Source organism: Macaca fascicularis, chromosome 1 (assembly GCF_037993035.2).
Source record: "Macaca fascicularis isolate 582-1 chromosome 1, T2T-MFA8v1.1".
Taxonomy (NCBI): Eukaryota; Metazoa; Chordata; class Mammalia; order Primates; family Cercopithecidae; genus Macaca; species Macaca fascicularis.
This window is the reverse complement of record NC_088375.1, coordinates 214,927,216-214,997,528: the sequence shown is the minus strand read 5'-3', so window position 1 is coordinate 214,997,528 and position 70,313 is coordinate 214,927,216. Positions and strand designations below refer to the sequence as shown.

Sequence of the window (70,313 nt, the reverse complement as noted above, 5' to 3'; positions counted from 1 at the left end):
GTTGTTAACCTTATATCTCAATATTCAGGTCAGAGGATATCAAAAGGTATTGTCACTCAACTAGAATAGAAATGAACATTGCCTAAAGATGGATAAAAGGACTTTGTATCCTCTATCCACTTTGGGGAGAGGTTAGCTTGTTTTAGATTGTATACAGGGAAAATCGCATTATGCTTGGCAGGATGTGGCTATTGCCTTTGTCTGGAAGAGGGGCATATAGGTGCCAAGTCAACAAGGGGTGGACTCTCAGGGGTTTGTATTATTTCACTTAATTAAGCTGAAGTTTCATTTCCTAGAATTACCTTCCCTGCGGAGTTCCAGGTTAGCATGGGTCTCAAGAGATGTCTTGCATAAGATTTGGAAACTGGTATGGAGTAACTTAACTTTTACAATCTCATAGTTGGAACAGGGCATGAAATGCTGTTGCAGCCAATGCATGCTGGCCTTTATGTGCTGGCTCATGGTGTTGGTGCGGGGAAGCACTGGGAGCTGCAGCAACTCCAGGTCCTGGCACAGCATCTTCAGATCCTCTTACTTCGGAACCAGGAGCATACTTGGTTCCATGATGAAGGGCACTGGCTTCCCTTGGAAGACACTGTGTCATCAACGTGGAAGACGTGGGGGTAGCCAGAGGCTGAAGGGTGTCATTGTCTGTCCTCATGGGGCTCTACTCATCCTTGTAGTTCTACTCTGCCTTGCCACTTGGGACATGGGACTGCAGACCACATGGAACAGAAACAGCCCCACCCGCACCATTTTACTGGCTCCCATAATCATAGCAAGCTAAATCCCTATAATACATCCCTTATTTTATATATAGGTATCTCCTAGTAGTTCTGTTGCTTATATCAAATCCTGGTTGATACAGGCTTCCCAGTGCCTGTATCAACATGCCAAGATGCTTGGACCATAGCAGGTGCTAGGAAAATGTTTGTTGAATGAATGAGTGACTGAATAAATAAGTAAATGACTGAGACGCAGCTCCTCGGGGAACTCACATACCAGTGTGGAAACAGAGAAAACCAATGAGTCGGGCAGACAACACAGTGATTGTGGGATTTCGACATCTGCAGTGGGCAGTCTGGATGAGAGCTGGGCTCACCGGTGACCTCCCTGTCCCTGAGGTCTCCCTGGGCTGGGCTTGGCTGGGTAAGGGGATGGGCATTGCATTAGGACTGGAATGCTAGGTGGTGTCCTCAGGGGGCTGAGAGTCTTTAACTCAGTCCCCCAGTATCCCACAGGAAACTGTCTTCTTGCTGAAAATGAGCTTCCTGCTGAAAATGAGCTTTCAACCATTGTCCGTGTCCAGGTGCTGCTGCACACAAGAAGCCAAATTCAGGTCACACTTGCAGATCTGCTTCTGGTACTTGCTCCTGGAACCTGGATCAGCCAGGGAAGAAATCTGGAGTTCTCACTTCTGGCCAGACAGACCATCCCACCTCTACCCTGACCCAGGTGTCAAGACCTTCCCAGGGTGGTGCCAGAGTCCCTTTCCTTGCTGAATTTAGAAAACCCACAACTATACAGTGTCTTCCCTGGCAAGGGTTTGATATTATCAATCAAGGGTCTGCTGACCACCTTCTCTTTCATGAACTCCAGTTGCATCACTCCCTTCCTCTAAGGCCTTCAATGGCTCCCCATTGCCAAGTTCCTCAGCCTGACATTAAGGTTCTTCGCTGTGGCGGCACTGCCTTTCCAGTTTGAATTCCCAATTATTCCCCACCTCTCAAACTTCCACTCTCTGCTCTTTCCCTGGTTTTCCCACCTTTCTGCCCTTGCTCTTGCTGTTTCTTCCCCCTCTGGAATGTTCATCCCCTATCTCTAGCTATTCATTGCATTTTTAAAATCAGTAACGATAATAAGAGCTACCACCTGCTGATTGTCTACCAGGTGCCAGGGACTTTCCTACAGGTTATCTCATTGAATCTTTCCAACAGCCCAACAACTACGTGTAATCATCCCACTTAATGAGGGAGTAACTTTCAATTTGAGGCTGAACGTGTGCCCTAGGCCATGCAATCAGAGATGGGCAGAGTGGGGATTTGAGCCTGGGTCCCTGCAAATCCCAAGGCTGGGCCCACTGGCACAGAGCCTAGGCCTCGGTGCTCTCACCACTCTCCACTCTGCTTGGCACAGGGTCTGGCACAGAGGGAGCATCCAGTAAATGTCCATGAGTTAAATCCCATGCATGCCTCTACATGATGACTGCCATCAGTGGTGCCCAGAGGGCAGGGGTCACAGTTGTGTCTTCTGGGGAATCACACCCAGGAGTCAGATTTCACAGCATGAGAGGCAGAAGTCAATTAGGAACTCAACACAGAAAACCTGGTCTGGGGGAAGACTGGCCCCCAGGACTCCCATTGGGTCTCTTACTGGCCAGAGGCATTTGAAGCACCTTCTGAACTCCCTTAGAAGCACAGAATTAGACCCTCTGTAGCTGTGAGGTCCAGTCCAGTGTCTGGTACCCCAAATTATCCAAGTACCTCATACATACTAAGATGGGCTAACATTCTATTAACCACAGTTTTGGGTAACTAGAAGTATTAGAAACTAAACGCCGGGCTTGGGGCCGGGCACGGTGGCTCACGCCTGTAATTCCAGCACTTTGGGAGGCTGAGGCAGGCAGGTCACGAGGTCAGGAGATCGAGAACATCCTGGCTAACATGGTGAAACCCCATCTTTACTAAAAACACAAAAAATAACCAGGTGTGGTGGTGGGTGCCTGTAGTCCCAGCTACTCGGGAGGCTGAGGCAGGAGAATGGAGTGGACCCGGGAGGCAGAGCTTGCAATGAGCCGAGATTGTGCCACTGCACTCCAGCCTGGGCAACAGAGCAAGACTCCATCTCAAAAATAAATAAATAAATAAATAATATAAAAAGAAAAGAAAAGTAAAAAGAAACTGAACACCAGGCTCTAGTCATGACTTTGCACATGTACTGACTTTGGGCAGCCTTCTTACCTGTCATGGGCCTTGGCTTTTCATCTTTACAGAAGAATTGATAGATCTTGTTTGAAAAACTGCAGTCCCTGTCCACTAGTGGGTCATGAAATCAGTTTAGACGGTTGCATCCAGTGTGTGTGCACATGTGTGTGTTAATATATCACAAGTAATAAAGTGCTGCTTCAGCACATTATGTGTCTATGCTGGCTGTGTATGTGTGGGTTGACTGGGTCCAGATGTCAATTTTAATACATTTCGTGGGTTGCCTTCAAAAGGATCTGAGACACCCTCATTCCCATAACCTTTCAGGGCCCTTCTGGCTCTGAAGTTGCAGGTGTCTGAGTGACTTTAGTGTCTTAGCCTTAATTAAACAAACCCCCAAAGGCTCCCCTGGGGCTCAGTGTCCCTGGACTCCCCCTCATCCTTCTCTTTTGTCTTCAAACATTAGATCAGAACTGGCCTCTGAGGTTGGGTGTGGTGGCTCACACCTGTAATCCCAGCACTTTGGGAGGCTGAGGCAGGTAGATCACCTGAGGTCAAGAGTTCGAGACCAGCCTAGCCAACATGGTGAAACCTGGTCTCTACCAAAAATACAAAAATTAGCCAGACATGGTGGTGGGTGCCTGTAGTCCCAGCTACTTGGGAGGCCGAAGGAGTAGAGTCACTTGAACCCAGGAGATGGAGGTTGCAGTGAGCCAAGATTGTGCCACTGCACTACAGCCTGGGTGACAGAGCAAGACTCTGTCTCAAAAAACAAACAAACAAACACACACACACAAACGCAAAACAAACAAACAAAACAAACAAACAAATGGAACTGGGCTTCTGGCCTGGAATCTCCAAGGCTCTGAGGGCATCAGTCTCAAGGTGTTCACTGACCGCCCAGCGCAGGAACTAGCCACACAAGCACAGGTATTGGCTTCTCTGTGGGACAGACATCCAAGCCACTGGGTTTGAAATCACACAGAGCTTGTGTTGTAAGGGCCTTAAAATCAGATCAGGGCTCATATCTTGGCCCTGTGTGTTTCCTCACCGTGTGACCTCAGACAGGTGATTTCAATTATCTAAGTCTCAGTGGTCTCTGCTGTCAAGTGGGCTAATGACACTTTCCTCACTAGGTTGCTGGGAGTATTTGATAAGACAATGCACACAAAGCATCCAGTACAGGGCCCTATATACAGTAGGTGCTCAACCAATGACACCTGTCATGGAAGAGGACCACAAAACCCCAGCCCAAGAATTTTGACTCCAACCATCGAACCGAAACCCAAGTCCTAGGGGCCAGGGCAGGTGTCTAGGGCAGAAGGTAGCCCCTCATCTCGTCTTCCCAGGCTGCCCCATGAAACACTGACTACACTGGATGTGGCCACCGGTGACGCTGGAATTGCATCGTTCCCACTTAAGGGAGCGCTGGTGAGCTGTCAAGAGGGAGTAGCAGCAATCACGGGGGAGACAGCACCTGTGGGGAGATCCAAGCTGGGTCCAGGGCACACAGCCCTGCAGCCCGTCCCAAAGTGGCACATCTCAACACTTCCAGCCTTTGCCTGGGTGATGCCCTCTGTCTGGAACGCCTGTCCGCCTACCCAACCGGCAAAATCCCTCCCTCCATGCACTTCCCCTGCTTCCCCAGCAGAGGTCCTCCTTTCTCTTCTGGCTCCCACACCGGTTCATTCATCTGCTCAAATACCCGCAGTTAGTGCTTCAACACACATTTATTGTGCCAGGCGTGGGCTAGGCACTGAGACCACCACATCCCCCACCCCCACTCCCCAACCACCACCACCTGTTAGTCTCCCAGGGACTGACATGCAACAAGCAAGAACTCCACATTGTGATGAGAACAGGAGGCTGGTGAAAGCATTTTGAGTTGAACCAAGAGGCTGTAGTGACTCACGCCTGTAATTCCAGCACTGTGGTAGGCCAAAGCGGGCAGATTGCTTGAGCCCAGGAGTTTGAGACCAGCCTGGGCAACACAGTGAGATTCCATCTCTACAAAATATTTAAAAATTATCTGGATGTGGTGGTCCACACCTGTAATCCCAGCTACTCAGGAAACTGAGGTGGGAGGATTGCTTGAACCCAGGAGGTTGAGGTTGCAGTGAGCTGTAATCATGCCACTGCACTCCAGCCTGGGTGACAGAGTGAGGACCTGTCTTAAAAACAAAAATGAAAGCAGCTATGTCTAAGCAGGAAGGTGGCAGTTTGCCATGAACCCCTCAGCTCCATCTCCACCAAAGCTAGCAGAGATTGGCATGCGCTGTGTGTAAAGGGTCTGATTTACCATCACTCAGCCTCCTCTTCCCACAGGGGGAACCTCGTGACTCCTGTTCAGTGAGCACCTCTCCCCAGTGGCACGGCACAGCCTCCCCTGAGACAGGAGGAATCCAGGCCTAGGGGAGAGGAGAAAGCTCTGCCCGGCTGGGACCTGGTGGATTCTGAGGCTGTCCCAGGGACTGACAGGTAGAAGGGCTGCATCGGAATGACCAGAGCTCCGAAAGGAATCAGCACAGACGGTCTAGGGCCTGGACATCTGTATCTGCCAACCAGCTCCCCAGTGATGCAACCGATGGTCAGGTGTGGGACACTGGGAAGGGGTGCAAGCCCTAGGGAGCCATATGGGTCACTCACACATGCTATTTTGTTATTTCGCGCCAAGAGATGAGCAAAGCTTACTTGATCTATTCATACATATCCGCAGGTATACCTGATGACATCCCCAGAGACTGAGACAAGCTTTGGTCCTGGTACTAATTTTTTAGGTTTCTAAATGTGGGACTGTGCACCACTCAGGGGTAGAGGGGTAGGAGGTGCACCCTCCTAATGAGTAAAGAACAAAACATCACCATCATCAGCCCCCTAACGTGGACATTTTATAGCTTTCTCCTTTAAAAATGTACTGAAGCTCGGCACAGTGGCTCACACCTGCAATCCTAACACTTTGAGAGACCAAGTGAGGAGAATCACTTAAGGCCAGGAGTTCAAGACTGGCCTGGCCAACATAGTGAGACCCCATCTCTACAAAAAAAGAAATTAAAAATTAGCCAGGCACAGTGGTGTGCACCTGTAGTCCCAGCTATTCTGGAGGCTGAGGTGGGAGGACCGCTTGAGCCCAGGAGATCAAGGCTGCAGTGAGACGTGCACTGCTCTCTAGCCTGGGCAACAGAGGAAGACCTTGCCACATATAAAATAAAATAATAAAAATGTATTTAAAACATTTTTCATCTTTTGATAGAACATTTTCTTTAAACATGTTATGCACCTCTTTGCCTTTTTGAACTGAATACAACCCCTATAATTTGGTTAACCTTTTAAAAATAATTTGGGGTCGTTGTGTTAATGCCCTGGCAGTGACCTATTCCTGGCTCAGCAAAGAGTTGGGGGGATAGTGAGATAAACCTTACAGAAAGAAAAGTTGGAACTCAAGGTAACTTATGCATCAATTCCAAAATGGTCGATTCTGAGAATCAGTGAACAACTCATTCATCAAATCAGGGCAAGTCTGATTCAGAGAACCTGACAATTCTTTAGTTACCACGTCTCTTTGAGTCATCAGTTCTAAACTGTTGATCCAGTAAATTCAGAATGTTGCATAATTGTTTTCCTATAAATCAAAGTGAACCAGCTGCTGGACGCTGAGATTACTCAGGTTTCAAATAAACTCGTGGGTTGCAAGCAAGTGATTGCTACGTCTTCTGTACGGATTTACAAGCAATGGTCACATGTGATTGTCTTAAGAAACTCTATCTAGAGACAGCTATACTGTCCTCTTGAACATCTAGTTGAAGTTCTAAAGACTCAGTTTACAGACTTCCCTTCTACACAGACCTTTTCACATTTTATGCTTTTCAAAGTGTTTTCAAATCCATGACCCAATTTGCACCTCACAACATCTCATCTTACAGAGTGGAAAACCAAGAGAGAGAGAAAAGTGTCTCACCTAAGGTTGCCTCCAAGTTAGTAGTGAAGCCAGAACTTGAACCAGGCTCTCAGATCCTGGCATTTGGGGCAGTCCCGCCAGCCTGAGCTGGTTCCCGGCGGCCATGGCACAGAACTTCTCATGGGACGGGAACTGTGGCTCCTCTGTGCGCCCCAGGGTTTTCCTACTGCTGGATACCATTGAGCAGGTCTCAATGTGGACAGTGTCCCAAGGGCCCTTCACGATGCCCTGGCAGTGACCTATTCCTGCGACTCCTGAATTGTCACATTAACCCTATGAGGGAGGTCCTGAGAACACCCCATGCTAGGCATGAAGAGGCTCAGGCACAGAGAGGTTAAGGAGCTTGCCCCAGAGCCATGGCTGGTAAGCTGTATAGAAAGCGTTGAACCCTGGATTCTCTGTCCAAGGCAATGTGTGTTGAACCAGCGTGGTTCCCCATGCTCAAAAAGCTGCCCAGGCAAGCCTTCCGTTCAAAGTTCAGCCAGCCTGGCTGCAGTCTCAGAAGGGGAGCATTACCAGTTGGTGACACCGTGGGCTGCCCCGGTCCCCCAAGTCACAGTGACAGCCACAGATGAGGTGACTGAGGAGAGGCCACTTGCCCGTGGCTTGTCAGATCATTTCATAGAGCTCTAAGAAGCCGCCCTGGGTGAGGACCAGCCCAGTGGGGAAAGAAGGAAATGTCAGTGAATATTACCGCTGCTGCTAATGGAACCACTCATGACCACCACGACAATGGCAACAGCAGCTGCCCTGAGCTCCCTGGTCCCTGAGCTGCCCAGTACTCTCTTCCTGTCATTCCTTCCTTACAACACTTTGTGAAGACAGCACTAGAATCCCCATTTTATGGGTAAAGAAACTGAGGTTCGGAGAGTTTCAGTGACTTGTACCTAAGATCTCATAGCTGGGAGTCAAGAGACCCCAGAGCTGACAACCCTGGTGTGTGGGACCCTGAGCCCATGCTCTTGACTACTACACTAGAGTATTTCTCCTGCCACTTTCCCATGGCACACTTTCCCCAGAGAGTCAAGATGGACAGACTGTTGTGCCTCATGTTTTCTTTTTTTTTTTTTCTGTCGTGTAACCTGAGCTTTTTCACTTAGGTCACTTTGGTGTTGATGGGGAATTGCAGGTCAGTGTCAGGGAGAAAGACTTTTCCTCTACTCTTTTTTCTTTCATTTTTTTTTTCTTTTTTGTGATGGGGTCTCACTCGGTTGCCCAGGCTGGAGTGTGGTGGCACAATCACCGCTCACTGCAGCCTTGACCTTCCTGGTTCAAGCAATCCTTCTGCCTCAGCCTCCTGAGTTGCAGGAACTACAGGCGTGGACCACCACAACTGGACTTTATTTTCTTATTTTCCTGCACTGGGGCCCTGTGAATGAAACTAACAAAAGACATATTAGCAGAAGAAAAGGCACTCAATTTCTATTAATATTTAGACACATGAGAGTTCATATAAAATAAGTAAAACTCAAAGAAGTGGTTAGGCTCAGGGCTTCCATATTCTTTTAACAAAGGAAAGTGGGTTTGGGCTCCAAGGGACAATAAATTGTGGGGAAGTCACTAGGAAAGATATGGGGAACTAATGTGAGATAAGGGCTACTACAGTGAGGTCAGTTTATGCGAATTCATCTTCAAGGATAAGAATCATACTTCTGTCCTTGATGCAACGAATGCGGGGGGCACATTTCTCGAAGGGAAATTATATTTATTTTTATGGTCACCCTCTGTTTACGACAAGCGATACTTGTTTCCCCTATGCAGAGGGATATGAATTTCCTTCTTAAATAAATACATTTAGGCCAGGCGCTATAGCTCATGCCTGTAATCCCAGCACTTTGGGAAGCTGAGGCAGACAGATCACCTGAGGTCAGAAGTTCAAGACCAGCCTGGCCAACATGGCGAAACCTTGTCTTTATTAAAAATACAAAAATTATCTGAGCATGGTGATGGATGCCTATAATCCCAGCTACTTGGGAGGCTGAGGCAGGAGAATCATTTGGACTTGGGAGGCAGAGGTTGCAGTGAGCCAAGATGGTGCCACTGCACTCCAGGCTGGGCTACAGAGCAAGACTCTGTCTCAAAAAATAAAAATAAAAATAAAAATAAATAAATAAATAAATTTAGATTAAGAAAAAAAAAAACCTAAAAGCAAATATTCAACCAGACTTCAGGAAGGTGACCTGTGGCAAGCTGAGCTCTGAGCATAGTCCTCCCCTATCTTCTACTTGACAGATGAAGCGTTGGAGGCTTGGGTGCAGGTGAGGAATGTGGTCTCCAGTTTGGCAGCCCAGGGAGCTGTGTCTACACAGGATGGACAAACCTTGATGTGAACAGCTGCTCCGTCACTGGGTTGGCAATGGAGACAGATCTCTGTCTGCTCCAGGTGCTGTGAGTAGGGGAAGTGGGGGTAGTGGGGGTGAGAGAGTAGTGGGGGCCTACACACCTTTCAGCATGTAATCCCTGGTCAGGTACATCCGGATCTTGGGAAGCACTTGTTAAAAACTGTCAACCAAGGCCGGGTACAGTGGCTCACGCCTGTAATCCCAGCACTTTGGGAGGCCAAAGTGGGCAGATCACGAGGTCAGAAGATCGAGACAATCCTTGCTAACACGGTGAAACCCTGTTTCTACTAAAAATACAAAAATTAGCCGGGCATGGTGGCAGGCGCCTGTAGTCCCAGCTACTCAGGAGGCTGAGGCAGGAGAATGGTAGGTGAACCCAGGAGGCGGAGCTTGCAGTGAGCCGAGATTGCGCCATTGCACTCCAGCCTGGGTGACAGAGGGAGACTCTGTCTCTAAAAAATAATAATAATAATAATAAAATAAAAATTAAAAAATTGGCAACCAAAACAGTCAAACTCTGCAAAATATTTGAAGGATTTATTCTCAGCCAAACATGAATGACTGGTGGCCCATGACAGAGCCCTCAGGAGGTCCTGAGAAAATGCGCCCAAGGTGGTGGGAGTACGGCTTGGTTTTATACATTTTAGGGAGACATAAGACATCAATCAGTCAATACACGTAAGATGTGTATTGGTTCGGTCTGGAAAGGTGGGACAACTGGAAGTGGAGGTGTCAGAGGCATTAGAACAAGACCAACTCCATCTTGAACAAGGGCTGGGTAAAATGAGGCTGAGACCCACCGGGCTGCATTCCTAGACAGCTAAGGCATTCTAAGTCACAGGATGAGACAGGAGATAGGCACAAGATACGGGACATAAAGACCTTGCTAATAAAACAGTTTGCAGTAAAGAAGCCAGCTAAAACCCACCAAATGCAAGGTGGCTACAAAAGTGGCCTCTGGTTGTCCCCCAGTGCTACACTCCCACCAGCACCATGACAGTTTACAAATGCCATGGCAACATCAGGAAGTTACCCTAGATGGTCTCAAAAGGAGAGGCATACATAATCCACTGCTTGTTTAGCATATCATAAAGAAGTAACCATAAAAGTGGCAACCAGCAGTCCTTGGGGCTGCTCTGTCTATGGAGTAGCCATTCTTTTATTCCTTTACTTTTTAAATAAACTTACTTTCACTTTACTCTATGGACTCACCCTGAATTCCTTCTTGCATGAGATCCAAGAACCCTCTTTTAGGGTCTGAATCTGGACCTCTTTCTTATAACAGAGGCTTCCAAGTCATAGGCAGATTCAAAGATTTTCTGATGAGCAATTGGTTGAAAAAGTTATTATCAATAAAAAGGAACATCTGGGTGATGACAAGCGGTTGTAGAGACCAAGGTTTTATCATGTAGATGAAGCCTCCAGATAGCAGGCATTGAAGTTAATAGATTGTAAATGTTTCTTATCAGGCTTAATAGAGTCTGTCTTATGAGCAGTTCCAAAAGGGAGGAGGGTTTAATGAGGCATGTCTGGCTTCTCCTTCCCATCATGGCCTGAAAATAGTTTTTCAGGTTAACTTTGGGAAGCCCCTGGCTGAGAGGACGAGGTCCACAGGATGGTCTCGATCTCCTGACCTTGTGATCTGCCTGCCTCGGCCTCCCAAAGTGCTGGGATTACAGGCATGAGCCACTGCACCCCGCCCCCTGTGTCTTTTTAATAAGTCCCCCAGCACCACTCAGCAGACTTCCCTGCAGGACAGGCTCCCCTAACCCAGAGGTTACCCAAGACAGTGGGATGAGACTGCTTGGTTTAGATTCCTTAGGATTTATTTACCCCCAAGAGGGAACAGGATCAGTGTCCCTGAGGGGTTGGGTAGCTGATGAAATTTGTGTTGGGTGAGCAAGCCTGGAGCAAGGGACTGCAACCCGCTCTCACTTTGGCCAGGAGCTGAGCTGTGCCTGGGGTGCTCCCATTTCTGACCACCTTATCACCAGGGCAGGCTTGATATGTAGCAGGTGATCAATACGGATTTGTGGAACAAATAAATGAATTATGAATGAATGAATGAATGAATGAATGAATGAACCTCAGACTGGTAAAGACATGGGATTTATTTAGATTAGGAGGCTAGATGCACAGGTGGGACCTCAGGCAGCAGGACTTGGAACATCCCACGCTGCAAGTTCTTGTCCTGGACCAGCGTTCAATGATTGAAACTGGGCGAGAGGCAGCAAGGAAGGAGCGATTCCCAGGGGAGCCTCGGTTCTCCTCCTACCCCTCTCAGTGCTCCTGGATGGCAGAGGCAGCTACTGTGCTTCCCGTTCCCTCTGAGGTTAGACTCTGCCCAGTGTGGGAGGTGGAGTGGACACTGAACACCTGTGGTGCCCATTCACCCCTCCTCTTACCTACCTTGAGGCGCTGGTACTGTTACTGCATTTGACAGCTGTAGAAACTGAAACTCCAAGGATGAGTCACTGGCTGATAAGTGGCAGGGTTGGGATTCGAACCCAGGTATCTCTGGCTCCAGGGCCATGTCCCACTCTACCTCCTAGCCACACCCAGGGACTACCAGGTGGGGGTGACGTGTGTCAAAGGCAGAAACCTACCCATTGGTGGGTACAAGCCTCAGGTCACCTGGGATGCAGGGTTCTACCTCCAGGGGGCCCAGCGCAGGAAAAAGTGACAGGGACAACTTCTCCAAGGCCCTGCCTGTCCTTCCAGCTGAATCTTGCTTCCAAATGTCCATGTTCCTTCCCCACATCCTCGCCTTGCTGTGATGTGCAGGAGGGGCTGGGCTCCTGCCACCCCCTGGCCACCCTATCTCAGTGTCCCCTTGAGGAGGACTGGGGGGCATTCACACTTGGGGTTCCTGACTGAGGTCAGCCAGAGGGTCATCCTGACCTCAGGGCACCGGGGCAGCTGAATAGCCCATGTCTCCCACGGGGTGACCTGGCTTGTTCTCTAGAGCTCAGAGTCCCCTGTGTATGTGTGTGTGTGTGTGTGTGTGTGTGTGTGTGTGTGTGTGTGTGTGTGTGTGTGTGTGTGTGTGTGTATATATATATATATATTTTTAATTTAAAATAAAGAAGAGATTTTTAAAGCAGTTTGTAAAAGCTCAAAGCAAGGTCAGAGAAGGCAGGCTGAGGATTCCTCTCTGGTCCCTTTCAGTTTTTGGTTTCTGGCCAAACCCTGTCCACCTTGGGGCCTCTGCTGGGGGAAGCCTCCTCTGGATCCTCCTCTGGCAAGATGGGCTCCTTCTTCACCCAGAGCTCAGCTGAACCGCTTCTCCCTCCGAAAAAATGTCCCTGCCCTCCCGACCGAAAGCAACCACCGCCCACCCTTGGTTACTCCCAGTCTCCCTGCTCTGTTTTAATTCTCTGCTGTACAGAGGTTTTCTTAATCAGCCTTCAGCAATTCACTTCTCTCACCCAACAGTCGGCGAGAATATGACTGCGTTGGACACAGGAAAGACCACAACATTCCCAGCATCAAGAACAATGCTGGGGGCGTAGGACGTTTCTGTTGAATGAATGAATGAATGAATGAATGGGGATTGATAGGGAGGCTCCTCCTATTTCTTTCAGCTGGGCTACTTCCCAGCTGTGTGACCTTGGGCTTGTGGTTTTGTTACAAGAAAGGGGTCCGGATCTAGACCCAAGAGAGGGTTCTGGGATCTCACGCAAGAAGGAATTCAGGGTGACTCCATAGAGGAAAGTGAAATCAAGTTTATTAAAAAAATAAAGGAATAAAAGAATGGCTACTCCATAGGCAGAGCAGCCCGAGGGCTGCTGGTTGCCCATTTTTATGGTTATTTTTGATGATATGTTAAACAAGGGGTGGTTTATTCATGCCTCCCCTTTTTAGACCATATAGGGTAACTTCCTGATGTTACCGTGGCATTTGTAAACTGTCAGGGTGCTCGTGGGAGTGTAGCAGTGAGGACGGCCAGAGGTCACTCTCGTGGCCACTTTAGTTTTGGTGGGTTTGGCCGGCTTTTTTACTGCAACCTGTTTTATCAGCAAGGTCTTCGTGACTTGTATGTTGTGCTGACCTCCTGTCTCATTCTGTGACTTAGAACACCTTAAGCATCTGGGAATGCAGCCCAGTAGGTTTCAGCCTTATTTTCCCTAGCTTCTGTTCAAGATGGAGTTGCTCTGGTTCACACACCTCTCACAGTTTTACTTCTCAGGCCTTAGAATTTTCTTTTCAGTTTACAAACTACAGGTTCCTTGGCTCCATCCTAGACCTACAGAATCATACTGTTTAGGTGTGGGGCCCAGAGAACCTGCATTTTAAACTTGCTCCCCTGGGTGATTTTTGTCCGCCACAAAGTTTCAGACCTGCTGCTTTTGAAGCCATCCTTGAAAATTCTGGACAGAAATATGGTGATAACGAAGCATTAATCAGGCTGCATGTTGGCTCACTTCCATGTTGCTAAAAGTCACAAAGCACTAGATACTGACCCACTTTCATCTCGTGTTACTATAGATAAGATTCCTGACACTACAATTGATTTGTATTTCCATTGTTCCTATAGATAGGATTTCTGACGTTAGAATCACAAGATCGACTTGTTTAAGGATTGCTTAGGGTGCTTTTCAAAGCCCAAATTCCAGCCACCAGCTTGAAGCCTCTCACAGAGGAACGAGATCGGCATGAGAATGCGTGTTCTTCCTCTCCGGGTCCTGTGACATCACCCTGCACTCTTCCACCATTCAGTGATCTCCACACTTCATCCCACTCCAAAACCCTTAAAAACCCCAGCCCCAAACTCCTCAGGGAGATGGATTTAAGGTTCTCTCCCGTCTCCTTGTTTGGTGACCCTAAGTTTAAACCTCCTTCTCTGCTGCAACCTGGTGTCTCAGCATATTAACTTGCTGTGTGCACCAGGCAACAGACTTATTACAGTTCTAGCATAGGGAGCACACTACATGGGGTGGTGAGGGTTGCACCAGGACCCTGGGCTTAACACGGCTTTTGCTAACTGTTGCCCAGCCTCCACCACTTCTTTTTGGGGTCGGGGGTGGGTGGGGGGGCACCAACTTTTGCTCTGTCACTCAGGCTGGAGTGCAGTGGTGCAATCTTGGCTCACTGCAACCTCTGCCTCCCTGGTTCAAGCAATTCTCCTGTCTCAGCCTCCCAAGTAGCTGGGATTACAAGCAGGTGCTACCACGTCCAGCTAATTTTTATATTTTCAGTAGAGATGGGGTTTCACCATGTTGGTCAGGCTGGTCTTGAACTCCTGACCTCAAGTGATCCGCCTGCCTTGGCCTCCCAAAGTGGCCTCCACCACTTCTCCATGAGTGAGTTACTGCAGGCGAGAAGTTTAACTCATCAGAACCTGTGTCCTCATCTGTACTGTGCGGCCAATCATACCCACCTTGCTGGTCATGCAGAATGAAGTGTAAGTGTAAGTGAGAAAATGTATATAAGGTTCTTAGCACAGGGGAACCCAGAAATTGGCATTTTCCCGTTCCCTCTCAGGAAACCGGAAGCCACTATGGCTGAATTTCCCTCCCTTTCTTCTGCTCTGCAGTTCCTGGGCTGGTGTTTGGGGCAGGGAGGGATGCTTACCGCAGGGCCAGGGCCGACTGCTGCATCATCTCGGGGCTTGAATCCTTGAGGAAGGAACAGGGACAGCCTCAGCTTCCTCTCAGCCCAGCCCAGCCCTGGCTCCTGGAAGGGGCTCCGGCAGAGGCAGCTCACCAGCAGACTGCACTTTGACCCCACTTCAATGGCCTCCTGAAATTAAGGGGAGTGTTCCTGGCAGAGGGTGAAGGGCTAATTTCTGATCATCCTGAGAGAAGGGCTGGGAGGTGATAGAACGTCCCTCCCTTTCCTACCTGCCCACCCACCCCTTCTACCCTGTCCCAACCTTCTCCCTGGTAGGAGGTTCTCAGTAGGAAAGAGATGAGGGTTTGGTCAAAAATTCCCCTTCAAGGGTAGTCGTTATGGGTTAATTTTACTAATTGCAAATTGAGAATCAGAGAAGTAAAACTGTGAGAGGTGTGTGAACCAGAGCAACTCCATCTTGAACAGAAGCTGGGGAAAATAAGGCTGAAACCTACTGGGCTGCATTCCCAGATGCTTAAGGCATTCTAAGTCACAGAATGAGACAGGAGGTCAGCACAACATACAAGTCACGAAGACCTTGCTGATAAAACAGGTTGCAGTAAAAAAGCCGGCCAAACCCACCAAAACTAAAGTGGCCACGAGAGTGACCTCTGGCCGTCCTCACTGCTACACTCCCACGAGCACCCTGACAGTTTACAAATGCCATGGCAACATCAGGAAGTTACCCTATATGGTCTAAAAAGGGGAGGCATGAATAAACCACCCCTTGTTTAACATATCATCAAAAATAACCATAAAAATGGGCAACCAGCAGTCCTCGGGCTGCTCTGCCTGTGGAGTAGCCATTCTTTTATTCCTTTATTTTTTTAATAAACTTGATTTCACTTTCCTCTATGGAGTCACCCTGAATTCTTTCTTGCGTGAGATTCCAGAACCCTCTCTTGGGTCTAGATCCGGACCCCTTTCTTGTAACAAAACCACAAGCCCAAGGTCACACAGCTGGGAAGCAACCCAGCTGAAAGAAATAGGAGGAGCCTCCCTATCAATCCCCATTCATTCATTCATTCATTCATTCAACAGAAACGTCCTACGCCCCCAGCATTGTTCTTGATGCTGGGAATGTTATGGTCCTTCCTGTGTCCAACGCATTCATATTCTCGCTGATTGTTGGGTGAGAGAAGTGAATTGCTGAAGGCTGATTAAGAAAACCATCAGAAAGTGTACAGCAGAGAATTAAAACAGAGCAGGGAGACTGGGAGTAACCAAGGGTGGGCGGTGGTTGCTTTCGGTCGGGAGGGCAGGGACATTTTTTCAGAGGGAGAAGCGGTTCAGCTGAGCTCTGGGTGAAGAAGGAGCCCATCTTGCCAGAGGAGGATCCAGAGGAGGCTTCCCCCAGCAGAGGCCCCAAGGTGGACAGGGTTTGGCCAGAAACCAAAAACTGAAAGGGACCAGAGAGGAATCCTCAGCCTGCCTTCTCTGACCTTGCTTTGAGCTTTTACAAACTGCTTTAAAAATCTCTTCTTTATTTTAAATTTAAAAAAAAATATATATATATATATATATATATATATACACACACAGGGGACTCTGAGCTCTAGAGAACAAGCCAGGTCACCCCGTGGGAGACATGGGCTATTCAGCTGCCCCGGTGCCCTGAGGTCAGGATGACCCTCTGGCTGACCTCAGTCAGGAACCCCAAGTGTGAATGCCCCCCAGTCCTCCTCAAGGGGACACTGAGATAGGGTGGCCAGGGGGTGGCAAGAGCCCAGCCCCTCCTGCACATCACAGCAAGGCGAGGATGTGGGGAAGGAACATGGACATTTGGAAGCAAGATTCAGCTGGAAAGACAGGCGGGGCCTTGGAGAAGTTGTCCCTGTCACTTTTTCCTGCGCTGGGCCCCCTGGAGGTGGAACCCTGCATCCCAGGTGACCTGAGGCTTGTACCAACCAATGGGTAGGTTTCTGCCTTTGACACACATCACCCCCACCTGGTAGTCCCTGGGTGTGGCTAGGCGGTAGAGTGGGACATGGCCCTGGAGCCAGAGATACCTGGGTTCGAATCCCAACCCTGCCACTTATCAGCCAGTGACTCACCCTTGGAGTTTCAGTTTCTACAGCTGTCAAATGCGGTAACAGTACCAGCGCCTCAAGGTAGGTAAGAGGAGGGGTGAATGGGCACCACAGGTGTTCAGTGTCCACTCCACCTCCCACACTGGGCAGAGTCTAACCTCAGAGGGAACGGGAAGCACAGTGGCTGCCTCTGCCATCCAGGAGCACTGAGAGGGGTGGGTGGAGAACTGAGGCTCCCCTGGGAATCACTCCTTCCTTGCTGCCTGTCATCCAGTTTCAATCATTGAACGCTGGTCCAGGACAAGAACTTGCAGCGTAGGACGTTCCAAGTCCTGCTGCCTGAGGTCCCACCTGTGCATCTAGCCTCCTAATCTAAATAAATCCCATGTCTTTGCCAGTCTGAGGTTCATTCATTCATTCATTCATTCATTCTTTCTTTCTTTCATAATTCATTTATTTGTTCCACAAATCCGTATTGATCACCTGCTACATATCAAGCCTGCCCTGGTGATAAGGTGGTCAGAAATGGGAGCACCCCAGGCACAGCTCAGCTCCTGGCCAAAGTGAGAGCGGGTTGCAGTCCCTTGCTCCAGGCTTGCTCACCCAACACAAATTTCATCAGCTACCCAACCCCTCAGGGACACTGATCCTGTTCCCTCTTGGGGGTAAATAAATCCTAAGGAATCTAAACCAAGCAGTCTCATCCCACTGTCTTGGGTAACCTCTGGGTTAGGGGAGCCTGTCCTGCAGGGAAGTCTGCTGGGTGGTGCTGGGGGACTTATTAAAAGGACACAGGGAGCTGGGTGCAGTGGCTCACATCTGTAATCCCAGCACTTTGGGAGGCCGAGGCAGGCGGATCATGAGGTCAGGAGATTGAGATCATCCTGGCTAACACGGTGAAACCCCATCTCTACTAAAAATACAAAAAAAATTAGCCGGGTGTGGTGGTGGGTGCCTGTAGTCCCAGCTACTCGGGAAGCTGAGGCAGGAGAATGGCGTGAACCCAGGAGGCGGAGCTTGCAGTGAGCCGAGACTGCGCCACTGCACTCCAGCCTGGGCGACAGAGCGAGACTCCGTCTCAAAAAAAAAAAAAAAGAAAAAAGAAAAAGAAGACACAGGAAGAGAGGAAGACACAGCGTCTCCTTGGCTGGATGCTGTCACATCCCGCCCTGCAGGCTGGCATCATGGTTGCCAGCTTGGAGCTGTGAGGGGAGTCACCCAGAGGGCAAAGCCAACACACAAAGGGTGGCTTGCCAGGAGCAGGAAGGAAATCAGGCCCTGATGATATCAAGCGCTGAAGAGCCAGACTTGGAACCACCTCCTCTCTGATCGTCTCATCATGTGAGATCATAAATGCCCGCATTGTTTCAGCCCACTGAGTCACAGTTTTTAGCTGGAAGCTTCTTAACCAATACAAACGTGATGTGGCGAGGGAGTGGAGCCAGAAGAGGCTGGGGCGAAGCTGTGGCTCTGTCTTTCTCGGGTTGTGTGATCTCAGGAGGACCCTTAATTATGAAACGGGGATCATAATGGCTAAGTCGGCCCACGTTAATATTAAGAGAGATGTTACTGCAAAGCCAGAGAGAGCTATTGGGCCAAATTTGGTAAACAAATAAGAGTTGTCAGCTCCCAATGGAGTCTCTTGAATAAATGGACATTATGCATCCAATGTCCCTGGGAGAAGACTTGGTGGGGAAGGAGGAGGACACTTTCTCCTCCTGATTTCTCTTGGGGGTGACTTTAGATCTGGTCACTACGAAATAACAACTGTAACCATGCCGTTAACACTTAAAGTTAACACCCTGTGCCAGGTGCCTGCTGTGCTAAGAATTTAATCTACACTAATCTTATTTAATTCAAACACAAATACCTTCTTATTTTCTTCTTTTTAAAAGATTTTCAGTCGAGTGCAGTGGCTCAAGACTGTAATGCCAACACGTTGGGAGGCCAAGGCAGGAGGATCACTTGAGCCCAGGAATTTGAGGCCAGCCTAGACAACATAGTGAGGCTCCATCTCTACAAAAAATACACAAATTACCCAGGCGTTCAGGTGCCTGGCTACTCAGGAGGCTGGGGCAGGAGGATCACTGGTGCCATGGAGGTCGAGGCTGCCATGAGCCACGATTGTGCTGCTGCATTCCAGCCTGGGCAACAGAGCAAGACCCTGTCTCAACAACAACAACAACAACAACAACAACAAAAAATTCATATTTTTTGTAGAGATGAGGTCTGTGTTGCCCAGGTTGGTCTCTTCTTATTTTCATTTATACTTTACAAGTAGAGAATGTTTACTCCTGTAAGGTACATGGTTAGTCACTGATGTAAGTGGAATTTTTTTTTTAAACCTATACTTTATTTTATTTTATTTTATTTTATTTTTTGAGACACAGTGTCACTCTGTTGCCCAGGCTGGAGTGCAGTGTTGCGACCTTGGCTCACTGCAACCTCTGCCTCCCGGGTTGAAGTGATTTTCCTGCCTCAGTCTCCCGAGTAGCTGGGATTACAGGCGCCCGCCACGAAGGCTGGCTAATTTTTGTATTTTTAGTAAAGACGAGGTTTTGCCATGTTGGGCAGGCTGGTCTTGAACTCCTGACCTCAGGTGATCCGCCTGCCTCAGCCTCCCTAAGTGCTGGGATTATAGGTATGAGCCGTCACGCCCGGCCTAGACTTTATACGGCAGTTTTAGGTTCACAGCAAAATTGAGAAGGTACGGAGATTTCCCTACCCCGTTCCCCCACACAGGCACAGCTGCCCCCACGGGTATCCCCACACAGAGTGGTGCATAGAACTGGAATTTGAACCCGGTGCCCACAGTCCTTCATTCCTATGACACCACCTCACATGAGTCACCACATCTCGGAACTGCTCAGTCAGCTGAGGCACAGGTAGTGCCACCGGCCCAGAGTGTGGGTGAAGGCAGGTGCCTCAGCCCCCTGGCTGGAAACAGCTAACCACACACAAATGGCAGATTGGGAGTCCTCACAGGAAAAAGTTGTCCCTCTGCAGTCTCTTTAGAAGCAGAGCCTTAGACAAGGATTCTTGTGCAAACGCTTTACTGAGGGACTACTTTCTGGAGAAACCTGTGAGGGAACCAGGAAAACTGAATAGGCCATGGGGTCCGACCAAGCAGAGAGGTGGTTCCAGGAGAGGCCTGGCCTCAGCCCGATCCCAGGAGGAATTCAAGAGTGTCGTTCCGCCCAGACAATCCTGCACAGAGGCAGGAGAGCTGGCAGTTGTACCCTCCATAGTGTCAGACTCTCCTGGCCATGAGTGACAGGTGGCCTCTTGGTGGGAGAGGTGGGGCGAGGGGCAGGCAGCTCCCTGTATACCAGGGCAACATTTAAGAGAAGGAGGCAGATTGGAGCAGTTGGCTGCCAACACCTGGCCTCACTCAGGGAGAGGGGCCTTGGGCCTGGAGGGGATCTGGGTGGGGTACCCACACCATCTGCTACAACTTCTGTGTATCCATTATGGGCTTGCTCCATTCACAGGCATGACTTGAGCACCCAGTATGTGGGGAAACAGGGAAACAGAGATGGCACAGACATGGCCTCCATCCTTCAGGGCTCCAGTTTCGTTGGGGGAGATCAGAGAAGTTCCATTTGCCACTGTAGGACAAGCTTGGTAAGTGGCAGAGCCGTGAAGCATTGTGGGAGCTTGGAGGAGAGAGCGAGCCTTTGCAGTCAGGGAGGAGGAGTCAGCCCGGGGAGACTTCCAGAAAGTAGCCCTTTGACCCCGAGGAGGTGGGGATCAGTCGTGATGAAAGTAATAGCCATTCGGTAGCCCCTTGTAATTCACCCTGAGCCGATGCCTGGAGTCAGGAGAAAGTACTCAAGGCTCTGGTGCCCGGAGCCATACGAGCTGGCGGCTTTGTCTAGCGCTTCACCCAAGAGGGATTTACGGAGCTCCTTGGTTCTGAGTGCTGCTTTGGGCACCAGTGATGCAACTGAGTTTAAGACAGGCATGGCCTCCACCTGCAGGGACTTCAGAGCTTGCCTGGGGAGAGGGTCACACGGCCGGACTGTGCGGGGTCCCCAACGCCTATGAGAGGCTTTATCTTAGGACAGTGGAGGGCCTTGAGATTTTAAGAGAGAGAGTCACATGGGCAGAAAAATCAATATTGCCCTTAAAAGTGGCTGCTCCGGTTGTAGCTCCGAGACTATATTGGAGGGGGTGAGAAAGGATCGGGGAGACAGCAGGTGGGGGACATCGGCAGACCTCTCCCCCCACCCCGATGCTTTGGTCCAAACACCATCTCTGAGGGCTCCCTTGCTTGGGCTTCTCCCAAGATTCCCATCCACCCCAGAGGACACAGCTGCTGCCTCAACTGGGAGGATTCGGAAAGCTTCAGAAGGTTAGAAGGCACTGGTAGGGGGTTCCGGGGGAGGCTGGGACTACCTCCCCACGGAGTGTTTGAAAAGCCAGGCTGGTTCAGGTTAGATACTGATGCGGGGATGCCGGAGCTCCATGCTGAGGAACAGGGTAGAGGCTGTGGACTTCTAGCACCCAGGGGTCTGCCCCTGGCAGCGGGGCCGCCAGTAGAAACGCAGTCGCTTCTTGTAGGTGTCCAGGTTACGCTTCAGGCAGAAGGCCACCTCCTTGTCACAGGCACACAGCTGCTGCTCACACCAGCTTCCCTTGTCAGCTGTGGGCGGAGGAGTGGGAGCTCTGTGTCTGTCCTTTCCCAAGACAGAGCCAGGTATGGGTCTAGCAGCCTCTGAAGGCAGTGCAGTTCCTACTCAGTTGTGGAGGTACCAGTGCCAGCAGCCTCGATTCTAACTGCATGACCTTGGCCACGTACCATGACCTCCCTGTGTGCCATTGCACCTTCAATTATTTATCCACCCATTCATTAAATAATTATTGAGCACCTACCGTGTCTTGGCAGGAGAGGACTTAATGATAGGGACATGGGAGGGGGCAGGTATTAGAGCATCATAGGGAGGAATAAACAACTATGCAAAGTGAAAGTGAGGAACCACGCAGGGCTAGGAGATCAGAAAACAGGGTGGAAGAGCCTTTTGAGCTGAGATCAGAAGGGTCTGCTCTTCCTGGAGGAAGCTGCGGTTGGGGAGTGGGGGTGGTAACAGTCTATGCAAAGACTCCATGCAGGAGGGATCACAGTTTCATTATCTGTGCAGTGGGGATAATAGTAAGAGCTGCCTAGGGGGCTGCTATGAGAGTTAAAGTAAGAAGACAAGGCACTTAGCCTATAGTAAGTGCTCAATAAATGTTGGATATTATTGTTACTATTATTATGAATTCAGCCCTCAATGAACAGCGGCTGCTGTGATGAAACCTGTCGATTCCCAGCCCTGAGGACCTGCTACATTTCTATGCTTGTGATGCTGGAAAGGATGCAGGGGCCAGGTGCCCCGGGTTCCAGCCCAGGCTCTGTCAATTGGAGGCAGACACTTCCCCACTGTAGTTTTGGTTTCCTGGCCTGTACAATGGAGATAATCAGGGTTTTGCTGATCTTCGACAGGCTGCCGGAGTGACTCCATGTGGTGATGAAGAAAGGAATAGCCAATCGGTAGCCCTGTGTAATTTATTGTGGCAAGCATCCTGTGAGGCCCATTCTGTCTGTCTCATTTTAGTTCTTGCGATAACTTAATGGGGGTAGATTACAGATGACGATACTGAGGTTCAGGGAGGTTAAGCAATGTGGTCACCAAGCTGGTTGGTAGTGGGCCTGAATTCCAGGAGCTAAAGTGGTCAAACCTCCCATAGGCCCTCTCCATACCACCATACCCATTCTTGCCTCTTCACAGCCCAACTGCAGCCAGTGGGCACACGTAAAAAAAACAGAGAGGTCAAGTAGCTGTACTGTGAAGGCAGTGGGGGCCAGAACTCGCTTCCTGGGGTCTCCAGCTCCAGCCCTGAGGTCTGGGTACTCACAGCAGTGGATGTCCCCGTGGGAAAAGCTGTATCTGTAATGGTCCGTGTGGATGCAGCATCCGTGGGTCTTCAGGTGGTCGTAGCAGCAGTCATGGGTCTGGCAGCACCTGCAGCAGACGGGGTACACAGCTGCATGGGTCCCCAGCCTACTGGGGTCTCTGGCTGCTCCCCCACCGGAGAAGAACCCGTGTCCCCACCTGGGAAGAGTCAAGGCCTGCAGGGCTGCAGTCTTCCTTAAGATCATGATGACTAACATTTTTTGAGCGATTCCTACGTGCCAGACACTTGCTTTATCTATGCATTCTCTCTTAATCCTTAAAACCACCATGGGATGGAGGTACTCATACTACCCCCTCTTCAGAGATGAAGAAACTGAGACTCAGGGAGGTCGAGACACTTGCCCAAGGTCACACAGCCTGTAAGTGGCAGATCGGGGCAGTGTCCCCAGGCCTGGCTGGCTCTCACCGCTCCTCTAGCTGACTCCCAGGGTGGTTATGAAGATCAAATGAGATAACGGCAAAAAAGGCGGTTGGTGGCTGGGCTTTAAAACCATTGTCCATTGCAGTGGGGAGTGAACGTGGGCATTGCCACTAGAGTAGGGGATGGGAGTGCAAGGGGGTGTCTGGCCTTCAGGGACCCTGGGGAACCTTCCGGAAGGCAAGCTGCAGGAGGGCTTGGACCATATTGGCACTCAGCAGTTTCTAGCACATAGTAGATGCTCAACAAAATGGATTCAACTCAGCTAAATGAATAGGTGGGTGGAGAGAAAAGCAGAGTCCTGGAGTCGGGGGCAGGATAGGATTGCCATCCCTGGGAAAGGCGTTACCAGTCCGTGGCATCTTTGGGCTGGCCTCTGCCACCTGGTCCGCAGTAACAGCCGTAGGGCCAGTAGAAGAAAAGGGGCATTTTCCCAGTCACTTGCTTGACCATCTTGTTCAGGTTCAGGATCCCGCCCTGGATTGGAATCACACCTGCCAAGCAGCCCAGCAACCAGGAGAGGAGAGGAGATGAATTTCAGGGCCACGCCAGTGGGCACAGGACAGCACTCTGCTCTGCCCAGACCAAATGAGTGACCTCAAATAATAATGATAATAAAATGACATCTACTACCGCTATTAAAAATACAGTGACAGGCCAGGCACAGTGGCTCACACCTGTAATCCCAGCACTTTGGGAGACAAAGTCTCGCTCTGTTGCCCAGGCTGGAATGCAGTGGCACGATCTCGGCTTTGAAAGGCCAAGGTGGGCAGATTGCTTGAACCCAGGAGTTTGAGACTAGCTTGGGAAACATGGTGACACCCTGTCTCTACAAAAAATACAAAAATTAACTGGGGGTGGTGGTGGACACCTGTCGTCTCAGCTACATGGGAGGCTGAGGTGGGAGGGTCACCTTAGCTCAGGGAGGTGGAGGCTGCAGTGAGCCGAGACTGTACCACTGCACTCCAGCCTGGGCAACAGAGTGAGACTTTGTCTCAAGGGAAAAAAATGACAATTACTGAGTGCTTACTATAGGTCTTCTTGTGTACTGATTTCTCAACTCCATCTGGCTAGATAATTACTGTTAAATAAATACACTTTTTATTTTGGAATAATTCTAGATGTACAGAAAAGTTGCAAAGATAGAAAGTTCCTGTATACCCCTCAGTCAATTTCCTCAAACGTTATCATCTTACTTGTGATTCACTTGTTAAAACCAACATTGGTACAATGAATATTATTTTTAATCCCCATTTTACAGATGAGCGGATTGAGGCTCAGTAACTTGCTCAAAGTCTTAGCGGCTGGTAAATGGAGCCAGAATTCATCACTTAAAACAGTCTGGTTTCATTCTCTGTCTCTGGGCGTTGATTTCCCACTCCACAACAGGAAGAATAATCCCAACTCACCCTTCTTATCTCCAGTCCCTACAAAAATCTGAGTCTGTAATAAAGAGAGTGTGTGGGTCTCCTGGGAGGCAGCATGATTTAGAAATCAATACTTTTCATGGATAATTTTATTTCACTCTAATAAATGCTGGTTAGAATTGATAGTCAGGGTAATTTATTTTACTGGAAGAGAGGAATGCATTATGCTGAGTTAGGAGAAATAAAATATATTAAGTCCATGAATTCAAGTGGGAGGTTGGGAGAAACAGATGACAGAAAGGAAGGGAACTGTGCCTGTGTGCAACTCCAAGAGATGATTCGAGAATGCAGGCAGCACACGTCCAGACAGAGCCCAGAGTCTCAGGGAGACTGGGCTGCGCAGCCAATCTTCGAGTGAGCCTAGTTATGGAACCTGCACCCAACCTCAGGCAAATGAAGTCAACAGTACACTGTGGGTGAGCCCCACATTGGGGGCCGCTGGGGTGGGAAGGGTGGTTGGGAGGGACTCATGCAGTGGACAAAGAGTGAGACTACACGCAGTGGCCTTGGGCTGCAACTGAAAGTGACTGGGCCATTGTGTCCCCAGTGTGTCCCCTTGATGTGTGGGAGTCCATGTTGCCATGCCTGTTTGACATGGTGGCTCTAGCCGTTAAGACATGTACAAGAGAAGCTTCGCTAAGCTTTGGCTGCACTGGTGAAGGATCCCAGGCCCTCTGGAATGGTACACAATCCATCAGAGATTCCTGGATTCCATGATAAGGAACCCAACTGTAAACAGAGAGTCCACCTTGCAGATCAACCAAAGCCCCGCGTTCAGAATCTTACCTTTTTTAGGGTATCTCCGTCCTCTTTTTTTTTTCCCCCCTAAATCTAGCCCTTTCCATCTGGGCTCAGAAATACATGAACTGAACTCACGCCTGAATGATGCAGCTCTTTCTTGCCATGTGAGAAATACATTCAGCTTTGAAATACATTCAGAATGCTTTCGGGTGGTCTTACTTGTCATAATTTTAAGGTGAGGAGGACCCAGCCCGAGAAGCAGGGCTGGAGCTGTGGCTGGGGAGGTGTTGGTGAACTGGCTTCGCTTGTCAGCAGTTCTTGCCCGGGTAGCTTTTCTCACCCTTGGCTGCCACTGACGGGGATGAAGCTCCTTCTCCCAAGGGATGGGCACAGTGGGCAGGAGGAGGTACCACTGCCATCTTTCATGCATGGGCCATGTGTGAAGCTATTATTTACGCTTACTCAACACTTAGTATCTGTTTTCTCATTAGAGTCCTTCTAACAGTCCCACCAAGCAGGTTATGCCCATTTTATAGATGAGGATATTGAAAGGTGGGGCGATTTGGCTAGTCACACTGCCAAGAGATGGCTGGGCCAGCATTTGACTGCAGGTTCATCTGTATATTTGATCTCTACAGTGTCTTCCCTCTTTACATGTGACAGATGAATTTTTGCAGCTCGATTGCGAATTTCCTAATGGTTTTTGCTGTAATCCTGGAGACATGTTCCTCTAGAGAATTTTGGAGTCCCAAGATAATATAAAACTATATTTTGAAATGCAAGTCCTTTCCAAAATCACAATTTTGAGTTGGATTAAGGACAAAAAAGGCCAATTTGCTAGCAACTGCGTTTTATATTTGGTCTGCTTAAGATCAAATGGATTGGCCGAGCGCGGTGGCTCAAGCCTGTAATCCCAGTACTTTGGGAGGCCGGGGCGGGCGGATCACAAGGTCAGGAGATGGAGACCATCCTGGCTAACACCGTGAAACCCCGTCTCTACTAAAACAAATACAAAAAACTAGCCGGGCGTGGTGGCGGGCGCCTGTAGTCCCAGCTACTCAGGAGACTGAGGCAGGAGAATGGCGTGAACCCGGGGGGCGGAGCTTGCAGTGAGCCGAGATCGCGCCACAGCACTCCAGCCTGGGGCACAGAGCAAGACTCCGTCTCAAAAAAAAAAAAAAAAAAAAAAAAAACATCAAATGGAAACTGCCCCACCCTTCACCGAAGGTCCAGGGAACCCTCTTCCCAGGTTCAAGAAAGAGCATGAACATGAAACGGCTCTAAAAACATGGAGTGCTATGCATTTGCACAGGTTTTTCTTATTCAGTGGGAGAGGCAGGGGTGAAGTGACCTGTGTCCAAAGCGTCATGATCATGTGCCCAGCAGGCCCCAGTTCTGGATTTCCAGTTTGGACCTTCACAGCAGTCCAGAGACTTGCAGTGCAGCTTGGCCACCCAGAGCTCTCTGGCTGAAGCTACCATGCTAGGAGACTGGCGGCCACTGAAGGCTCTTTGCAGAGGGGCAGAAGGATTGGGGAGTGGGGACCAGGGTCCTGGGGATCAGAGCAGCAGCCCCCCAATCCAGGAAAGAGAGTGCAGGGGTGCACTGTCCTCCCTCTTCCCTTCCCAGCATGAGTCCCATCCGCGACTCACCAGCCATCACCACCAGCCCACACAGCAGGGCAAGTTCCATGATCCCAGCAGACAGCAGTGGAGGCAGCTGCTGGAAGTCTTTTGCCATGCGGGCTGCCCCCTTATATCAGATGCACCCCACCCAGGCTTGCCCAGCCCTCCCTCCCAACCCTCCCTCCCAGCCCTCACTCTCATGGAGGAAACACATGCTTCTTTCACTTCCACTTTTCTGGCACTGGGGAGTTTTTGTTTAGCATATTTTTTTTCCTATTTATTTTATTTTATTTTATTTATTTATTTATTTATTTATATTCATATATATGTATATTTTGAGATAGGGTCTCACTCTGTCACTCAGGCTGGAGTGCAGTAGAATGATCATAGCTCACTGTAGCTCGAGCTCCTGGGCTCAGGCAATCCTCCTGCCTCAGCTTTCCAAGAGGCTGAGACCACAGGTGTGTGCCAATACGCCTGGCAATTTTTTTCTTTTTCTTTTCTTTTTTGTTTTTTTAGACAATACTATGTTGCCCAGGCTGCTCTCAAATTCCTGGCCTCAAGCAATCATCAACCTCCCAAAGTGCTGGGATTACAGGTGTGAGCACCATGCCTTGGCTTCCCTTCCACGCCCTTTTTGATAAAAGAAACATACACTCAGTGTAGAAGATTTGGAAAACCTAAATAATAAACTTAAAATCACCTATAAACCTATTAAGCACCACTGACATTTTGGTGTACGTCCTTCTGTGGTCCCATTGCTGCCTGTCTCTCTTTCTGTCTCTCTCTCTCTTCATACTTTTCCCTAACCAAATTAGGAAAATGTTATACATGCAGTGCTTCGTAGCCTATTTTTTCATTTGCCGATATAACTTGCACATATTTCTATGTTATTAAATATTCCTCTCTAGTAACATTGTGAAAGGCAGGTTCCTGGCCAGGCAAGGTGGCTCATGCCTGTAATCCTAGCACTTTGGGAGCCTGATGCAGGTGGATCACGAGGTCAGGAGTTCAAGACCAGCCTGGCCAAGATGGTGAAACCCCATCTCTACTAAAAAATACAAAAATTAGCCGGGCGTGGTGGCAAGCACCTGTAATCCCAGCTACTTGGGAGACTGAGGCAGAAACTTACTTGAACTCAGGAGACAGAAGTTGCAGTGAGCCAAGATTGTGCTACTGCACTCCAGCCTGGGTGACAGAGCAAGACTCCATCTCAAAAAAAAAAAAGGGCAGGTTCCTATTTCATTATACTGTTATATATATTATTATACTGCTATACCATTTATCTAATGAAGCTCCAATGATGGATATATGGTGGCTTCTGATTTTTTTTAATAATCTATACTGTACAGTGAAAGAAGGCCAAATTTCAGTCAGTTCATGTCCAGAATTGCTTCCACAGGATCTACTCCTAATGTGGACTCACTGAGTCAAAGCACACACACAATTTGAAGGCAGGCAATTGATGTATGTTGACAACTGACCCTGCAGAAGGTCTGCCCCAGTTTACACGTGAGAATCTTAATGAGGCAAACGGGGTGGAGCCAGCCCAAACTGGGTGGAGGAGCTGGTGGGAGGACATGCCCGGCCATGGCACAGAGATGGTCAGCCACCAGGGTTCCACTGAGAATCTTGTTCCCACACAGCAGAAACTGTTTTGCTCTGATGCCTGTTAGATGGCTGTCTAAGGACAGAATGCCCAGGCTGACCTCTGCTGCCAGCATAAAAGCTCATCCGAAAGAATTTACTAGCAACAGCCACTGCTAGGAGCTTCCTTCTCTCTCTCTTCTCTCTTCTCTTCCCTCCCTTTTAAATCTGATTATTGCCTTTGTTCCTTGACTCAGTCAACCAGCTGACCAGCTCATATGTGTATCAACAATCTACATGCAAAATAATTCAACAGCAAGCAACGTAGATGTCTCTGGCACGTTTTTGATGCACCCCCTCCCACGTAGGCTCAATAGTCCTTCCCTTGTGCACTTACCAGTGTGGTACCTTACGCTATAGACAATCCTCTAGACAGGGACTCTTGGTGGGCCACGTGGCTACCTGTCAGAACCCATGCCACCCTCCATCTGGTATGGACGGATGAGAGCAAAAGCAGCCACAAGCCCTTTGTTGATTCCAGAAGGCTTTTCCCTAAAGGGAGAGAAGGCACGACATTGATGCTACAAAGCATCCTCAAAAGCCCCATCTTCAGAGTTGTCTCGGACACCTCCAGAAGCCCCGGGGCACATCCAACCTCTGATCCCAAGGTTTAGGATCAGACAGATCTGGTTCAAATCCTGGCCCCTTCTCCTACCAACTGTGGGACCCAGGGCAAATTACTTCACCTCCAGGAGCCTTGGTTTCTTCATCTGAAAAATGGGGTCAGCACCTCCCTTCCCTGATGGCTGTGAGATTTAGAGATAACGTCCATAAAGCACATAGCACCAAGTCTCACCGATCCAGGGAATGCCGTTACAGTAACCACAACACGCCTGGAGGTTAAGAGGACTGGGGACCTGGGATTCAAACCCAGACTGCCTAGGTTAACAGCCTGGCCTCCCTGACATCTGGCTGCTTAACTTGGAGCAAGCTGATGATTAGCTCCGTGTCTTCCCCTTGCTCCTGTGTAAGACAGGGCTGATGACAGTACCTACGTCACAGGGTTACTGTGAGGATGAAAAGATGAACAGGGTTTGGTCCACAGCTAGAGACCAATAAATGTCAGTTGCAGTGGCCCCCATCATTCTCCTCCTCCTCCTCGTGATCATCCTCATCATCACTGCTTAAAATAAGTGGAGTAACAAACCTTTTCTTCTGTATTCTCCGATCTGCCGTTCATCCTATCCATTGTTTTTTTCCCATCTCAGTGCATTTGGTCCCTCTATACATTTGATCCGGGTCTTTTAAGTATTTTCCGTGCTTCTACTTAACATGCCTAATCTTTCTCTCTTTTTTTTAAATTTTTAAATTTTTTTTGAGATGGAGTCTTGCTCTGTCACCCAGGCTGGAGTGCAGTGGTGCGATCTCGGCTCGCTGCAACCTCCACCTCCCAGGTTCAAGCAATCCTCCTGCCTCAGCCTCCTGAGTAGCTGGGACTATAGACATGCACCAGTATGCCTGGCTAATTTTTGTATTTTTAGTAGAGACGGGGGTTTTATTATGTTGGCCAGGCTGATCTCGAACTCCTGACCTCAGGTATTAACCTACCTTGGCCTCCCAAATTGCTGGGATTACAGGCGTGAGCCACTGTCCCTGGCTTCTTTTATATCCTTAAACATAGAGAATCTACAGTAGTTCCCCCTTATAAGTTTCCTGGCAGTTTCTCTTTCCATGGTTTCAGTGACCTATGGTATACAGGTCACTGAGGTTTTTGTGTGTGTGTGTGTGTGTGTGTGTGTGTGTGTGTGTGTGTGTGTTTGTTTGAGACGGAGTCTCTCTCTGTCACCAGGATGGAGTACAGTGGTGCAGTCTTGGCTCACTGCAACCTCCGCCTCCCAGGTTCAAGTGATTCTTCTGCCTCAGTCCCCTGAGTAGCTGGGACTACAGGCACGCGCCACCACGCCCAGCTAATTTTTGTATTTTTAGTAGAGACAGGGTCTCACCATGTTGGTCAGGATGGTCTCGAACTCCTGACCTCATGATCTGCCCACCTTGATCTCCCAAAGTGTTGGGATTACAGGCGTGAGCCACCGCGCCCAGCCATGACACTGAGATATTTTGAAAGAGAGAAAGAGAGACCACATTCACTTAACTTTTATTATAGCATATTGTCATAATTGTTCTATTTTATCATTAGTCGTTGTTATTAATCTCTTACCATGCCTAATTTATAAATTAAACTTTACCATAGATTCGTATGGCTCATATATGAAAAAAACATAGTCTATATAGGGTTGGGTCCTATCCATTCTTTCAGACAGCTGCTGGGGGTCTTGGAATGTATCCCCCGAAGATAAAGGAGAACAACTGTAGTTATAACTTTCAATGTCCTCCATCTACTAATTCCATCGTTTGTGTCATTACTGGGCGTTTTTCTATTGTTTGATGGTTTCTTTAGTATAGATTTTCAGAAGTGAAATTTCTAGGTGAGAAGACATAAAGATTTTTGGAGGCTGGGTGTGGTGGCTCACACCTGTAATCCCAGCACTTTAGGAGGCTGAGATGGGTGGATCTTGAGCCCAGGAGTTCAAGACCAGCCTGGGCAACATGGTGAAACCCCATCTCCACTAAAAATTTAAAAGTTAGCTGGGAGGTCGGACGTGGTGGCTCATGCCTGTATTCCCAGAACTTTGGGAGACCGAGGTGGGCAGATTGTTTGAGACCACGAATTCGAGACCAGCCTGGCCAATATGGTGAAAGCTGTTTCTACAAAAGTACAAAAATTAGCCAGGCATGGTCTTGTGTGCTTGTAATCCCAGCTACTTGAGAGGCTGAGGTGGGTGGATCACTTGAGCCCAGGAGGTCAACGCTTTAGTGAGCCGAGATCGAATCATTGCACTCCAGCCTAGGTGACAGAGTGAGAGCTTATCTCTTAAAAAAAAAAAAAAAAAGAAGAAGAAGAATGGTGATGTGGGCTTGTAGTCTCAGCTACTCAGGAGGCTAAGGCAGAAGGATTGCTTGATCCCAGGAGTTTGAGGCTGTAGCGAGCCACGATCATGCCACTGCACTTCGTTCAGCCTAGGTGACAGAGCGATACCCTGTCTCAAGAAAAAAAGGCATTGTATAATTTGCATTTGAATAATTAACAATGAGGATGAATATATAAAGGTTTTCATGCCTTTTTCTTTCTCTGAAAATCTATGTGAATTTGAAACCCCCTTACTTCTGCCCGTCAGCAGGTCTTAGTATCTATTGGGCCTGGTTGTTTCTTGGGACATCAGCAAGTCTGTGTGTTTTTACTTCCCTGGCAACAGTCAGAAAAACACTGATGATACTGTTAGGCCACAACCTGGCAAGCGCTCAAGGTGGAGGGTGGAAGGGAGCAGGAAGGCTATCAGATGCTGGGAGGGGAAACTCTGTTAAAAATAGCTACTGCCGACTGAGTTTCTACTGTGTGTCAAGCCCTGAGTTCTTAGCTCATTTCATTTTCACAGCCACGAAGAAGACACTGCTATTCCCATATTACAGGTGAGGAAGCTGGAGCTCAGAGAGGTTAGCAGGGTCACACAGCAGGTACACGGCAGAGTTTGGGTTAGACCACAGCTCTGCTGGAGCCCGCCTTACTGTATTGGGGGTACTGCCCTAAGAACTCCACATATAATAAATCTAAGTAGGTACTGTCATAATCTCCATTCCACAGATGAGTCACTGTATCTTGGAGCTCTGCCATACGAATTCTCTTACCCGCCCAGCATAGACAGTCGTGGAAGCCAGAAGAGCTGGCAGAGTCTAGAAATCGGCTGCCCCCACTCTCACCGCATACCTGAAGAAAGTGGACCCTCTTTCTCACTTCCTAAGAATACCCCCGCGAGGTGACAGCATATCCTCTCAGCCCGTGGCAGGAGACCTCCCCTACAAAGCCCTATTGACCAGAAGAGTCCCATTGCCTGGATTCCATCCACCATGACAGCCTGCCAGAGCGTATCTGAAATGAACCTCCAAACTCCCAAAGGTTTGCAGGATCGGAGGTAAGCAAAGGAGAAGCGCTTCCCCAGGGCAGGGAAGAGGGAGGAGGGAGAGATTAGCTTTTGTGGGAGAGTGACCCACTTTTCTTCATCTGAACCAAAGGAAGTGGGTTAAACAACTGAAATCCCCCCAAACACCTGTCAACAGCAGAATGGAGAGACCCGTGGTGGTAGAGTCATGTCAACAAACCACAGTGACACACGAGGACATGGATGAATCCCACAAGCATAGAATGAAAAATAAAGCCAGACACAAAAGAGCACAGCGTGTGAGAGAGACTGCATTGCCACGACGTTCCACAACAGTCAAACTCATGTGTGATTTCACAAGTCAGGGCAGCATTTCCCCACAGCTGTACATGCTGATTAGAGGGGGTTACTAGAGGTCTTCCTTCAGGGGGTGCTGCTGATGTTATCTGTTTGGTGTTGGTTACATGGGTGTGTTCACATTGCAATAATTCATCCCGCTGTTCACTAAAGTTTGTGCATTTTCTTGGATATATGTTACATTTCCATGCATTCAAATGATAATAATGAGGATGATGATGATGGTTTAATTTCTTCTTGTAGTGCCTGTAATCCTAGCACTTTGGGAGGCTGAGGCAGAAGGATCACTTGAGGCCAGGAGTTTGAGACCACCCTGGGCAACATAGCCAGACCTTATCTCTATAAAAAGTAAAAATTAGCCAGGCAGGGTGGCTTGCACCTGCAGTCCCAGCTACTCAGGAGGCTGAAGCAGGAGGATCCCTGGAGCCCAGGAGTTCGAGGCTGTAGTGAGCTGTGATTGCACCACAGCACCCCAGCCTGGGTGACAGCTGAGACCCTGTCTCTTAAAAAATTAGGTTCAAACTTCAGCAGGAAGTCCTTTGGACACCCTTCCGGATTATCAGATACCCTTCCAGATTATGAACAACCAAGGTCATGTAGTAGAAAGAAAGCCCCAGCTTTGATATCAGAAAGCTCTGTCTTTGGCTTCTAGTTTAATAACTGTGTTACTTTGATCCGAGTGCTTCATCTCTCTGAGCGTCAGTTTCCCATCTGGAAAATGGCACCAGTGATGCATCTCCTTTAGGCTTCTTGTCATGATTACAGGTAGCGTGATTGTCACATGGTAAGTGGCCAATAATAGGAGGAAAAAGTCTAGGGTTCAAACTCAGGCAAGGGGCAGGGCAAACTGCCCTCTTTCTGCACGTCAAGCCCAGAGAGTCTTGTCTGAGAATAACACAAAGCTGGTCACATGCAATGGGGGGATTCCCGGGCCAGTGGTCACGAGAAGGCACTTTCAAAATCATTTGAAATCCCCATGCCCAGCAGCTTCCAGACGGTCATTGCTGGAAGGTTCTTTCCTGTGTTTAGATCCAGCCCAGCCCCCTGCTGCTTCATAAAGGCCACATCTGGTGGGAGGCCACAGAGTCTGGGCATCCAGAAGGAGGCCTGGGGGTCAGACCTGACATGGATCCTGACTCCCGCTCTGTTTTGTCATCTGTTACACGGGGCAGGGAAAACTGATAATATCCAGCTAGTTGGATTGTTATGAGGATTCCTAGACGTAGGGCATGCACGGCACTTGGCAATGTGCTTCGTGCCGAAGAAACACTCAATAATGGTGGTGGGTGGTGTTGTTATTAGTATTAGCTCATGGGAGGCAAACAGCACACTTCCAGGAAGCCCCACAGGAGCCCAGCACATGATTCCATTCCACGGACATTCCTGAGCACCTACTCTGTGCCAGCCCTAGCCAGACTCAGCACACTGTGCAGGGAGCAGAGACGAAGGAGCAAGACAAGGCCCTGCCCACCAAGAACTTACAGTGTCCTCAGAGTGACCAGACACCTTTCCAGCTGGTTGGGACCTGGGCAGTGCAGACAGTCTGTGGCCTGTCCGGTGGGTGCAGGCGAGGGGCTCACACTGATTTGCGTGGAAGTGGGTTGCCCTGCCTGAGGAGTTGGAATGGAGGGCTGACTGTGGACAGCAAGATAATTGCCTGGTGGGTTTGGCCTGAGTCCTGCAGCGAGAAGCCTGTAGAACCTCCTGGCACCCCTCTGGTCACCAAGAGGGGCTATGCAAGGCACAGGTGATAGAGTGTCACTGTGGCGTGGGATGGGACTGGGGGCACGCACCTTTTCCGTGCAGAGCGTGGTATGGCTCTGACACTGGAAGGCAAGGTAACTTTCCTGGCACCTCAAGAGTCTCCAGCTTTGAGGGAATGGGGTAGGCCCAATCTCTGTGGGTGCCAAGGCTTCCATGAGTAGCTGTGAGTGGATGTCAACACTGGGAGCAGGGGAGCAGAGCAGAGGGATACGAGCAGCTGGGGCTCCCGAGACGCTTCTGGAGATGCTCAGCTGACATGGCAAGGCATTATTTTGGGAGGGCCGGCGGGCTGACTTACGTGGGTGGTACAGAGCCATTTCTCCCTGTTAATATGATCCCATAGGGGCTAACAGCCTCATGAGATCTGGCACAAGGGTTAGCCTGGAAGGGTCCACCATCCTCTCCACAGGAAATAATAGCACTTGGGCACGCACAGAACCTTCTATCTTTCTCGCTCCTCGAAGCACATTTTATATTTTGGGCACTGTTTTTCCAAGTGCAGATGAAGTTGGTGGGGCTCTGCAGGGTCTACTTCCTGTCTCTATGAATTTGACTAAGTACCTGACATAAGTGAAATCATACAGCATTTCTCCTTTTCTACTTGGCTTCTTTCATTTAGCACAATGTTCGCAAAGTTCATCTGTGTTGTAGCATACGTCAGAATTTCCTTCATTTTTCAGGCTGAGTCATATCATCTGTTTTTAAAAACAGCTGTGTCAGCCAGGCGTGGTGGCTTACGCCTGTAATCCCAGCACTTTGGGAGGCTGAGGCGGGTGGATCACAAGGTCAAGAGATCGAGACCATCCTGGCCAACTTGGTGAAACCCCATCTCTACTAAAAATACAAAAATTAACTGGGTGTGATGGTGCACACCTGTAGTCCCAGCTACTCAGGAGGCTGAGGCAGGTCAATCTCTCGAACCTGGGAGGCCAAGGTTGCAGTGAGTTGAGATTGTGCCACTGCACTCCAGCCTGGGCAATGAGAGCGAAACTCTGTCTCAAAAAAAACCCCAAACAAACAAACAAAAAAACAGCTTTATTGAGATATTCACTCAAGTGTATAATTCAATGTTGTTGGGTTTTTTTTGTTTGTTTGTTTTTTGGTTTTTGGTTTTTGGATTTTTTTTTTTTTTTTTTTTTTTTTTTTTTTTTTTTGCAGATTCACAGTTTCACAACCATCACCACAATCTAATTTTAGAATATTTTTCTTTTTCTTTTTTTTGAGACAGGATCTCACTCTGTCACCCAGGCTGCAGTACAGTGGTGCAATCTCGGGTCACTGCAGCCTCAACCTCCTGGGCTCAAGCAATCCTCTCATCTCAGCTTCCCAAGTAGCTGGTACTACAGGCATGCACCACCACACCCAGCTAATTTTTGTATTTTTTGTAGAGATGAGGTTTTGCCATGTTGCCCAGGCCGGTCTTGAACTCCTGGGCTCAGGCAATTCATCTGCCTCGACTTCCCAAAGTGCTGGGATTACAGATGTGAGCCAACACACCAGGCCTAGAACATTTTTGATATCCCAAAAAGAAGGGTCTCTAACCAAGGACTGACCAGAACCCGTTCTTCTCACCTTAAGTCTAATTTTTCCCCCCAAGAGGCCCACAGTCAGGAGCCATATGGTATTGTCATGGGCAGCACCACAGCCCATGTGTCCCCCACTCCAAATCGATGTGTTCAAGTCCTAACCCCCAATACTTCAGAATGTGACTGCATTTGGAGATAGGGCCTTTGAAGAGGTGATTAAGTTAAAATGAAGTTACTAGCGTGGGCCTTAATCCAATATAACTGGTGTCCTTATGAGAAGAAGAGATCAGGACATAGACAGGCACACAGAAAAGATCATGTGAAGACACAGGGAAAAAGTGGCCACCAACAAGCTTGGAGAGAAGCCTCAGAAGGAACCAGCCCCACTGACACCTTCCTCTCAGACATCCAGCCTCCAGAACTGTGAGAAAATAAATTTCTATCGTGTAAGCCACCCAGTTTGTGGGACTTTGTCATGGCGGTGCTGGAAAACTAATGCAGGTGTTGGAAGAGAAGCCAGAGAAAATAATGAATACACGGTAGACTTCCTGGAGGAGGTGAGCAGCCAGTAGGTCATTGCTCTCTTTCTTCTATTTGCTCCCCTCTGGTTGGACCCCAGGTATGCACACACGATCCCTGCAGGACAGAGACCTGCTCGGAGGGACTGGCCTGGTCCTCAGGGAGCCGCCTATAGTCAGGTCTTCCCTGGTTCATGGGGCTGAGACACATGGCTTCCCAGCTTGCTGCCTCAGTTTCCACCTCCATAAAACAACTCCATAACACATAAAATGACATTTGATGCATCCCTCTCCAGAGTTAACAGCTTAATGATTAGGAAATATTTGGTGAAATGGTCACTATCTAAATATTTTTGTTATAAATGTAGAAATTGTTTCTTATAAAAAAATTTTTTTTGTAGATTCACAGTTTTGCAACCATCACCACAATCTAATTTTAGAGCTTTTTTTCTTTTTTTTTTTTTTGAGACAAGATCTATTGAGGTACAATTTATATAAAATAAAATACATCCATTTGAAGTTTCATGGATTTTTACAAATATATGACATTTGTCAAGCATTTGCATGATAGTGACAGAAACAGACCAGTGACAACTACTGGTCCCCTTTAGTCACTGTAGGTGAGTTTTGCCCTCTCCAGAATCTTAAATAGATGGAATCACACAATTTGTAGGATTTTGTATCTGGCTTCTTTTATTTAGCGTAATGCTTTTGAGGTTCATTCGTGTTGCTGCTTGAATTTTAATGCTGAATGGTATTTTGTTGGATGGAGTCATCGTAGTTTGTTCTTCCTTTCTTCAGTTAATGGACACTTGGTTGTTTGTAGTTCTGAGCTACTATGAATATGAGGCTGTTATAAACACTTGTAAGTAAGTCTTTGTATGAACACATGCTTTTTTTTTCCTTTTGGGTAAATGCCAATGAGTAAAATGACTGGGTGTTATAAGGTAAGTGCATGTTTAACTTTATAAGAAATTGCCCAACTGTTTTCCAAAGTGGTTGTACCATTTTACATTTCCCACCACAAGTGTAGGTAAGTTTCTATTGCTTTACACCCTCACTAAATTTTGATTTGGTCCGTCTTTTTAAATTGTAAGCATTCTAATAGGTGCTCAGCAGAATCTCATGTTTTTAATTTTTATTTATCTGATGACTAATGATGCTATGTGCTAATTTGCCAATCTGTATACCTTCTTTAGTGAAGCGTCTGTTGAAATCTGTTGCTTATTTTTTATTGGGTTGTTTATTTTCTTATCAATGAGTATTGACAGTGGTTTTCTATATCTTGGATACAAGTCCTTTATTGGATATGTGCTTTGCAAATATTTTCTTCCATTCAGCGATTTGTTTTCCCATTACCTTTTTTTTTTTTTTTTTTTTTGAGACAGAGTCTCACTCTGTCACCCAGACTGGAGTTCACTGGTGTTATCTCGGCTCACTGCAACCTCCACCTCCTGGGTTCAAGTGATTCTCTAGTGCCTCATATTCTCAAGTAGCTGGGACTATCGGTGCATGCCACCATGCCCGGCTAAATTTTTTGTATTTTTAGTACAGACAGGTTTTTGCCTTGTTGGCTAGGCTGATCTCAAACTCCTGGGCTTAAGTGATCCTCCTGCCTCGGCTTCCCAAAGTGCTGAGACTGCAGACATGAGCCACCGTGTCCAGCCTCCACTATCTTAACAGGATGTCTGAAAGAGCAGAAGTTATATTTTCTTTTTTTTTTTTTGAAATGAAGTCTCCCTCTTGTCCCCCAGGCTGGAATGCAATGGTGCGATCTCGGCTCACTGCAACCTCCACCTCTTGGGTTCAAGCGATTCTCCTGCCTCAGCCTCTCGAGTAGCTGGGATTACAGGCACCTTCCACCATACCTGGCTAATTTTTGTATTTAGTAGAGATGGAGTTTCACCATGTTGGCCAGGCTCATCTTGAACTGCTGACCTCAGGTGATCCACCCACCTTGGCCTCCCAAAGTGCTGAAATTACAGGCGTGAGCCACTGTGCCCGGCCTGAAGGTAAATTTTTATGAAGTCCTCTTTACTGATTGTTTTTCTCTTATGCGTTGTGCTTTTGGTGTTATATTGAGAATCTGCCTAATCCAAGGTCACAATTTTCTCCCTGGTTTTCTTCTAGAAATTTTATAAGCCTAGGTTTTATATCTAGGTCTATGATCCATTTTTTAAATATTCATTTTTTAAATTGTGGCAAATACAGCATAAAATTTACCATCTTAACCATTTTTTAGTGTACTGTTTAGTGGCGTTAAGTACATTCACATTGTTGTGGAACCATCACCACCATCCATCCATAGTGCTCTTTTAGTCTTGCAAAACTGAAACTCCGTACACTTTAAATACTGACTCCCCACTCTCCCCTTCTCTCAGCCCCTGGCAACCACCATTCTACTTCATGTCTCTGTGAATTTGACTAAGTCCCTTGTGTAAGTAAAATCACGACCTTTTCCGACCAGTTTATTTCACTTAGCACAATGTCCTCAAAATTCATCTGTATGGTGAATTTCCTTCCTTTTTAAGGTTGAATAATATATTCTACTTTTTAAAACAGTTTTATTGACTGGGCATGGTGGCTCACACCTGTAATCCCAGCACTTTGGAAGGCCGAGGCAGGCAGGAGGATTGCTTGAGCCCAGAAGTTAGACACCAGCCTAGGCAACATAGCAAGACCCTATCTCTACCATAAAACACAAAAACAAAACAAAAAAAAAACCAAAAAAAAACTTTATTGAGATATTAATATACCATATCATTCATTCATTTCAAGTGTATAATTCAATGGGCTTTTGTGTGTGTGTGTGTATCCATAGTTTTGCAACCATTTACAACCATTTGCAAGTATTCTAATTTTAGAACACTTTTGATACCACAAAAAGAAACGCTACCCATCAGTAGTCATTCCCCAATCCCTGTCACCACACACTCCTTTCTCTCAGCCCCTGGAAACCATCATCTACTTTCTGTTTCTGCAGCTGTGCCTACTATGGACATTTCACAGAGCAAAATCATGTGATAATGTGACTTTTGTGACTGGTTTCTTTCATTTAACATAGTGCTTTCAAGGTTTGGCCATGTTATAACATGTATCACTACTCTATTCCTTTTAATGATTGAAGAATATTTCCTTGTATAGATATACTATATTCATCAACCAAATGTCCATGGACATTTGGTTTTTTCCACTTTTTGGTTATAATCAATAATGCTGCTATGAACATTAGTGTACAGTTTTTGTGTGTGGATGCGAAAGTGTTAAAAATGCAAAGTGTTAAAATAGAGACATTTCTCTTGGTATTGTATTAGTCCGTTTTCATGCTGCTGATGAAGACATTCCAAAGACGGAGTAATTTGTACAGGAAAAAAGTTTATTGGACTTACAGTTCCACATGGCTGGGGAGGTCTCACAATATGGCGGAAGGCAAGGAGGAGCAAGTCACATCTTACATGGATGGCAGCAGGCAAAGAAAGAGCTGGTGCAGGCAAACTCCCGTTTTTTTAAAGCCATCAGCTCTCATAAGACTTATTCACTATCACGAGAACAGCACGGGAAAGATCTGCCCCCATGATTCAGTCATCTCCAACTGGGTCCCTACCACAACACGTGGGAATTAAGGGAGCTACAAGATGAGATTTGGGTGGGGACACAGAGCCAAACCATATCAGGTATATGCCGAGGAGTGGAATTACTGGGTCTTAGGGTAACTCCATGTTTAATGCTTTGAAGAACTGCCAAGCTGTTTTCCACAGTGCCTTCACCATTTTACATTCCCATCAGCAATGTATGAGGGTTCTGGTTTCTCCACCTCCTCACTAACTCTTGGTATCATCTGTCTTTTTGATCACAGCCATCCTAGTGGGTGTGAAGTGGTATCACATTATGGTTTTCATTTGCATTTCCCTGATGACTAATGATGCTGAGCATCATTTCACATGCTTGTTGGTCATAAGGTTATCTTCTTTGGAGAAATGTCTTTAAATCTTTTTCCTATTTTAAAGATTGGGTTGTAATATTTTTATTGCTAAGTTATAAGAGCTCTTTAGGTATTCTAGGTACGAGTTCCTTATCAGACATATGGTTTTCAAATATTTTCTCTTATTCTGTTTTTTTTTTAAATTTTATTGATGGTACAGTTTGCAGCACACATATTTTTCATTTTGATAAAGTTCAAATTATCTTTTTTGTGTCACTTGCACTTTTGATGTACTAAGAAACTGTTGCTAACTCAGTGTCACAAAGACTTAGTCCTATGTTTTCTTCTAAAAGTTTATTGTTTTTTTCTTTTCTTCTTCTTCTTCTTTTTTTTTTTTTTTTGAGACAGAGTCTTGCTCTGTTGCCCAGGCTGGAGTGCAGTGGTGCAGTCTTGGCTCACTGCAACCTCCTCCTCCCAGGTTCAAGTGATCCTCCTGCCTCAGCTTCCCGAGTATCTGGGGTTACAGGCACCTACCACCATGCCTGGCTAATGTTTTGTATTTTTAGTAGAAATGGGGTTTTGCCATGTTGGCCAGGCTGGTCTCGAACTCCTGACCACTAGTGATCAGCCCGCCTTGGCCTCCCAAAGAGCTGGGATTACAGGTGTGAGCCACCGCACCCAGCCTAAAAGTCCATTGTTTTTTTTGTTTTGAGATAGAATCTCACTCTGCTGCCCAGGCTGGAGTGCAGTGGCACCATCACAGCTCAAAGCAGCCTCGACTTCCTGGGTTCAAGCCATCCTCCCACCTCAGCCTCCTGAATAGCTGGGACTACAGGCACGTGCCAACATGCCCATGCCCAGCTCATTCTTTTTTTTTTTTTTTGGCAGAGATGAGGTCTCACTATGTTGCCCAGGCTTGTAAAAGATTTATAGTTTACGTTTAGGTCTCTGATCCATTTTGAGTTAACTTTTGTATATGGTATAAGCAAGGGGTTCAACTTCATTCTTTTATATGTAGTGTAAAGAAGGGGTTCAACTTCATTCTTTTGCATATGGGTATCCAGTTATCTCAACAATGTTTGTTGAAAATACCATTTTTCCCTATTGAATTGTCTTAGCACCCTTGCACTATGATGAGTTTTGGTTAATTTTTGTATATGGTTAGAGGTATGAATTGAAATTCTTATTTCTTTTCTGTCTTTCTCTCCCTTCCTTCCTCCCCTGATCCCTGTTCTGTTTCCCTCTTTCCTTCTCATCCTCTTTCTTCTTTCTCTCCCTCCCTCTGTTTCTTTCTTTCTCCCTTTCTCTGTCTTTTTTCTTTCTCTTCCCCCTCCTCTCTCCCTTTCTTTCTATTTCTCTCTCTTTCTGTTGATAGTCAGTTGGCCTAGCGACATGGTTGAAAATTCTGTTATTTCTTCATGAACTTCCCTTTGCATCCTTGTCAAAAATAAATTTTCCACATGTGTAAGTCTGATTCTTAATCATCTATTCTGTTCCACTGACCTATTTATCTTTATATCAATATCATATTATCTCAATTACAGTAACTTTTTTTAAGGCAGAGTCTCCCTCTGTCACCCAGGTTGGAATACAAGGCACAATCATAGCTCACTGCAGCCTTGACCTCCCAGACTCAAGCAATTCTCCTGCCTCAGCCTGCTGGGTAGCTGGGATTACAAGTGTGTGCCACCAAGCCATGCTAATTTATTTTGTTTGTTTGTGAAGACAGGGTCTTGCTATGTTGTCCAGGCTGGTGTTGAACTCCTGGGCTCAAGCAGTTCTCCCACCTTGGCCTCCCAAAGTGCTGGGATTACAAGTGTGAGTTGCCACACCTGGCCCACTTTATAAGTCTTAAAATCAGGTAGTATAAGTCCTGTAATACTGTTAATCTTTTTATAGTTGATTTGGCTATTCTAGATCCCTTGAATTTCCATATGAATTTTGGGATCAGTTTGTCAATTTCTATAAGAGAAGTCTGTTAGGATTTTGATTGAGAGTGCACTGACTATAGAGCAAATAAGAATTGACATTGTAACATTATTGGGCCTTCTGATTCATAAGCATGACGTATCCCTTGATTTACTTTGGTTTTCCTTGATTTCTCTGAGCATCATTTTATAGTTTTTAATGCACAAGTATCCATGTTTTGGTCAATTTTATCCCTAAATATTTCATATTATTGGATATTATTGTAAATGTATTTTTAAAAACTTTCAGTGTCCAATTACTCATTGCTAGTATGTAGAAGTACAATTATTACAACTATTTCATATTTTCGTCTTATATTCTGCAACCTTGCTAAATTCAGTTGTTAGTTCCAGTAGGTTTTTTGTAGCTTCTACAGGATTTTTTATATGGACTATTATGTTGATGCCAATAGACACCAACTCTCTTCTTCCTTTCCAATCTGAAGGCCTTTCATTTCTTTTCTTGGCTGTTACACTAACTGAAATCACCAGTACAATATAGAATAGAAGTGATGAGAGTGGGCATTCTTCCTAATCTTTGGGAGAAAAGCATTCAGTCTTGTACCATTCAACCTGGTGTTAGCCACAGGTTTCTTGTAGATGCCCTTTATCTTTTTTCTTTTTCTTTTTTTTTTTTTTTTTTGAGACGTCGCCCAGGCTGGAGTATAGTGGCACAACCTCAGCTCACTTCAACCTCCGCCTCCCGGGTTCAAACAATTTCCCTGCCTTAGTCTCCTGAGAAGCTGGGATTACAGGCCTGTGCCACCACACCCAACTGATTTTTGTATTTTTAGTAGAGAGCAGACCACGTTGGACAGGCTGGTCTTGAACTCCCGACCTAAGGTGATCCGCCAGCCTCGGCCTCTGAAAGTGCTGGGATTACAGGCGTGAGCCACTGCACCCAGCCGTAGATGTCCTTTCTCAAGTTGGGGAAGTTCCATTCTGTCTGTTTGTGGACAGTTTTTTAAATCAGGAATGGATGCTGGATTTTGTCAAATGGCATTTGTTTTGTTTTCTTGAATTTGTTGAGATGACCATATGGCTTTCCTTCTTTAGTCTGTTAGTATGGTATATTTACATTGACTGATTTTTAATGCAAACCAATCTTTCATTCCTGGGATAAACCCCACTAGGTCATGGTATATTTTCTTGTTTACCAGCATTTGCCTGTTTGCCAATATTTTGTTAAGAATTTTTTTTATCTATGTTGATGAGGAATCGTAGTCTTGTAGTTTTCATTTCTTGTAATGTCCTTATCTGGTTTCGGTATTAGAATAATGTTGGCTTAGTAGAATGAATTGGGAAGCACTTTCTTTATCTAAATTTTCTGGAAGAATTTGTGTATGGTGTTATGGGCTCAACTGTTTCCCACCCCCCCCCCCATGTGTAATTTGAAGCTGTGACCCTGGTACCTCAGAATATGGCTGTATTTGGAGATAGTGCCTTTAAAGACATGATTAAGTGGAATCAAGGGTGGGCCCTAATCCAGCATGACTTGTGTCCTTATAAGATAAGTAAATTTAGACACACAAAGAGACACGAGGGATGTGCATGCGCAGAGGAAAGGCCACTTGAGGCCACAGGACGAAGGTGGCATCTTCAAGCCACAGAGAGGGGCCTCAGATTGAAATCAGCCCTGCCAGCATCTTGATCTTGGATTTCCAGACTCCAGAACTGGGAGAGAATAAATTTCTGTTATTGAAGTCCCTCCATTTGTGGTATTTTGTCATGGTAGCCCTAGCAAACTAATACAATTGGTGTTTCTTCTTGCTTAAGTATTTGGTCAAGTTCACCAGTGAAGCCATCTGGACCTGGAGTTTGTCTGTGGGAAGGTTTTAAACTATGCATTCAGTGGCTTTCATAGATACACAGCTATTTCCAGATGAGTAACTTTGTGTCTTTTGAGGAAATTGACCATTTTATTGTAGTTGTTGAATGTATTCTTACACTCATTTTAATACCAAAAATTACAAATAAAAAAATAAAAACCACCAGTTATTCCACTGTCTCAAGATGTCCATTACTAATGCTTTGACATTGCATCCTTCTAGAAAATTTTTATACCTGTGTACACCAACTCCTTTTTGAAAATGCTATTACCTTGTAGTACAGGGTGTTTTTTTTTTGTATCATAAATATTATTTGAAAACATGATTATGGATGGATGACTAATAATTTGCTTAACGAACCCCTAATTTAAGTTGCTTCTAATGGGGTGGGGGGAGCATCAAGTAAACACCCCTTCAGTGTCCCTCTTCTGTCTCTAGGAGCAACTCAAGTTGGCATTTGGTTTGCAGTCCCAGAAGTGGAATTACTGGATCAACCAGTTTATTATTGACTCGCTATTGAGCACCCTGAGCTTGGTAGGGGGATGGTAGAAGGAAAGGGAAGAGCCCGTCCTCTTCCTCAAGGATCAAGCCTCTCTGAAGACCAGCCCAACCAGCATGTCCGGTGGGAATTCCAATTGAGAAAAGTAGCAGTGATGCTGCTCAGAGGCTCTCAGGGGTCCCCGGCCCCAGCCTTGGCCTCCTCGACCTATCTCGGAGTGGCTCTAGTTATCTGCAAGTTGGAGGCTGTATCTTCAGGATTTGGACATACTGGGCCTTATTTCTCCATTCTTCCTTCTTTGGAATGTGGTGACATCATTAAGTGGTGTTTGTGAAAATGGAGGCAAAGATAGAAGCCAAACTTTGTGCAAACAAGTGAAGGCAGACACTAGTCTTGTTCTCCAATCACTCCCAGTCTGATGAAGCAGATGCAGCCTTGCCCCAAGGGGGAAGCCCTAGGCTTTTGGAAGAAACAAAGGCCTCTTCCTTCCAGGATCCCCAGTCTGAAGGAAGTGTCAAGATTCATAAACCAAAACATGAAACCTATACAGTTAGCAACACCTGTATATGTTTTGGAATGCATCACCAAATGCAAATAAACACCCTCCCATGCAAGGACCTGTGATTGGATGCAGTGGGTTTTTTCCAGGAAAACTTCCTGGAGAGGAGACGGACCTGGATCCACAGAGAAGAAGCTGGGCAGAGGAAGGGTAGGGGCTGGGTGACGGGGATGACATGTGGACTGTGGTTTGGTATAGCCAGAAGAGGAGGCTGGCAAAGCTAGGGGCAGGAAGGGAAGCCCCAGGGGTCTCTTCTGCCCCTGTTGGCAGGTTCGAGGACACTGAGAGAGATGGGGCAACTTGAAGGTGAGGGGATTATTTGCAATGTCAACTTCCAAGAGTCCTCTTCTTCTGCCTCCCTTGCTGTCTCCTCCCAGTATCTCAATTCTCCCCAAGGCTGGAGGTCAGCCCCTACTTTGCAGTTTTTTGTAGACATGGGGTCTCACTATGTTTTCCAGGCTGGTCTCAAACTCCTGGCCTCAAGCAAACCTTCCGTGTTGGCCTCCCAAGTGCTGGGATTGCAGGTGTGAGTGACTACGCTGTGCCTAGGCCTCTACTTTGTAACAATCAGATCTTTAACTGGGCACCTACACCTGCCCCCACTCACCACATGACACATGACACCCAACTTGTATGAACATCATCCTCATTCGGTGAGGCCTTGTTATGTGCACTTACATCTGAGAACTCAGAGACCAGGGAAGGGAGTTCTCGTACCAAGGCCTCACAGCAGGGAAGTGGGGGTGCTGGCATGGGATATTTTATCAATGCGACTGCTCAAACCCCCAGGCTCAGCCCAGGTGACCCAGCCCTGAGAGGGGCTCCCAGAGCTCACACTCCCTTGGATTCTCTCCAGCCCCATCTTTCTCATACACACCACCCCCCTTCAAAAAAGGCAAACGGTGCTGACAAAGCCCAGGCCCCGAAGGCTCTCCCTCAGATAATTGTGCCCCCTACGAGGGCAAATTTGGCAATGTCACAACCGTGCTAAGTTGGTTTAGGTAGAATCCCCAATGTTGTCCTCCATATCTGATTGGGTTTCTCGTCCTCCATGGCCCCCAGGTGATGTCTGAGGAACCCACCTGCCTTCAGCAGGAATCCTGGGGGATCGCTTTAGCCAGAGTCTCCCAACCCCCCACGACCCCGATGTGTCTTCTGGTTAACTTCTCATCCTCAGACCCCACCCTGCTCCTTGGCTATGAATTCCTGCCTTTTCTTATTGTATCTGCCGTTGAGTCCAGTCTCTCTTCCCCACTGCAGAACCCACTGCCATGGCCCTACACATGTCCCCATGGCCCCTTTGAACAAAGCCTGCCTTACTGTGCTTCATGCTTCAACAAGTGTCACTGAGTGATGTTTTATCTTTAACATCTTTCAGATGGGGAAAGAGAGGCCTTTGGGCTAATTTCCTTTCAGATGCATGGGGAAGGCCGATTCTCCTATCTGGTATGTAAACCCCCAAGTCAGGCAGGCCAGAGCACCCAGGGGTGGGGACTGTACCAACTGGCTGTGGGCAGGGCTGTGGGGGTGGGAGGAGGAGTTGGAGCCTCCTTTTTCTAGGGCATGTGTCACCTGCCTCCTGCCCAGGGGCATTGCCCCGGCACTCCCCTGCCAGTGTGCGAGGCAGCCTGAAGCTGGAGCCTGCTCCCCGCAGCCTCTGGAGTGTATCTCAGACCTTTCAAGACCTATGTTGCTGGCCCCCCAGAACCCGGAACATGGCAGATGGGGCGCAGGCCAACCCCAAAGCGTTCAAAAAGAAGGTGCTGGATAGATGCTCCTCTGGGTGGAGGGGCCCACGCTTCCGAGCCTCCTGTCCTTCAAGAACCCCCAGGTAGGTGCCTGCTACCCTGAGATGGAATCCTCCAGGGAGAGGCAGAGACAGGGGTGAGGGACTGGTTCCTAGAATTCCTGTCTCCTGAGAGTCTGCGTGGCGGGCTGAGATGGTCACTACTTTTCCAGCACTAAATGGGGATCATTTAGTCAACCCTCACGTGGCATTCATGTGGCCCAGGGAGAGTGAGGCCACAACCCTCATGTGGCCCAGGGAGGCTGAGGCCACACATTTTGGAAGCGGTGCTGGGACCAGAATCCAGGGACCTAGGACTCCTGACTTTGGGTTCAAGACCCAGCTGCTAAGCTGGGTCACATGACTTCCTTCCAGGACTCCCTAGTGTGTGCATGGGAGGTCCGGCCTGAGACAGTGGGCTTCCTGTCCTGGAGGCTGATGTGTAGAGGGGGTTCCTGCCAGAGTGGGGGGCAAGGAGGTACTCGTGCCTCCTGGCTCTGCCATCTGGGGTGTGCTCCTCCAGGAGGGGCTGGGCAGGTGCTGATGACAGCACTAGGAGCAGCAACTAGGACATCCAGGGACATCATTGATGACACCTGTCATGAGGCTCAGGAAGAAAGCAGCAGGTCCAGCACTGCCAGGGGTGAAGGGGATGGACTCAAGCTCCGGGTTTTGTCCTCCCTCAGGTCTAGCCTGGGTATGAAGAAGTTCTTTGCCGTGGCCATCCTTGCCAGCAGTGGTGAGTAAAGACTCCAGGGGGCTCCTCCTTCTCTCCCGCTCCTGGCCTGTCTCCCATGACCTTGGGCGCCTGAGTTAGGGTTCCACTGACCAGCCTAAGTTCCTTCCTCTCTCTGGGCTTTGCTTCCTGGCTCAGCCCAGCAGACTGCACCCAATTCTGGGGTTGTTTACCCCTCTAGCCACCTGTAAACAGGCTTTTATGAGCCCCAGGGGGCAGGGCGCAGGGCTGAGCAAGCATCATAAAATGCTGGTGTTGGCTGGGCATTTGTGTACTTGAGTGTGTATTAGCGTGTGTCCATCAGACAGGAGTTAATGATTTTGTGTGCAGACAGGCGCAGGTACCTATGTGTGTGTAGGTGTGCCTGAGCACTTGATGATGTCTATGTGTGCAACACGCATCTATAAAGTATGTGACACTGTAGGCACCTGAGTGCAAGCCCGTTTGTGTCTCTTCGTGTAAGCCTGTGTTAATTGGGGTGTGTGTCTCCAGAGCGTGCTTACGGATGTAGGGTGCACAGATCTGCAGAAGGGTGTGTGTGTGTGTGTGTGTGTGTAGGGTGGGTGTCTGTGTACTGCAGAGTGGTGGGAGGTCAGGGGCTTCTTTCTGGGGGTGGTACCCAGGGTATCATTGCTCTGGGCAGCCCCCCATAGGATTGTTGTGTGAGGCTCTTGACAAACCTGACCCTGCCACTCGTCCCAGCATCATTCATGTGGCAGGTGTCCCAGTTCCATGGACCATTGGCTGGGCCTCTCGCTGGCCTTTCATGCAGCCTGTTAAACCTCACCAGAACACAGCCTGGCTTGAGGAAAAGAAATAAATGCCAAAAACCAAAATAAGATTCCATGTGAGAGAGGGCTGGCTGCATTCAGGCAAAGTGACCTGTTATTGAGGAGATGACTGCTTGAGTTCAGCCCAAGCCACTGGTTAGGGGCAGAACCTTCAACCCCACTGAATGCGGACTTGGATTCCTTCGCTGGGACTGTCAGTGTGGATGTGGCCTTGGGCCGGGCCCCTGCGTTGTGTATGTGAGTGCATCTGTAATGCACAAGGGTGTGAGTGTGCAAGTGTGTGTGTATCAGGTATGGGTGTGTGTGTTTCAGGTATGTGTGTGTGTATACGGTATGTGTGTGTGTATCAGGTACGTGTGTGTGTCTATCAGGTAGGTGTGTGTGTATCAGGTGTGTGTGGGTGAGTGTAGGTGAGTTTGAGGTGTCTGGGGGTGAGTGTGTGTGCAAGTGTATGTGGTGTGTAGAGGAGAGTGTGACGTGGGCAGGTGTGTGAATGTGTGTGAGATGAGTGTGTGTGTGTCTGTGTGTGTGTGCACCCTGTGCATGGCTGCGTAGGTTTCTTGCTCTTCTTCTCTTGCCACATGGGAGTTGCCGGTCAGGGGGTCCCAGGGACTGGAGGTGCCCCCTCCCCCAGGGTAACATTTACAAGGCCGGGGTGGATGGGGAGGAGGCCAGGGGCTCACAGTGGCTGGGTCCCTCCTCAAGGCGCTGTGGGGGTCAGGCACTCTACACACCTTCGTGATCACACTTCAACCTCCAAGGTGCCCTGCAAGGAGGGCATCATTATCCCCATCCTCTGCTTTGGGAATTGCAATCTGAGAGGTTGCTGGTATGTGCCAAGCCTCAAGCAGGGCACTGGCCTGCCTGATCTCTCATGGTTGAGATTGTTACTCCCATGTTACAGATGGGAGAACAGAGCCCCAGGGAGTCCCAGCTGGCCTTGGTTATTGGCCTAGGTCTGTCTGACTCCAGAGTCAATGCTCTTCCCACTAAGACACATTGAGGTGGCGAGTTCCCTGTCGTTGGAGATGTCGGATACCATGTCTCTGGAAGCAAGCAAGAGTGGGCTTTGGGATTCCCCTGAGCCACCAGTTTCTGAAACTGTTGACTTTCCCCTCTCCCAGTACATTTCCTCATTCAGGCTGGGGAGCAGGGTGGGGACATGGAGAGAGCAGCAGGAAGGGTGCTGAGCTAGGCCCCTCATGCTGACTGCAGCTGGAATGGCTGGGGTGGGGGAAGCAGGCAGAGCTGTGCTGCTCTGTGGTTAGCTTCCCAGCTCCAGAGCACACAAACCCCGGGCAGTCTGGGCTCTGCCCCTTCCAGCCTGTGGGACCTGGGCAAGCCTGCACCTTTCTGAGCCTTAGTTTCCTTACCCATAAAATGGTGATAGATTGGGTCTCCTGCTGGTGCGTGTAGGGCAGCTTCCCCCAGGTTAAGGACTGTAGGTGCCAGACTGGGCGTGTGGACCCAGTGCTGCATCCAGGAGGATGTGCAGAGGCAGCGCAGGCGATTCAGAGAGCCACTGCACGGGCACGGACTGCAAGACAGAGAGAAGCAGTGGCAAGGGGAGAATGTGTCCTGGGGTGGGCTGGCCTGGCAGGTGCCATGAAGCTGATTTCGCTGGTGCAGGGAGTGTCCTTGTACTATTTCTCCCTCTGTATGTGTGTGGGGAGAGCGTTTTCCTTTGTCCTACCCCCAGCCAATATCAGCCTGTACTACAAAGGCTTTTCTGTTTCTTCATTAACGACCAGAGCACCGAATTGTCTCTGGATTGATCCTGAGATGCACCAGCCCCGGGATCATGGTGGGGACTCTGAGGCCCCCAGGAGGGCAGAGGCAGGAGGCAGAGGCCAGGAAGGGACCCAGAATCAACCCCCTGAGCTTGCTAACAGCATGTGGCCTTTGCGAAGCCTCCTCCAGCATACCAGGCGCTTGGGCATCCCCCTTGAGAAGTGTGTACAGCCAAGTGGCAGAGGGTGTGGGTGCAAAACCCTCACTGCCTGGGTCCAAATTCTGTCTCCACTGCTTTCTGACAATAGGACCTAGAGCAAGTTACGAAATGCACTGGGCCTCAGTCTTCTCATCGATGTAGTGGGATAACAAGAGCGTGCATAGGGTTGCAGTGCGCACTCAATGGGTTCATGCACGGAAGGAGCTTGGGACAGTACCTGGCATGGAGCAAGCCCCCAGCAAGGATGACCTGCATTGTTTTCTTGGGGCTGCAGGGCTTACTGCTGGGATGTGGGTGCACACCATGCATGGTATCTTGTAGATTTCTTTCCTCCTGCTTAGCTGCCCACCCTTCTTGCCCCAGCTTCCTCTCCTGCTTTCTCCTTCCTTCTCCCACCTACCCTAGGTATTGAGAGGATGGTCAGACCAGACTCTCAGGATGAGAGAGGATGGGAGCAGCCAGCCATGGGGCAGAGGCTCAGATCACCCCCCTGGTTCTCTTGCAGTTCTGTCCACAGCCCACAGCAGCCTGCTCAACCTGAGGGCCATGGTGGAGGCCGTCACGGGGAGGAACGCCATCCTGTCCTTCGTGGGTTACGGTTGCTACTGTGGGCTGGGGGGCCGTGGCCAGCCTAAGGATGAGGTGGACTGGTAGGTACCGCACCTGGGCTCCTGTCAGGGGCCAAATGAGGACAGTTGAAGGTCAGACTGAACTTACCCTCCATCCCTGAGAGGGGGAGACCTTCTTTCCCCAAGGGATCCGGCTTCTTTGATGAGTTGGTGACCAGAGCCTGGTCTTTGACTATGTTCTTTCCAAACTGTCTTGGGTGCTTTCTGTTGTCCATCTCCAAGGTCATGGACTTGGAAGTGTTTCAGCCCCTCCTCTCTCTAGGAAGGGACCTTTGACTGTGGTAGAGCAGTCATACAGCTTACACCCCACAAAGGCAAGGGCTGTGACCCCTGCCCACCTCAGGCTGGAGGCTCTGGAAGACAGGACCGTGCCTCCTCCATCAGTCTGGGAGCTCCCAGCAACCATGGCTTGTCTTCTCCTCCTATTTCCCCAACAGCAGCCAGCACCAAGTTTGTATCACAGAAAGCTTAATAAATGCATGTTGACTAGCTGACTTCACTCCCCCAGAGGTGAGGGACAGCCACACTGCCTGTGCTTCTTGTCCCCCATCCTACTAGTCCCTGTTGACAACTCCAGACCTTTGTCCCTCCCTGGCCATGAGGCACTGCCAGGGGTAGCCTCTGCCTACAGTCGACGCTCCTCCAACCTTGACGTAAACCCAGGCAGCCCCTGACCCCTCCCACAGCTGCAGCCAGGGCTCTGGGGGAAAGCTAGGAGTCCTGTGGATAGAACAAAGACACAGGGGAGAATGTGTCCTGGGGTGGGCAGGCCTGGCAGGTGCCACAAAGCTGAAGCTGTGAGGATCGGAACCTGGGGTACCGGCCCCAGCTCTGCTTGGCTGTGTGACCTCAGACAAGTAACTGTCCCTCTCTGGGCTTCAGTTAGAACGTTTGACCTGTGAGAGACTGGAAGAGATGATCAGAGGTTTCTGCTGGTGGGAGATGGGCCAGCCCGGCCATGACTGTCCACTCACCTCTGCCACTCCCTAGGTGCTGCCACGCCCACGACTGTTGCTACCAGGAACTCTTTGACCAGGGCTGTCACCCCTATGTGGACCACTATGATCACACCATCGAGAACAACACTGAGATAGTCTGCAGTGAGTTCCTCCCCTGTCACCTGGGCCCCTGGAGAAGGGAGTGGCTGGTTCCACCAGGCTGTGCTGGGATGGTGGACAGGCTTGCCAGATTAAATAAAGGCTGCCGGCTGGGTGCGGAGGCTCACGCCTGTAATCCCAGCACTTTGGGAGGCCGAGGCGAGTGGATCACTTGAGGTCAGGAGTTCGAGACCAGCCTGGCTAACATGATGAAAACCCGTCTCTACTGAAAACACAAAAATTAGCCGGGTGTGGTGGTGCACACCTGTAATCACAGCTGCTGGAGAGGCTGAGACATGAGAATCACTTCGAACCTGGGAGGCAGAGGTTGCGGTGAGCCAAGATCGCACACCACTGCACTCCCGCCTGGGCAACAGAGTGAGACTGTGCCTCAAAAAAAAGAAAAAAGAAAGAAATACAGGCTGCCTAGTGAAACTCATTTCTTAGATATACAATAAAAATGTTTTAATATTAAATACATCCTAAATATTGCATGGGACATATTGATACTCAAAACTAAATGCTAGTATAAAATTAATTAATATTTATAGAAAATGAAATGTTTAGGACATACTTCTACTAACACATGTACTTTTTTTTATTTTTTTATTTTTTTATTTTTTGAGAAGGAGTCTTGCTATGTCACCAGGCTGGAGTGCAGTGGCGCAATCTCAGCTCACTGCAACCTCTGCCTCTCAGGTTCAAGTGATTCTCCTGCCTCAGCCTCCCAAGTAGCTGGGGCTACAGGTGCACGCCACCACGCCCACCTAATTTTTGTACTTTTAGGAGAGACAGGGTTTCACCATGTTGGCTAGGATGGTCTTGATTTCTTGACATCGTGATCCACCCGCCTCGGCTTCCCAAAGTACTGGGATTACAGGTGTGAGCCACCGCGTCCAGCCAAACATGTACTATTTACCTGAAATTTTAATTAATTAATTAATTAAAACAGGGTCTTGCTCTGTTGCCCAGGCTGGAGTACAGCGGTGCCATTGTAGCTCACTGCAGCCTTGACCTCCAGGGCTAAAGTGATCCTCCTGTCTCAGTCTCCCGAGTAGCTGGGATTACAGGCAAGTGCCACCACGCACAGTTGATTTTTGTATTTTTTGCAGAGATGGGGGTCTCACTATGTTGCCCAGGCTGGTCTTGAACTCCTGGCCTCCAGCAATCCTCCCACCTCTGCCTCCCAAAGAGTCCGCTGGGATTGTGGGTATGAGCCACCAGCCAGCCCAGCCTGAAATTGAAATTTAACCAGGCATCCTGTGTTTTGATTTTGGTTTTGCTTTTTTTGCTAAATCTAAATCTGACCAGCCTAGCTGTGGCTGGAGAACATCTCCCTGAGGTGCTCTGAAGCTCCAGTCCTGGAATTGGCATCCCAGTTCTCCTGTCTCCCAAATTCTGAGTGATTCTGATTCAGTGGGTGTGGGTGGGGCCCCGGAATTTGGCTTTCAGCCGGCTCCCCAGATGGTTCTGAGGCTGCAGCTCTGCAGGGAGGCTCTGAGGCATGCTGGCCTGGGAGTCAGGGGACCTGGGTTTGAACTCTGGTTCTGTCGCCATCTCCTCGCTCCGTGTAGCCCTGGGCAGGTCCTTCCCCGCCTGGCCTCAGTTTCCTCACTCATGGGTCCATTGAGGGGTTTGGATCAGAGCGGACTCTTTCTCTTCTGGTTCTGTCACTCGGACCCCACCAGCAGAGGTGGCTCCATCCCAGGACGCCCAGTGTTTCTAGGGATCCAAGGTATTAGCACCTGGCCTGGTGTGTTCCCTCATTTACCATGAACTTGCTGTGGCTATTTCCCAACTGAGAAATGTAGGTAAGCGCAAGTGGCATCCAGGTAGCAGTGCCCAGTTTTCCCTGCCCTGCTCCACTCTGTGCCCCTCTCTGAGGCAGGATTCCCCCCTGGCCCAGCCTGTGAGCAGCCACTGGGCCTTCTTTGCCCCCATGTCTTCACCTGGTACTACCAGTTGTTGCTTATTAATAGCTCACAAGCAATGCTGGCTTTGCAAAGACACTCACGTCTCCTGTCACCTGGGAAGGAGTCTAGTGGAGACTGGGGTGCAATTTGGGACCCCTTGGGAGCCCAGATCTCTGTGGTCCTCATGTTCTGCTGTTCAAACATGAGGTGGAGGGGCTGGCCTGAGACAGCAGATGCCCCCCTATTAAAGCAGCTGGAGGAGAGAGATTCTCCCCCAACCACCACCCACCAGGGGTAACGGACTAACTTAAAGCAGTGACTTTCATGCTGGGTTTGGGGGATCCCTGGGACCATTGGAGCCAGAGGCCTTGAGAGGTGATAGCCACACAGTTCCTGAGAGGTTCAGCTGGTACTTCAGTGTATTTTATCATTAAGCAACTTCTTCTGGGGCTGTCTGATGCACCAGCCTTCTTTACACAGTTTCATTTAAGAGACAGGATTTTGTTGGTAGAAAGTATGAAAAGTTTGCAGACTGATCAAGCTAATTGGAGGTTCTCAAAGGGTCGTCCCTGAACCAGCAACAGCAGCAGCTGCAGCACCCAGGAAATTGTTAGAAATGCCAATTATCAGGCCCCACCCAGACCTACTGAATCTGACATTTAGGGGTGAGGTCCAGCAGTCTTAGTTAGAGCAAACCCTCCAGCTGATTCTATTGTGCACCTGAGGATGTTTCCTGAAATCTACTAATTATAACAACAGCACAGGGACAAACAACAGTAGCATTTGCCCTGGATTAGGCATGTGCTAGGCTCTTAGGCATTGACTAAGCTTTTGACAAGTGTTTTTCCCACTCATTTCTTACCAATAACTCCATCTTTTTTTTTTTTTTCAGACAAAGTTTGGCTCTTGTTGCCCAGGCTGGAGTGCAGTGGCATAATCTCGGCTTACTGCAACCTCGGCCTCCAGGGTTCAAGAGATTCTCCTGCCTCAGTCTCCCTCAGCTGGGATTACAGGCGTCCACCACCATGCCTGGCTAATTTTTCTATTTTTAGTAGAGATGGGGTTTCACCATGTTGGCCAGGCTGGTCTCGAACTCCTGACCTCAGGCGATCCGCCTGCCTCGGCCTACCAAAGTACTGGGATTATAGGCGTGAGCCAGTATGCCCGGCAATAACTCCCTCTTCAGTGGGCTTTCTTTGAATCTGTGATTGAAGGGAAGAGGTCTGGGATGGCAGGAAGTAACGGGCCTGGGGGTGTGGGAGGTGCTTTAGTTCTGTGGGTGACTTAGGTAAACCCATCCCCCTTTCTGGGGCTCAGTTTCTCCAGTTATGCAATAACTGTGTTGGGCTTCAGTGGTTCCCTAATTTTTCTCTAGTCACCTAGAGAGCTTGTTACAACACAGACTGCTGGGCCCCAGCCCAGAGCTGCTGACCTTGCAGGTGGAGGGTGGGGCCCGTGAGTGGTGCTGGTCCTGCCACCCGGGGAACACATTCCAAGGACCACTGGGTTCTCCAAGTCTGTGTGCTCCCCCTCCCCAGCAGTGGTCCTGGGGGAGCCACTGCCCCTTTCATCCACAGCCTTTGCCGCCCCCATCCCCCTATAGGTGACCTCAACAAGACAGAGTGTGACAAGCAGACATGCGTGTGTGACAAGAGCGTGGTTCTGTGCCTCATGAACCAGACGTACCGAGAGGAGTACCGCAGCTTCCTCAATGTCTACTGCCAGGGCCCCACGCCCAACTGCAGCATCTATGAACCACCCCCTGAGGAGGTCACCTAGAGTCACCAATCCCCGGAGCCCCCCACCCCTCCCTAGAGCCTCTGAGGTCTGAGAGAGAAGAGCAGGCGGAGGGGACCAGATGAGGAGCAGGGAGGGCAGGAGCCAGGCTGGGAGCCCAAGTGTTGCTGGCTGCCTCCCAGCGAGGGCTCATCCCCCAGAGGACTCAGGAAGGCCTGGGTCCTGACTCCCCCAGCCCAACCCAGCCCCAAGCATGGGTGCATCCTGCCGCTGGTTCTGGACTGGGTGGGAGGCATGGAGCTTGTAGGAGTCTCTCCTGAGGGTGGCTGGGAAGACCCGAGAGAGAGGAAGAGGGGCCTCTGAGTGGGGCCTCTGTTGCTGGCGCCAGCTTGACTCCCCGGAGCCTTCAAGAGTCTGAGCTGCCAGCCCAGGTCCAGAGCTGGGTGCATCCTCGGCCCAAGATCACAGGAAGGCAGATTGCTGGTCACGAAACCTGGGTTCCGGGAGCCCCTCAGCTGATCCCACAGGATGGCCTGGGGTGGTGGCTACTTTGGGCTTGAGGCTCTCTCGAGCCCCACTCACAGAGCAGGTGCCCCACCCCAGCCCTCACTGAGGTGGCCATGAGTCCAGTTCAGACCCTAGGGGATGTGCAGTGCTGAGCGTCCCAGCCCCGAAGTCCAGCCTCTGAGCAGGCTCCTGGGCACTGACAGAGCCACACACCCAGGTACACCTCACAGGCTAATATGGGGACACACGAAAATGTGGCCTCCAAAACCTGCAAGTCTTCTCTGTGCCCCACATCGACCCATGCATGTCACCCAACCCTGCCCTGCCACACCACGTGGGTCTGAGGAGCGCCTCTACCCCCGCCCTCCGGGTCCCTGACAGACACTGCCCTCCTGGCCTGCACCTGGAACAGCAGCCAAAACAATGGAGGGGGACCCACACCCTCTCTCCCTGGGCTGTGGGCAGGCGTCACAAGTCCCATTGGTGGGGAAGAGGCTGAGGGCTGAGACCCACCTCAGTGAAGAGGGAAACGTAAGCAGGGAGAGCATCAAGGCGGGAGGCTGCCTGGAAATTTCTAGAAGAGGGTCAAGGTAGGAGGCTACGTGGAAGCTTCTAGAAGGCAGTTAAGGAACAGGATGGTGAAGGAGAGGGGAGAAGATGGGAGCATGGAGAGACGAGGTGAGTGACAGCCGCCAGCAGGGAGGGGCCTCCAGGCAGCACAGAGGAGTTGGGGGGCAGGGCCTTATGGCGCTGGGTTCCTGTGTGGGGCGTGCAGCTGGGGCTGAAGTAGAGGGGACGGCCTTGCGGCCCCCAGCACTGTTGTTTCTCCAGGTGCACCATAACCTCCTCCTTACCTGCCCAAACCTTAACTCAGGGTCAGCGGTCTCCATGGAGCCAGCCCCACCTGCCTAAGGACCACTGAGGCCATCCTCCGCCTGGACTCAACAGCCGCCAGCAAGTTTGTCTGGCAGTGTCCCTGGGGTACCATTGGCACTGGGGAGGGAGACCCAGGAAGGGTGGAGAAGGAGGCAGAAGGGGCACGTATGAAAAAGAGGACAGGAAGCCTCACCAGAGGCAGTTTCCAGAGCCCCAGTCTTGGAGACAAGGACACTGCCACCCAACGCCACAGTCAGTGTGGGAGGGGCCCACGTCCCCCACCCCCCACGCCACACCGCTGCCTCCTGCTGGCCATGGTCCTCTGGCTGGGAGGAATGTGGGTTCCCAGCTGTACCCCTCCCCCCTGCACACACACCCTCCCCTGCCCCACGGAAAGTCTAGGCCAGGATCTGGCGATGGGATTCTGCTGCCCAGGGGTCCTGCCCGCCCTCACTCACCCCAGATGCTTCAGATGCTGCAGGTCCCAGAGAATCTCCACAGGACTTGGCTTCCCCTGCTCAAATGAATAAAGGCCTCCTACCTCAACTCCCTATAGCTGGGCCCTCCTTGGCCAGGCGTCGAGGGAGGGCATGGTGACTCCCCCTGCTTCTCCAGCTCTGGGAAAGGTGGGTTCCCATGCCCCGTAGCTGGCATGGCCCATCTCCCTCTTGCCCCCAGCCTGGGGGTGAGAAGTGGTGCCCAGGCCATGGACCCTAGGCCCCATGGTCTAGCAGTGGGACGATGACCGTGGTATGATGATAATGACAGGGCTAAGAACTTTTCAGGCACAGATCTCTGCAATACTCTCTCCACCCATTTCTGTTGAATAACTGAGGCCCAGAGAGTTCAAGTCACACAGGTCACAAGTGATGGGGCTGGGCTCTGGCTCTGAGTCCTCTGTGTTGGACTTTTTTTTTTTTTTTTTTTGAGACAGAGTCTCACCTTATTGTCCAGGCTGGAGTGCAGTGGCGCGATCTCGGCTCACTGCAACCTCCACCTCCTGGATTCAAGCGATTCTCCTGCCTCAGTCTCCCGAGTAGCTGGGATTACAGGCGCGCGCCACCAGGCCCAGCTAATTTTTGTATTTTTATTAGAGACAGTGTTCCACCATGTTGGCCAGGCTGGTGTCGAACTCCTGACCTCAAGTGATCCGCCCGCCTCAGCCTCCCAAAGTGCTGGAATTACAGGTGTGAGCCACCACTCCTGGCTGCCTCTGACTTTTAACCCCTGCTCCTTGCAGCTCCTGAATGATGATTTGGGCACCTGGGGCAGTGGTAGGAGAGACCAAGGTCCTGATGCCGGCCCATCCGGTTCTCCTTCCAGCTCTGCCCCTGACATCTGTCCAGCCTTGGTGGGCCCATCTGTGAAATGGGACTACATTTCTGCAGTGAAGAGTCCCAGGCTTGTTGTGACAGCCACTGAGACAACGGGGAGGAAAGGGCTTGTGAGCTGAGTGGGGTGGGGAGGGGAAAGCGGGCAGGAGATTATTGTCAAGATCATTAGTATGGAGGCTGGATATTTCTTCAGAGTGAAAGGGAGTGACAGTGGGACCATGAGGGTCCTGCAGGGCAGCTGGGTCTTGGCCCCTTCCCGACTCAGGCTCCTTCCTGTATGGGTATCGGTTGCCTCCCGCCGCAGCGACCACAGCGGCTGTTTCTCATGCTCTCTAAAGCCGTGGGCTTCCCTGGGGACATCAGCTGGGGACATCAGTGGGTACCCCTGTGTTATATGGAGAAGCTTTCACACACGACCCTGCAAGAAGAGGGATTCCTCAGCTCAATATTTTAAGTTTGAAAATCCCTGGACAAGCTCACCCGCGGATTCGTTCACTCAGCGGCCCTGCATGAGAGTGCCCTGGGTGCCAGCTGTGGTGCTGGGCTTCCAGCCTCTGCCCCCTCGGGGAGTCTGCAGCCCAAGTGGGAGGCAGACGCTGAGCTCCGAACCTTGACACGTGGTGCTAAGTGGTGTGACCGGGAGCACAGGAGTGAGAGAACCCAGGTCTGTGTGGCAGTCCCAAAGGTGCCAACAGGGGATGGGTGCAGCGGGGATGGTGCAGCTGGGGTCTCCCTGGCGTGGAGAGGAGTAGCAGGGGGTCACATTTTGTGAGGAGGGGCCCCTTCTTCTACCGCCTGGGGATCTCTTCCCCTGGGGACCAATGAAGACTCCATCCGGGGACTGAAGTCTTCCACGCTAAAGCGTAAGGAGGGGGCTGTCCGTGCTCCTCTCTGTCCTGGTGCTGCCATCTCTGCCCAGACCTAGGTCCGCCTACCCCCTCCGGAGAGCCATGCCCCTCCAGGCCCCTTTCCCCTTTCCTCGGACCTGTGGGGCGTCGCTGACAGGTTTTCCAGAACGTGGGCGACACCTAGTGGACATCACGGGTCACAACCGGCGCTCCGCTCCTGCCGCCCCTCTGCCCTGGACCCAGAGTGGAATTCTGTTGAGGGCCTGCCCCAGGCCCACAGTGCCCAGGAGAGCACAGGAAGCCATCAGTGTGGCCTCCACCATCCTCTCATTGTTGTCATCACTGCCTCTCAAGAAGTGCTGCCCTTAAAGCAAACAGCACAGGCTGGGTGGCACCCTGGCCCTGTCCCTCGCGGGGGGAGGGTAGATGTGGCAAGTCGCTTCACCCCTCCCAGCCTCAGTTTCCCCTTCTGTAAAATGTGGTTGATAATGAAGCACACCCCATAGGGTTTGAGTATGACATGAGGTCAGGGATGAGGGTGCCCCTAGCACAAGGCCTGGCATGAAGAAGGGAAATTGTCTAGAGGAGGTGACTGATGCCCTGGGCAAAAGACCCTCAGGTAGGGGTGGCAGACAGCGGCAGGTAGAAGAAGTTGTTGCTGATGGAAGTGGACTGCCTGTGACACTCTTCCCCAAACAGAAAACTGGCAGAAGCAAAGCTGCTATTTAGCAAGAAAATCTGGCTCCCTGCCTGTGAGTGTGAGGGGGAAAGGGAGCGGGTGGGAGGAGGAGGAGGGAGAGGATGCAGAAGGGAAGGGTCTGTGGACCCTTGCTGTCCCTAAGCCACAGCCAGGCACCCGGGGCCTTGACTGACCCTGCCGCCAGCTGGGCCTAGGAGCCGACACTTCCTCAGTCTGGCCCTAACTATGAATGCAGAGAGGCAGCCGTTCCTCCAGAGGTTGGCATGGTAACACTAGCTGTTGGCTTCCCCAGTTGTGACTTTCTAACAAGCAGCTGATGCTACCAACTGTGACAACAAGGAAAGTTCTGGAGAAAAACACCAAGGCTCCTAGCAACAGGAGACAGGGGTGCAGTTTTTTTTTTTTTAAAGACATATTGGGCCAGGCGCAGTGGCTCACGCCTGTAATCCCAGCACTTTGGGAGGCCGAGGCAGGCGGATCACCAGGTCAGGAGATCAAGACCATCCTGGCTAATACAGTGAAACCCCGTCTCTACTAAACAAAATACCAAAAAAAAAAAAAAAAAATTAGCTGGTCGTAGTGGTGGGTGCCTGTAGTCCCAGCTACTTGGGAAGCTGAGGTAGGAGAATGGCGTGAACCCAGGAGGCAGAGCTTGCAGTGAGCTGAGATTGCGCCACTGCACTCCAGCCTGGGTGACAGAGTGAGACTCCATCTCAAAAAAAAAAAAAAAAAAAGATGTATTGCCCCGCCAACATCAACCCCTCTAAAACACGCATGCTCTGGCCAGGACAGGGGTCTGGGATCTCAAGATGTCAGGGCCCAAGTAAGAAAAGCAGAGCACATCAATCACTGTGCCAAGAGTTTTGCATGTGTCCTCTCATTTAACCCTCTCAGCAGCCCTAGGAGCGGGGTGAGGAGAGAGGCCATATCTCTTATTGTCTCCTGTCTCTGAAGAGAAGGAGGAAGTAAAAGTTGAAAAACAACAAGAATGAAGTCAGTGGCAAGACCAGCCGGTGTCACTGATGACCAGGCCTGAGGTTAAAAGATTAACCCCCTACTCTCACCACACGTGCTCTCAATCTGTCACGACCCTTTCACGTGGAACCTCTTAGAGTTGTAAACCCTTAAAAGGGCCAGAAACTCTGTCTTAGGGGAGCTCGGTTCTTGAGACATGAGTCTGCCAAAGCTCCTGTCCAAATAAAGCCAAATCCTTCCTTAACCGGTGTCTGAGGGGTTTTGTCCGTGGCTCGTCTTGCTACATTTCTTGGTTCCCTGACCAGGAAATGAGGTAATTAACAGATGGTTGAGGCAGTCCCTTAGGCAGCTTAGGCCTGCCCTGCAAAGTATCCATGTGGGGGGCTCTGGCCAGCTTGGGCTACATGGGTCCTGAGAGCGCTCCCCGGTAAGCATTTGCCCCAGTGGAACGCCTTGTCAGAGTGGTGCATGGCAGGCCCCCGCAGAGGATCAATGCAGTGGCTGAACACCGGGAAGGAGCTGGCACTTGGAATCTGGACAACTGGAATACAGTAGTAGGACCGGTCCTGGGAATTTCCCCACTCCATTTGAGTGGAAGCGTGGCCTGATCACCCACGGTGTGCCCTTATCGGCACTTTGGTCTCAGCATTGATTTTGATTTGGCTTGATTTGTTTGCAACTGGCACTTTGGTCTCAGTACTGATTTTGATTAGGCTTGACTTGTTTGCAAAAAGGAAAGTGAAAGTGAGTGCTTGAGTTTGAGACGGGCGAGACTGGAGTGACCCCTTTACCCTTTCCTTCTTGTGGTGTGAGTGTTGTCTTGTCTCGGGAGGAAGATGGGTGGAATGCAAAGTAAGCCCACTCCACTAGGAACTATGTTGAAAAATTTCAAGGAAGGATTTAGTGGACACTAGGGAGTTAACTATGACACCGGGAAAACTTAGAACTTTGTGTGAGATAGACTGGCAGGCATTAGAAGTGGGTTGGCCAACAGAAGGAAGCCTAGACAGGTCTCTTGTTTCAGTGGTGTGGCACAAGGTAACTGGTAAAAAGGTAACTAGACCAGTTTCCGTACATAGACATTTGGTTATGGCTGATTTTAGACCCCCTACAGTGGTGAAGAGGACAGGCAGTAGTAGTACTAGTGGCAAAGGGACAGACAGCCAAGGAAGAAGCCCGCTCCACGCGCCGAGGGGAATCGACTCCTAAAGTCCTGTCCAACCCAACATCAGAGGATTCACGGCAAGAAACGGCGCCAGTGGCCTCCCCCTTTTACCAAGAAGGAAGGCCTTCCACTCCTGAGCCCACTGTGCCCGAACTTCCACAAGGCCTATATACCCGTAGGCCATCCAGAGTGGAAAAGAAAGGATGCGAGGTCTTGGGAGAAATGCCTCCCTTGGCAGCCTGTTTGAGGCCTAGAACTGGATACAGATGCCCCTGAGAGAGCAACAGTATACTGGGGTAGACAAGGACGGGCATACAGTGGAAAGGCGTGCCTTTGTGTACCGGCTCTTCACCTCTACCGATCTCCTCAATAGGAAAAACAATGCCCCATCCTACACCGAAAAGCCTCAAGCTATACTTAATTTGCTCCAAACTATTATCCAGACCCACAACCCCACCTGGGCTGATTGCCACCAGTTGCTCATGTACCTCCTTTTTTTTTTTTTTTTTTTTGAGACGGAGTCTCGCTCTGTCGCCCAGGCTGGAGTGCAGTGGCCGGATCTCAGCTCACTGCAAGCTCCGCCTCCCGGGTTTATGCCATTCTCCTGCCTCAGCCTCCTGAGTAGCTGGGACTACAGACGCCCGCCACCTCGCCCGGCTAGTTTTTTGTATTTTTTAGTAGAGACGGGGTTTCACCGTGTTAGCCAGGATGGTCTCAATCTCCTGACCTCGTGATCCGCCCGTCTCGGCCTCCCAAAGTGCTGGGATTACAGGCTTGAGCCACCGCGCCCGGCCGCTCATGTACCTCTTTAACACAGATGAAAGGAGGAGAGTGCTCCAAGCAGCAACTAAGTGGCTGGAAGAACATGTTCCTGCTGATTACCAAAACCCCCAAGAGTATGTGAGGATCCAACTACCAGGTACAGACCCCCAGTGGGACCCAGATGAAAGACAGGGTATGCAAAGCCTGAACTGGTACAGGGAAGCCCTTCTGGAAGGGTTAAAGAAGGGAGCTCAGAAGGCCACAAATGTTAACAAAGTCTCTGAGATCATTCAAGAGAAAGATGAGAGCCGGACACAATTCTACGAGAGACTATGTGAGGCCTGTCGTATGTATACTCCCTTTGATCCTGATAGCCCTGAAAATCAGCGCATGATTAACACGGCTTTAGTCAGACTACAGAAGACATGAGAAGAAAATTGCAGAAACAGGCTGGGTTTGCAGGCATGAATACGTCACAGTTATCGGAGATAGCCAACCAGATGTTTCTAAATAGAGATGCAGTAAGCCACAGAGAAAACCACAGGCAACAAACACCAAGCCCGGCAAAACACAGACCTGCTAGTGGCAGCTATTAGAGGGGTCCCCCACAAAGAGGCAAGAGATGGGGGGCCCCAGAAAAAATACCCAGTCTGGCCGTCCACACTTGCAGCATAATTAGTATGCTTTACTATAATGAAATAGGACATTGGAAGGACAAGGGCCCCCAGTTGAAAAGGAAACAAGGTGACTCTGAGCAGAGGATCTCAGACAAGGATGAAAGAGCCTTGTTCAATCTGGCAGAAGGGTTACTGGACAGAGGGGGACCAGGCTCATGTGTCCCTAAAGAGCCCATGGTCATGATGACAGTCGGGGGCAAGAACATTGAGTTTCTAGTTGATACTGGTGCCGAACATTCCGTAGTGATCACCCTGGTTGCCCTCTTATCCAAAAAGACTATTGATATAATTGGAGCCACAGGAGTTTCGGCAAAGCAAGCTCTCTCTTTGCCCCAGACCTGTACCATAGGGGGGCATGAAGTGACTCACCAGTTCCTGTACATGCCTGACTGCCCCTTGCCTTTGCTAGGAAGGGACCTACTTAGCAAACTGAGAGCCACCATCTATTTCACAAAGCACGGCTCTTTACAGCTAAAGTTATGTGGAACGGGAATCATCATCGCCCTTACGGTTTCTCAGTAGGAGGAATGGAGACTCTTCTTAACTGAGCCAGGTCAAGGGATAGGACCAGCTCTGGCTAAGTGGTGGCCAAGCATGTGGGCGGAAGACAACACTCCAGTGTTGGCAATCAACCAGGCCCCCGTACTTATAGAAGTTAAGCCTGAGGCCCAGCCAGTCAGGCAAAAATAGTACCCGGTCCCCAGAGAAGCTCTGTATCCAGGTCCATCCTCAAGTGCCTGAGGGCCTTTGGAATTATAGTCCCATGTCGGTCTCCATGGAACACTCCCCTCCTGCCTGTTCCCAAGCCAGGGACCAAGGCCTACAGGCCAGTACAGGATTTGCACTTGGTCACTCAAGCTACAGTGACTTTACATCCAACAGTACTTAACCCGTACACATTGCTGGGATTGCTGCCAGCTGAGGACAGCTGGTTCACCTGCCTGGACCTGAAGGACACTTTCTTTAGCATCAGACCAGCCCCTGAGAGCCAGAAACTGTTTGCCTTTTAGTGGGAAGATCTGGGGTCAGGTGTCACCACTCAGTACCCTTGGATCTGGCTTCCCCAAGGGTTCAAGAACCCCCCCCCCCAACATCTTCAGGGAGGCCCTGGCTCGAGAGCTGTGAAAGTTTCCCACCAGGGACCTAGGCTGTGTGTTGCTCCAGTATGTCGATGACCTCCTTCCGGGACACCCCACAGCGGTTGGGTGCGCCAAGAGAATGGATACCCTGCTCTGGCACCTGGAGTACTATGGGTATAAGGTGTCCAAAAAGAAAGCTCAGATCTGTTGACAGCAGGTATGTTACTTGGGATTTACTCTCCGACAGAGGGAGTGCAGCCTGGGATCAGAGAGAAAGCAGGTCATTTGCAACCTGCTGGAGCCTAAGACCAGAAGGCAGGTGAGAGAATTCTTAGGAGCTGTGGGGTTCTGCAGGTTATGGATCCCAAACTTTGCAGTACTGGCCAAACCTCTGTGCGAAGTCACAAAGGGAGGTAACAAAGAGCCTTTCGAATGGGAGTCCCAACAGCAACAAGCTTGTCATGAGTTTAAAGAGAGACTCATGTCAGTCCCAGCCCTGGGGCTACCTGACCTTACGAAGCCATTTACACTGTATGTGTCAGAGAGAGAAAAGATGGCGGTTGGAGTTTTAACCCAGATGGTGGGGCCCTGGCCAAGACTGGTAGTCCACCTCTCCACACAGCTAGATGGAGTTTCTAAAGGTTAGCCCCCATGTTTGAGGGCCTTGGCAGCAACTGCCCTGCTAGCACAAGCGGATAAACTAACTCTTGGGCAAAACCTGAACGTAAAGGCCCCCCATGCTGTGGTGACTTTAATGAATACCAAAGGACATCATTGGCTAAGGAATGCTAGACTAACTAGGTACCAAAGCTTGCTCTGTGAAAATCCCCACATAACCATTGAAGTTTGCAACACCTTGAACTCTGCCACCTTACTCCCGGTATCAGAGAGCCCAGTTGAACATAACTGTGTAGAGGTGTTGGACACAGTTTATTCTAGCAGGCCTGACCTCTGAGACTATCCTTGGACATCAGTAGACTGGGAGCTGTATGTAGACGGGAGCAGCTTTGTCAACCCACAAGGAGAGAGGTGTGCGGGATATGCAGTGGTAACCCTGGATGCCACTGTCATTGAAGCCAAATGGTTTCCCCGGGATACTTCAGCCCAGAAGGCCAAACTCATTGCTTTAATTTGGGCCTTATAGCTAAGTGAAGGTAAGACTGTAAATATATATACTGTCTCTCAGTATGCCTTCTTAACCCTCCAAGTGCATGGGGTGTTATATAAAGAAAAAGGCCTGTTGAACTCTTGGGGAAAAGACATAAAGTATCAGCAAGAGATCCTGCAATTATTAGAGGCAGAGCAGTACGGAAGCCCATGCTCTCTGCACTGCAGAGGACACCAGCAAGCTTCCACCTTGATTGCCTTGGGGAACTCCCGAGCTGACTCAGAGGCTCGAAAAGCAGCATCCACCCCCTACTGGGCATCAGTCACAGCCCCCCTGCTCCCTCAGGCACCTGACCTTGTACCTACTTATTCTAAAGAGGAGAAGGACTTTCTCCAGGCAGAGGGAGGGCAGGTGGTAGAAGAGGGACGGATCCAGTTATTGGATGGAAGAATAGCCGTGCCACAACTGATAGGAGCCACAGTTGTGTTGGCTGTGCATGAGACCACCCACCTAGGCCAAGAGTCACTTGAAAAGTTGTTGGGCCGGTACTTCTACATCTCACATCTGTCAGCCCTTGCCAAAACAGTGGTGCAGCAGTGTGTCACCTGCCGGCAGCACAATACTAGGCAAGGTCCAACCGTTCCGCCCGGCATACAAGCTTATGGAGCAGCCCCCTTTGAAGATCTCCAAGTAGACTTCACCAAGATGCCCAAATGTGGAGGTAACAAGTATTTGCTTGTTCTAGTGTGTTACTACTCTGGGTGGGTGGAGGCCTATCCAACACAAACTGGGAAAGCTCGTGAAGGAACCCGTGTGCTTCTCTGAGATCTCATCCGTAGGTTTGGACTGCCCTTACGAATCAGCTTGGACAATGGGCCGGCGTTTGTAGCTGACTTGGTACAGAAGACAGCAAAGGTATTGGGCATCACATGGAGACTACATACCACTTACCGACGACAGAGTTCCGGAAAGGTGGAACAGATGAATCAGACTATCAAAAATAGTTTAGGGAAAGTGTGTCAAGAAACAGGATTAAAGTTGGTATTAGCTCTCCCTATGATATTGTTTAGGATTAGATGTATCCTTTCTAAAAGAACAGGATATTCCCCTTATGAAATATTATGTCATAGTCCCCCCCGCCACCGCCATACTATGCGGACTCCCAGGCACTCCTCAAGAGCTAGGTGAAATTGAGTTACAGCGACAGCTACAGGCTTGAGGGAAAATTACACAAACAATTTCAGCTTGGGTAAATGAGAGGTGCCCTTTTAGCTTATTCTCCCCAGCTCACCCTTTCTCCCCAGGTGATCCGGTATGGATCAAGGATTAGAACGTAGCCTCCTTGCAGCCATAGTGGAAAGGACCCCAGACCATCATTTTGACCACTCCCACAGCCGTAAAGGTAGAAGGAATCCCAACCTGGATCCACCACAGCCATTTAAAACCTGTAGCATCTGAGACCTGGGAGGTGAGACCAAGCCCAGACAACCCATGCAAGGTGACTTTGAAGAAGATGACAAGCCCTGCTCCAGTCACACCCAGAAACTGAGTAGTCAGCACATGGCTGAAGCATGAGGAAACTCATTGTTGGACTCATTTTCCTTAAATTTTGGACTGATACAGTAAGGACTTCAACTGACCTTCCTCAGACTGAGACAGGGCAAAAAGTTAAAATAGTCCTTTTGTTTAAAAGGGACTTGTGTGTATAATGCCACCCAGTACAAGGTGTGTGGCCCAGGAAGTGACCAGCCTGATGTGTGCTATAACCCATTAGAACTACTTGATCCTCGTTGGAAAACAGGACAATATGTAACTCTAGGAATCAATGGAACTGGACTGGCAGGAAGACCTGGGTATGAAGATGAGAGTGAGAACTCCCACTAGTGAGTGAGGTTCTCAAAGGGGGGAATGAGGAGAGAAGCCATTTCTCTTACTGTCTCCTGTCTCTGAAGAGGAGGAGGAAGTAAAAGTTGAAAAACAACAGAAGTGAAGTCAGTGGCAAGACCAGCCGGTGTCACTGATGACCAGGCCTGAGGTTAGAAGATTAACCCCCCACTCTAACCACATGTGCTCTCAATCTATCACGACTCTTTCACATGGAACCCCTTAGAGTTGTAAGCCCTTAAAAGGGCCAGGAACTCTGTCTTCCGGGAGCTTGGTTCTTGAGACGTGAGTCTGCTGAAGCTCCCAGCCATTGAGATGAGAGTCTGCCAAAGCTCCTGGCCGAATAAAGCCAAATCCTTCCTTAACCCGGTGTCTGAGGGGTTTTGTCTGCGGCTCATCCTGCTGCGGTGGGGACTATTCATAGCTTTGCTTCTGCAGGGAGGAAACTGAGGCCCAGATGAGCCAAGTAAATGACTCAAGGTCATGCAACAAACACAGGGTTTGAACTCCAACTCCAGAGCTTGAGACTCAGAGGGCATCAGATCCAACTTCCTCATTTTGAGAAAGTGGGTGGGAAGTAAGACATCAGGAATCAGAAGACAGGGGTTCACATTCCAGCCCCGCTGGGCACTAGCTGGTGACCCGTAACAAGTCACCAGTCCCCTCTCCTGGTCCCCAGTTTTCATCAGATGAATAAGGAGGAGGGCAGAGAGGATGGGCAACCCTGGTGGGAGAGGGCAGGATTGAATAGGGTGGTCAGCATAAGCCTCATCAAGAAGGTGCGATTCCAGTCCAGACTTGAAGGGATGGCACTGTAAAGACAGCCCAGTGGGAGCCACCGAGGGTCTGAGCAGAGAGTGCCAGGCTCAGTCACTGCTGGCTGACTGCTGTGTGAGGAAGAGACGGAGGGACCGAGTGTGGGTGCAGAGAGAATGGCATAGAGCAGCTGCAGTGACCCAGGCACCAGTGATGGTGGCTCCCACCCAAGAAGATGGCAGTGAGAGTCCTAAGAAGTGGCCAGCTTCTAGGTTTTTCCCCTCTCTTTTTCCCATGTAAACATTTGATGGAAGCATTTTATAAATACAGAGTCTAGATGCATTTTGTAGGTAGTGCCAACAGATTGGGTGTGGGATGCAGAATATGAGAATTCATCACCTAGGTTATTGGGCTGCAGGGACCAATGATGAAGAGCCTTTGGCAGAGATGGGCGAGGCAGGTGGACAAGGAGCTTGCATAGACATATGCTGCTTTTCCCCAACCCTCAACCTGGGAGGCTCTGCAAGGCCCCACCAGCCCTCCTAAGTCCTCATCAAGTCTCAGATTGGATGTCAGACCCCCAGCAGTCCTCAGGAAACCTTCCCTCACCCTCCAGGAAGTGGGCATTGCTCCCCAAGCCCACCCCAATCCCAGCACCCCCAGCTTGTTCGGCAATCCCCTGCTTACGTGTTTTCCCTTTGGTCTGAGAGCTCCGTGGAGTCTGGCGCAGAGGGCCTGGCTTGGAGTAGGTCTTCAGTAACATGTGCTCATGGAATGGATGATTTCCTTTTGAGGAAGGAAATCCTGCACATCCCTCGACACTCCCACCTCAGTTCTCCGAGAGTCAGGGCATCAGTGCCAAACAAATGGGGCTTGCATACCATCAAGGGCCCATCATTTCTATCTTATAGGTTGAGTGGATGGAAGAGAGGAGGGAGTGAAAAAGATGGCCTGGGGCTGGGCGCGGTGGCTCCTGCCTGTAATCCTAGCACTTTGGGGGGCTGAGGTGGGTGGATCAATTGAGGTTAGGAGTTCCAGACAAGCCTGGCCAACATGATGAAACCCTGTCTCTACTAAAAATACAAAAATTAGCCAGGCGTGGTGGTGGGCACCTGTAATCACAGCTACTCGGGAACCTGAGGCAGGAGAATCACTTGAACCTGGGAGGCAGAGGTTGCAGTGAGCCGGGATCGTGCCACTGCCCTCCATCCTGGAAGGCAGAGTGAGACTCTGTCTCAAAACATTTTTTGAAAAAGATGGCCTGTATCTCACATGGGAACCCTGTCCCCCATGCTAAGCCTGGCCCTCGCCCCTCTTCCTCCACTGTGTCAGTCAGCCAGGCACCTTCACAGTCTGGAGCTGGTCTCTGCGGTGGTCAGGATTCCCAAGGTTGGGGGGTGCCTGCTGGCTTGGGCCTGGCCACCTTGTTTCCATGCCCACCTTTCTA

The 70,313-nt window shown here is 49.5% G+C and overlaps 2 protein-coding genes and 1 long non-coding RNA gene across 4 annotated transcripts; 2 read left to right on the top strand and 1 right to left on the bottom strand.

Annotated features, from left to right (window-relative positions):
• Positions 1-19,900: 19,900 nt before the first annotated feature.
• On the bottom strand, positions 19,901-27,138 carry PLA2G2D (phospholipase A2 group IID). The gene is made up of 4 exons (XM_005544561.5): positions 27,060-27,138; positions 23,589-23,733; positions 22,763-22,869; positions 19,901-21,509 (listed from the first exon to the last, which is right to left on the bottom strand). Exons 1-4 carry the CDS (start codon positions 27,097-27,099, stop codon positions 21,364-21,366), a joined length of 438 nt encoding a protein of 145 aa, XP_005544618.3. The 5' UTR covers positions 27,100-27,138; the 3' UTR covers positions 19,901-21,363.
• A 4,955-nt stretch (positions 27,139-32,093) lies between these two features.
• Positions 32,094-34,846, top strand: LOC123570234 (uncharacterized). 2 transcript variants are annotated; one of them, XR_006694291.2, is made up of 3 exons: positions 32,094-32,147; positions 32,320-32,647; positions 32,793-34,846. It is a non-coding gene; the product is annotated as an uncharacterized lncRNA (long non-coding RNA). The 2 variants fall into 2 exon arrangements; XR_006694290.2 differs by having other exon boundaries at positions 32,748-34,846.
• A 12,322-nt stretch (positions 34,847-47,168) lies between these two features.
• On the top strand, positions 47,169-58,129 carry PLA2G2F (phospholipase A2 group IIF). The gene is made up of 5 exons (XM_015441525.4): positions 47,169-47,386; positions 48,028-48,080; positions 51,325-51,469; positions 52,439-52,548; positions 56,062-58,129. Exons 1-5 carry the CDS (start codon positions 47,271-47,273, stop codon positions 56,235-56,237), a joined length of 600 nt encoding a protein of 199 aa, XP_015297011.3. The 5' UTR covers positions 47,169-47,270; the 3' UTR covers positions 56,238-58,129.
• The last annotated feature ends 12,184 nt before the right edge of the window (positions 58,130-70,313 follow it).

Bases quoted from the DNA above. Each gene is read 5' to 3' on its own strand.
- PLA2G2D (XM_005544561.5), bottom strand. From the start codon at position 27,099: ATGGAACTTGCCCTGCTGTGTGGGCTGGTGGTGATGGCTG. The intron at 23,734-27,059 runs GTGAGTCGCGGA...GCTGCTTGGCAG, and splicing joins TGGGCTGGTGGTGATGGCTG to GTGTGATTCCAATCCAGGGC. The intron at 22,870-23,588 runs GTAACGCCTTTC...CGTCTGCTGCAG, and splicing joins CCCAAAGATGCCACGGACTG to GTGCTGCCAGACCCATGACT.
- PLA2G2F (XM_015441525.4), top strand. From the start codon at position 47,271: ATGGCAGATGGGGCGCAGGCCAACCCCAAAGCGTTCAAAAAGAAGGTG. The intron at 47,387-48,027 runs GTAGGTGCCTGC...GTCCTCCCTCAG, and splicing joins TGTCCTTCAAGAACCCCCAG to GTCTAGCCTGGGTATGAAGA. The intron at 52,549-56,061 runs GTGAGTTCCTCC...ATCCCCCTATAG, and splicing joins CAACACTGAGATAGTCTGCA to GTGACCTCAACAAGACAGAG.